The following is a 72,089-nucleotide window of genomic DNA, read 5'->3' on the forward strand; positions in this document are numbered from 1 at the left end:
AAAAATCTTGTTCGATATTCCTCTTAGCTTTTCGCTATCCTAGAAACTGAGGGTTTTCCTTTTCGCTATGTTCATATCCATGTCCTTCTCTTTATCTTTTCCTTTCTGTTTGCATTTTAAGGCTTTGTGTATCCTCCATGCAAATTATAATCGGCTTATCATATACATTGTGGTATTTTAGTTTAAGGTGGATCAGGGAGGCCACCGCGTCTAGTATAGTCACAAAGGGTCTGCCTAGGATACAATTGTAGATGCTCTTGTAGGGAAACTTTAGGAATTACAGGTCGACCATTATGGTGTCCCCCTCCTTCGTCTAAGGTGACCATAAGCTCATTGAACCCTTAGGGGTGAGTTACAGTATCGTTGAAGGCCTATAGGTTGGATCATTTTTATGACCATAATTTTTTTTCTTTTCAGTCCAAGCTTCTTAAAGATTTTTGTATACATGATGTTACATGAGCTCCCACCCATTGATGAAGATGCGAGATACATCTGAATTAGCCATTGTTGTCATGATCATAGGGGTAAATCTTGTTCGAGATTCCTCTTAGCTTTTTGCTATCCTAGAACCTGAGGATTGGCCTTTTGGGCTTCCAGTTAGAGGTTTTTATTTTTTCTTTGATAATTTCCATTAATTCGATAATCCTCCTCTTCATAGTCCACGTGGAATGGTATTTTTCTCTAGGAATACCCTAATGATGGAAGTAGTGTATTGTCATTTCCCCTTCCGGTCTTTCTGTTTTTCACTATTGTTCTCCTCATTCCCCTTGGATCTGCTTACAACCTTGATAGACTTCTTAGGGGAATCCTTATTTAATCGAGAGGACTTCTTCTTTAGAGACTCATCCAATCCTTTCTAGCCTTTCTTTGGGTCTTGATTTCCTGTCTGGATCTGTCTCATGTGTACCTGATGAGCTGCCCCTGATTAACCAGCTCCTCAATTTCTTACTTTAGGTGGATGCACTCATTATTAGCATGGTCATAATTTTTGTGGAAACAATGGTACTTTAATTTATTTGTCACGACTGATACTCTAACCAGTTAGGATTTATAATCATTGCTTCCTTGAAGCTGTTTGCACATTCACTCCATATTTTCTCCCTTGATGTGTTTAATGGAGTCTATATGGAAAATCTTGATCGGGCCTCTCTCCCCCATTATATCTACCACGATTATTATCATTTTACGAATTTCAATCATTCATATGGTGTCTCACTTCTTGGATATTCTCTTTAGTTGTTCTCAATGTTATTGTGTTGCTAGTTGTGTTAAGTCTATGGTTTTCTATGGTTTTCTTCTTCTTCTTTCTTCTGACCTCTGAGAATATGGTTTTCTACTGTGCAATCTGAGTCATGGAGTTCTCTTTTCTGAGTTTGGATGAAGAACGTGTTGATTCCAAAGTAAATCAACTCCATTTATTTTTTACTCTATTTTTTTTAATAACTAAAATATAGCTTTACTAATAAATGTCTGGGTTTGAATAACAAATAATATCAAATATCAATTTAGAATGAAATTTGGATTTTAATATCAAATTAATATCTAAAATATCAATTTGAAATCTGGGTTTGAAGCAAGGTATTGCTTTACTAATTAATATTTGAGTTTATCTAATTAATATCAAATATCAATTTAGAATGAAATTTAGATTGTAATATCAAATTAATATCTAAAATATCAATTTGTAATATGGATTTGAAGCAAAGTAGTTTAATTTATAATTGTCTGTTATATCTAAAATAATAAATTTGTAAAATAATAATTGTCTGTTTAGAGACATATACTTGTTGGAACACATCACATTACATGTCTGTTAATTTATAATAAAATAATAAATTTGTAAAATAATAATTGTCTGTTTAGAGACATATACTTGTTGGAACACATCACATTACATGTCTGTTAATTTATAATTGTCTGTTTAATATCTAACTCTCTTTCTCTTTGTATAGCCATTAAATAATAAGAGAATTTTTTTACCCACCTCTTAACCTTCTTAGTCACTTCTGGCGAATTTACTAAAATGCTACTTGTTTCGGAAATACATTTCCGAAAACGTACTTTTATTGGAAAAAAAAGGTGTTTTCAGAAATGCACTTCCGAAAACACGAAAAAAAGGTGTTTTCGGAGATGCATTTCCGAAAACACCCCTTTTTTGAGTTTTTGGAGATGCATTTTCGAAAACACCCGTTTTTGGGAGAGGGGTGTTTTCGGAGATGCATATCCGAAATATTCCAAGACCAAATTGGTCTTGGAATGTTTCCGATATACACTTCCGAAAGAATTTAATAATTATTAAAAAATTAAAATCAAGGTGAATCAATATAATTAATAGGTATAAAATGAAAGTGAATCAATAAAATGAAGGTGAATCAATAAAATCAAGGTGAATCAAAATTTCCTTAACAATTTTAAAGTTAAAAATTATTTTACTAACTTATATAAATAAAAAACATCTTAATTTCATAAGTAAATTTTGAATTATATAAAATTAAATATAAAATTTATTCATTAAATAAAATTAAGACAAAATCTTTTTTTAAACTAAATAAAAAATTATAACTCATTTTTAATTATGAATGAGAATATAAATATATAAATATATAATCATAATTATTAATTTTGTAAGTGAAATATATAAATATATAAATATATAATAATTATTATAAATTAAAACACTCATTTTTTTAATTTTTATAATTATTATATAAATATATAAATATATAATAATTTTTATAAATATATAATAATTACTATAATTATTATATAAATATATAAATTAAAACACTCATTTTTTTAATTTTTTTTATAAATATATAACAATTATTATAAATATATAAATAAAAAATTATAACTTATTTTGTAAGTGAAATTATTTTAATTTTTTAATTAAAATTATTTTAAATTTTAAAATATGAATCAGGATAGAAATATATAATAACTATTATTCATAACTCATAAATTATATCAAATTTTCGGAGATGCATCTCCGAATTAGTCAAAATCCCAATTTTTGGAATTTTTTCCGAATGTCTGAAAAAATTTAAAAAAAAATATATTTCGGAAATGCATTTCCGAAGCGGGATAAAATGAAGTTTTCGCTGGGGTGATCCCCATAAGTAGGTGGGTAAAGAAATTCTCAATAATAATTGGAAACACATCACAAGAAGTATATGTCTCAAAACTGTAGTACATACATAAAACATCCCGTAAGTATACGGAAATAGAATAAGTTTTGTTTGGCAAAGTTAACATGATTTTAAAATTAACTGTGAGTATAACAATAATGTTTATAAGGGCATAATCGTATTTTTCCGAGTGTTGACATTAAATGTGGTTAGGTGAAAACGTGTTTGCAATCAGCATTGGCATAAATAAATTCAAGGTACTGTTAGTTAGTAGTGGTAGGGGTCGCAAACGGGCATGACCGCCTCATTTAGGCCCGCTCCGCAAAAGTCCACGAAAAAACGGGACGGGATGGGGGCGGGTATATTAGAGAGTGTGGGTCTAAAACTTTGTCCCGCCCTATAAAAAAGTGAGGGCGGGGTGGAGAAAGTCCGCGGGCATTGAATCTTATAGGCCTAAAAGTAGTAAAATTGTATGAAAAAGCTCATGCCCGCAAAAGCCCGCAAAAAAAATGGACGGAGCAGACACACTAAAGGGAGCGCGCCTAAAACCTCCCCGCCCTGCAAAAAAGTGCAAGTAAAACGGGCTTTCTCCACAGGCCAGGCCCATTTTACCACTCCGAGATAGTGATACTCATGCCAACTCGAAATAAGAAATTGAATCCAACCATGCCTAAAAAATTACTTGCAATCATTTTTATTTCTTAAGAAAATCTATTTAAAGAGAGATAAATAAGTAATAGTCGGATCTATAGATGGATAGACGTTGTGTCTATGATTCTCACAATTGAACATCTAATTTATTTTGAAAATTAAAAAAATCTTAACTCCTCTAAAATACTCCTAGTTTTAGAGGAGTACATAATAATTGTATTTTAGAGGAGTTATTTTGAGGAGTACATAATAATTGTGCATTCGATAGTTAAAGTTTATTTATTTATTTATTTTTTTGATAAAAGTTAAAGTTTAATTTGCTTTGTGTAAAAAGTTGTACCGTAGGAAAATCATAATCAATCAAATAAATAATTTTAAAACAGTTAAATATATAGTCGACCATATAATTATTAATAATAAGCCGTCAAATTCAGGTAACAAGTTTGAAACACAGTTTTAATTCATTTTTCTTTTTCATTGACTTGAACATTGAAGTGCTAAATTTGTATGTCAGTCTCTTTTCTACCAGATCGGAAGCTTAGATCCACTATTACTTTCAATTCTCACTTTCGTGGGATTCCTCGGCGTCTCTTGCAGGAGGGCCTACAATTGCATTCTAGAAAGATCATTTGTCACTATGTTGGAGGTTGCAGAAAATCGCTGGTCCGCCTCAAACTCAAGTATCACGCCTTCAGGAAGAGCTGGTCACCATTAATGCCGACCTCGATGGAGAAAAAAAATTCATCAAGCGCTCCAAAAGACCAAGGAAAAAGCGTGGCCATGGCGATTAATGTAACTTCTTTCACCAGCTAACTCAGCATGATTGGCACTCGTCCCCCAAAAAGTGGCTAGGTCGATAAAGGGCAAACATGACGAATAACCGGTAGTTAGCCTGCTTATTAATGTTTACTTTCCATTAATGTTAGATGTTGCGACTATATAATCATTCCCCTTATGTATAACGGGACCAACAATTATAAGTGAATTGTGACTTTCTGAACATTCGTTTCTTTGTGATTGTGCATAGTAACAACGAGCCCAGGGTGCCTTTGACGGGATCTATGTTGTTAATAACGGAAAGCGGCGCGGCGCGGTCAACTCCAAAATAGGAGCGGCGCGGGCGCTTTTTTTGTGGCGCGGAAACTAAAAAATAGACACTTACTAGCCAAAAACATACTACTAAACATACTAAAAAAATAAACTCAAACTTCATAAGTCTTTAAGTAATAAAATACTTCCAAATAAATTATACCATACTTCCAATTCCAAATAAATAATACCATACTTCCAATTCCAAATACCATTAAAAGGTATGTCTTAATCAAAAGTGCAAAACATTGCAACAAACTTTCAAATAGCAATAAAATTCATGAAAATAAACACTTAAGCATCTAAATCGTAAATTAACTAAACATGAAAACTTTAATAAAAGTTCACGAATCATTAAAATCTAAGTCTTCATCATCACTTCCTTCCTCACTAGCATCCTCTTCATCCTCTTCATCCTCTTCATCCTCTTCACACTCTTCATCCTCTCCAATATATTCTCCATCACCAAATTCATCATCTACTACTACCACTTCCTTTGCTTTTGGCTTAGATCTAGATGAAGAAGGTGGTTGAGGTGGTGGAGGAGTTGCCGCATTCTTTTGCAATGTTGCTTGGCTTCTAGTGTTGATTGCAGGCTCAGCAGCACCACTTGCAATTTCAACATCTAGCCAAGACAAATCCTTACCATCAAACACCATATCATTATCAGGTTCGGGTTGAGCCTCATCTTCACCTCCCAACAACCATAGGTTATGAGTATCAAAATCATCTTCCAAAACCACAGGATCAATCAAATCATCGCTATCAAAGCGCTCTTTCAAATTTTGATTGTACTTGATAAAAACCAAGTCTTGCAACATTTGATGTTCAAGTCTATTTCTCTTCTTGGAGTGAATCTATATTATAATTTTAATGTTAGTTAAAAGAAATAAATATACATACTTAAGTATTAATTTGAATCTATAACTTAATAACAACTACTTACATGCTCAAAAGCACTCCAATTCTGCTCACAACCCGATGAACTACAAGTAAGACTCAATATTTTAATAGCAAGGAGTTGCAAATTTGGTGTTTTTGCTCCATACCTCCTCCACCACTCAGCTGCAATGCAACAATTACTTGCATTAGCATATTTACACAAAAATGCTTATGTAATTAAATTATTGTGAAATAGACATAGTTACTTACCAGGAGCTACATTGGCTCTTTGCCTCACCGCTTCATTCAATCCAAAGTGGCCTGCACACATCTTATATTTCGCCAATTCTCCATGGATGGCATCAATAACTTTATCACTTGCAGAAATCTTATTAATGCATGCATAAAGGCCATCCAACAACTTATCATCATTCTCAATCATTGGATTGCTATAAAAGTACTTCAGATTAAGATAATACCCAGCTGCATGTAACGGATGATGAAGTTGAATACTCCATCTTCTATCAACAATATCAATGACTTCTTTGGACTTGGCCTCATTGTTGAAGTTTTTTTTAATTAACTCCTTGGCTTCCAACATTGCATGATAGATGCTTCCCATTGTCGGCTTCTTCTCATTGTCAACAAGCCTAAGTACTTTTACAAGAGGCCCCATAGCTTTAAGAGCAAACACAATATCCTCCCAAAATGAGACTTGAAGAACAATAGCAGTCGCCTTCTTTCCTTTCACCTCCTTACTTGCATTCAAGTTCAACCATTCTTCAGAAGTGAACATGGGTCTAATTTTTGACTTTAAAGAGTGCAATCTGTGCAAAGTAAGAAAGTTTGTGGCAAACCTTGTGATTCCAGTTCTAACCAATTCACTTTCTAGTTTCTCCCTCATTAAGTTTAAAACCAAAGAATGGTTGTAAATAAAGCCCACGAGAGTCATTCCTTTTTGTATAACCTTCTTGACTCTTGCAATTTTTCCGATATCTTCTAGCATCAAGTCTAGACAATGAGCAGCACATGGAGTCCAAAATATCTTTGGCCTCAATATTTGAAGATGCTTACCAGCCAAGACATAGTTGCTTCCATTATCGGTAACAAGTTGCACAACATTACTTTCACCAATCTCTTCTACAAAGCTATCCAAAAGTTCAAACAACTTTTTTCCAGTTTTCATGTTAGCAGATGCATCAACACTTTTAACAAACATTGTACCTGTCGGAGAATTCACCAAAAAGTTGATCAATGTTCTTCCCTTTGTATCAGTCCAACCATCAGACATTATAGAGCAACCATACTTTTCTTGTTCTTTCTTATTACTACTCAACATCTCATGTGTCAATTTCAACTCTTCTTGAAGCATAGGAACTCTCAACTCATAGTAGCTTGGAGGCTTCAAATGTGCACCATACATACCAATTGCTTCAACCATCAATTTGAAACTTTTAGAATTTGCAACATTGAAAGCAATTCCATTCCGATAAAAGAAACGCGCTATGTATTTGCAACAACTCGATCTTGCTTTCTTATCACATGCATCATTCAAGCTTGTTTGCTTTCCTTTTTTCAAAGTTTCCTCGGGTTTTCGATAGTAAATCACATCCAAGGGGCCTTTTACATTCTTCTTGGCAGCCGACATACTTCCCTCTTCAGTTGGCCTTTTTCCCGCTCGAACCCTAGATATCTCTAGCAAGTGCGATGCCTCATCATCATCTTCGTGGACGTCACCTGACATTGATTTCTTTGCAGCCAATTTTTTATCTTCATGCTCTTGCAAAATCAACTTAATGTCTTCCGGAGTTTGAGTGCAAGCTTTCACATTTCCCTTTATTCCTAACTGATGCTGTTTTGCCCTAGAAATACCTCCGGTCGACGTTTCTTTACAAAAGTTACATGTAACCTTCCTCTCATTATTCAAGTCTTTCAAATGGTTGAATTTCCAGCCAATATCACCGCTTGGTATGTGGATATTAGCAGCAGAAGAACCGATAGATGGAACACCAGATGATGATGGCTGAGTAGTTGGAGGAGTAGTTTCCATGGCTGTTGGGAGAACATAAAACAGAGCCATGACATATAAAAAGATTTATCAAAACAGAGCCATATAAAAGATAAACAGAGTTACAGACAGAACAGAGCCATTAATCAACAATCAAAACAGAGCCATAGCAGAGAAGGATATCAGAACAGAGCCATGGAAGAAAGAAATAGAATCTTATCATCACCACCATGGCAGAAACAGTAGCGGAAGGAAAGAAATAGAGGAAAGAAAGAAATAGAATCATACCTGGAGAGATGAGAAAGTTGTCGATGAAGGAAGAGGAACAGAAGAGGAGAGTTGAGAGGCGAGAGTTGAGAGGCGATGTTGAGAGTGAGAGAAGACGGTGAGAGAAGAGGAGAGTTGTCGTTGGTGAATGTGAGAGAGGAAGAGAGCCGTTAGAAGCTTGTCGTACTAGAATATTTTTAATATTAGGGCTTTTAGTATTTCAAAAAAAGTGAAAAAAAATCACGTCTTAACCTACTAGGCTTACCCGACCCGCTCCATGTGAGAAGCGCCCGCTACAGCCGTGGTGGCACCTCTTCGAGAACCGCGATAGCGGCCGATACACCCGCATCACCCTAACGCGCTGGACCGGTAAGGGCTGAAGCAGCCGACTCCATTTTTCCGCTCCGCGCCGCGATAGCGGCCGCGCCAGCCGCGATTCATAACATAGGACGTGATTAAGGTCCGATACTAAGAAAGTTATGGCTACTCTAGGAGACGCTTTGCACGTCCAATTACAACAATTATTTCCCCGCAACACAAAGCATACTAAAAAAAGTCAGGGGTGTTGTTGAATATGCTTTGCATGTTCGACTACAAAAATCAATATGTCACATAAAGTCATGGGTGCTGTTAGAGACGGTTTACATGTCCGATTACAACAACCAATTCATCCTAAAGTTAGGGGTGTTGTCAGAGACACTTTACACGTCCGACTATATCAATCAATCCCCCACCTAAAATCAAGGGTGTTGTTAAAGACATTTTGCACTTCTGACTACAACAATCAATCCCTAACAGAAAATAAGGTCCACCCCATCTAGAAGCTACCCATTCTAGAGACCATGGTTGGTTGGCCACACGTCTATCTCAAACTGAGTTTTCATGTGGTGGGACGAAGGGAAACCGACCCTTGACCGGAAACATCCCTAGTGACATCCAATAAACTTCGAGGGAATAACTCGTAAGTTCACATAAAGATTCAGAACTATGCACTCAGGATCCTACAAATACATCGTAAAGAAGTAAAAAGAGTATCTCATTCCAAAAATGACAATATATACATACTCTTCCATTACATGGTACTATACATACAACACACAAACTAACAAAAAAAAATGTAGTCGGCATAGCTACTCTAGCAAAAAGGTGATCTCTCCATCTTTTAGCTTCTGTGACTACCCCAAGGCCGACATTCGTACAGTCATCCGGTTGTCGAGCTAGAAAAGAATTCTCAAGACAAAAGGAATCTAGTTCCATTTGATTCCTCGCCATAGTCCTTACCATAATAGCCACTTTACCGACTAGGAGGCTAACGGAGACCAAAGCATCCCTTACCATAATAGCCACTTGAACATAAATGTGAGAGTAGTCTGCAGCTGAAGCTAGGGTAACAAACCCACGCCTTCTTGAGCATAAACACGAGCTTAGGAGACAAATGTTTTGGATCAACTATATCAACCTCGGTCAACGATATCAACCTCGGTCAACAACTCTGAGTGAATAATAATCCTTCTAAAAACTTCTTAACAGACGAGGTCTCTTCTCCTAATGATCACAATGAATCTCAATTGCATTCACATTTAACATCTTTCCGCAATTCACTCCTAACAAAGAACAAGTTTGTTATTTCTTGTTTGTGTGTGTTTGTTATTTCAAGTCCGTTGATCAACATGTCTATGATGAATTACCGATTTGGGCAGGTAAACTTTCACAATCTTGTCTTATAAAACACGTCCCAAGTTGAGAAGTGTGGTATATATATTTCATAATATTTTTAGACATGATGGAAAACAAAATCTCGTGTCATTTTCAGAGCTTCCTACTAATAATCCAAGTATCTTAAAACCATAGCCTTTTAATTTGACCAATTCAACACGCTTAAATAGCTACTTTAGCTGAACACTCTTTTAAGAAATTAAGAAAAATAACATAATGGGCCAAATTTGCATTACAAAGTTAAAACAAGATTAAGTTTTTCAATTTAAATAAATATATCCCATAGAACAAAATTAATATCTACTAGTTTTAGTATGACATAATAAATACTGCATTAACTCTATCATGATACTCCAAAACCTTTTGTACACTTCTTAATGGAATTTTCACACATTCCATAAACATCACTGTCTTTAATTTGTACACAACATTAATCATTCCTAATCTTTTATCACCATTATAAATTATATTTTCAATTACTCCTTTTCTATTATAGTAGAATAAAACAGTAGAATACACAACAGTAAGTAACTAATCATTTTCCAATTGAAATTACTTTTCTTTTCTACCAAAAACAAAACTTGACCTATTTCAATGTAATAATATAAAAGTAGAACAAATAAGAAATTATCAAACAATATATGGTAAGCTAAATACCTCACTCTTCACCACTCTAGCACCGACACTTCTTAACAAATGTTAGTCTAGTGTCTAATACATGTCAATGTACGACACCAATATGTCATTGACCGATATGATTATCATCAGTATCAACGTTTCAGTGTCGGTGTTGTGTATGTGTTTCATCCCTCTTCATTCTCTTTCACTCTTGAATTCTCGGATTCTCCTCCCATTTCTTCATAATCTCAAGAAAAATCTCATTCCATGTATCAATAGCCCCCGGCAAACACCAATGAACACAATCATTCTGGACACGCTCCGGAACACCATTCGCAAACGGAAAAGGATACATATAAGGACCCGGATGACCATCCGGTCTCAACAATGCCAATTTCGTTACATCAAGTGCCTCAAACCTAACCCCTCCAAACATACCACCTCTCACCTTAGAATCTTCAACTTCTTCAACCTCAATCTTTCTCATCTCACCATCCATTCCTTCAAGCTCCTTCTCTTTACTCCTATAAGGCCTAGTCTTTGAACAAGCACCAATCTTATCCCATTCTCCTTCAAAATGAGCAGGCGAAAACGTCGTCACCATAACATCAATTCTACCACCTTTACTCCCTCTCCTATCAATTACACTATTAAGGCTAGTCCTCAAAGCCTTTCTCAAAACTTCATAAAACCCGATTTCGGTATGATTAAGACCAACACAATAATGACAACCTAAAACCGAATCACCCTCATAGTAAACCGCAGGATGCAAAAACCAATGACCAACCGAAAACACAATCAAATCCATATGATCCATATCCTTAGCCCATCTCTCATCAACAAGATCCAAATACAACTTATTATGATTCAACCCTCCATTTGATTTCTCAACACCATGCACAAGAAAAGGAGACCAATACACCGAAACACTAGCATTATGAGAATCAAAACGCCACTTTCTAAATTTGTTATCTTCACCATTTGTGTAAACAAGATCAGGAGATGAAACAGTTGATAACATACATAAAAGTGACTCTAATTGGTTCCTAGCCATAGAATCTCCAACAAAAGCTACATGCTTGTTTTCAATGTATTGAAGAAAAGTGTTAGGTTCAAACCTTGGAAGCTTGCATTCATTTGGCTTCCATCTCCAGTAAAGATAATCAGAATCCGGTCTTCCATGTTTGATGCAGTTTTGTCCTTGTTTGATTGTTCCACATGTTGTTCCATTGTATAAAGGTCCTCTTCTGTCACGGATCCACTTTCCATTGAAGTAATCACAAGGGGGGGTGTCAAAAGTATTTTCCTTTTCTGCAAAAAAGAAAACATTCAAACAAATCTCATAAAGAAAACCCAACAAATCTTACTATCTAACCAAGATTTAAGATAAAACAAAACCCATTTGTAAAAACATGTTTTTTAACTAGATGGGACTATGAAAAGATGTACCTGAAGGAGGAGGTGTGGAAGTAAAAGAAGGGGGTGTGGAGTGTGAAACAATGGTGTTGGAGATGGAATTTGGAAGTTCAGATTCAGTGGAAGGAAGAAAAGGAAGAGGGTAGAGGTATAAACTAAGAAGAGCAATGGGAAGAAGAGCATAGAGAGTCCAAGGGAAGAGTCTTTTGGTGAGGGAGTGAAGTTGATCTTTGAATGGGAATGAAGAAAAACCCATTTTCAAAGCCATGTTTGTTGGTTCTTTTTGGTGTTTTTAGATGAGATATGTAAGAAGAAGGAAGAAAGTGGACATAAAAGTAGATTTTGTTTTTTTTTTACAGAAATTGTCAAAAGGGAAAGTTGGGAGTTTGGGAGCATTGAGTGAGAAAGAAAGCATGTTACTTGACTTAGTTAATTCAATTGTTAATTATTGAAAACTGTTTTGAATTATCTGTCTCTTTTTTTTTCTTTATAAAGTCTCTGAAAATTATCTTTATTATTATTCTCTCTATCTGATTACAAAATGTTTTATTTTTATTTTTATTTATCTCAAAGATGATTATCAGTTTAACATATTCATATAATATTTATTTATTTATTATTATCATTGTTATATTTTTATTTTTTAACTTTTGATTTACTTAACTATATTTCATTTAATTATATTTTTAAAGAGCTAAAAAATAAAAATATGTAATATAATTAAGCACAAGAGATGTTTAAGCTAAAGAAATCTAATAGAGTCTATAATCTTTAAAAAAAACATGACTCACATACTATTAATGAGGACACTTGTAGATCTCTTTTAACTTAAAAAAAAGGTACTACTGTAATTAAAAGAGATCCACCTAACCTTTTAAACACTTAAAATGATGAGTCCATGATTAATGACATAACCAAAAAGTTTATTATAGTAATCGAGCCAAAGTCACGTCATTAGCTTAATATTTTCAACCAAAAGATCAAAATTACGAATTTCATATTGAAAAATAATAGAATTTCATGTATTTTAAATAACTTAAACACATGCAAGTCAAATTAAATTAACTTGTACACTTAACTTAAGTCATTGGTGCAAGGCCGCAAGTGCACTAAAATGCTAAGTAATATAATAAGATTGAATTTATAGAGAGATGTGTATGATGTTTGGTCATATGAGGAACATCTACATTGAGTTAAGAGCAACACACAAGTAAAAAAGACACAACATATTCACCTAAAATTTTAAGGTGGTATGTGTAAGGGTCTTATCGTTTATAACGTGTTCGAACTCTATTTTTCTAATCAACTAGTGAGAAAGTCGTGCGACTACACGGGTTCTGGTGTGCTACGCACACTTTTGTTTTTAAAATATAATAAAAATGTAAATAAGAAAAAAAAATAGTTATATCAATTTAATTTTTATTTTTAAATGAAGACATATTTTAAAAATGAAAAAATAATTGTATTAAATTTTCAATTTTTCAATTATTTCAATTATTTATATATTAATTATTGTATTTTAAATTAAAAATAATTGCAAAATAAAAATATTAAATATATAAATAATTAAAAATAACACATTTTCTCACTTTTTAATTGTAAAAAATGTAATAATATGCACGTTCGCAAGAATTTTAGTATGATTACCTGTGCGTTCACATAATATTGATGTGTTACCCGTGTGTTCACACTGATTGTGCCCTAGTTAGGAACTGTGCATTCACACGATACTTGTGTGTGCAAAGATTTTGCTCTGGTTACTCGTGTGTTCACATGGTACTGGCGTGTTATCAGTCAGTGCGTTCATAATAAGTTTAGATTATCAAAATTATAAAAAATTAATTTCAATTTAAATTATTATTTTATAAAATATATTTTTGAAAAATGTGTCTTAAAAAAAATGAAGTCCGTATAAAATTATGAAATATCTTTTTCTGTTAATTAACAAATAATAAAACATTTTCTTACAAATTATTTATAAAAATAAATTTTTGATAAGTTTGATTTTATGTAAATTTAATAAAAATTATTACAAAATTCAAATAAATCATCTCAATTTTTATTGAATGTTTTTTTCTTAAAAAAAAAAAACTTAATCTATCTGTTTTACTCAACTATCAATCATAATTTGTCGAGAAAAATATATATATAATTTAATGAAAGACATTTATAAATAAATATTACAAAATAGTTTTTTTCTCACATACTTTATCGAATGTGTATATAAGTCCACATTCTTTTCCATTATCACAAAAAGCCTGTCAAAAAGAACCCCACAAATTTGAAATCTCATTTTGTGCAAACCCTTCATATAAATGAGGTAAGTAATATTGTTAATCAATTTATATAAATATACTATAGCATAATATGCAAGCAAACTACACTTTTATTCTGACAAAAACTCCCTCTCTACTTTTAGTAAATGTCTCCCCAGAGACACATTACATCATGCTTATAATTAATGTTTACACCAGGTGTAATGTAGTGTTCTTATCATGGTTTCTAAACTAACACATTACTCATTAACATCCTAAATCATATACAAAAATCACTATTCCCAAACACTAACTGATTAATGCATTAAACAACATAATATTTTTCAACTTGTATACACTTGCATAAACTTCAAAGAATAGTACTATCCAGAATTTATTATCAATCAAAAATTCAAAATCTACATCATTTGACTTGCTGCATTAGATTTAGTCACGGTTAGTTCTTGTTTTTGATAAACAATTCTTTTGCACCTTGGTCTTAACTGTATTTGTATCAATTTGCTTGCGGCTGCTTCAACCAATTTCTTTTTCCTAGCAACATATTCATCACATGGTGCAACTGTTCCACCACGAATCTTGATGAAACTGCCCACCATAAAATCTGCAGCCTACCGACGAATGTAAAAATGTGATACTGAACATCCTTGAAATAAAGCAATACGTATTGTAGATCATTATAACATACCACCATGGGAGGTTTAATGATCTCCACAAGTCCTCCATAGCATTTGTCCATCATGACAGTAATATAATCCTTTTGCATTTAAACAATCAAGGACAAATCACAGACCAATAATATCATCTTCAAACCCTAATGTTATTGTTTAAGATAAAAGAGCACAATTATGAATCTTACTTTGATAATTTGAATCGCTCTCCCTATGTCATTAACATTTAAACTCTGACGCTAAGAATAACCACATGACCACTGTATGAGTGCACATTTTGTTTCGGGTTTAACGACACTCGTCAGTTTCTTCTTACCACATTGAGTTGGATGAGCACGGAACAACTACAAATTGATTTCAAACCAGACTACTATAGTGAACCCGATCGAAATCGACTAACCAAGCATCACATCGATAGATTACAAATTAAGCTAATCTAATTAAAAACCATATCTGGAAGCTACTGCAGTGTCGAGACTCAAATCAACATTAAAAATAAATATTAGAGGGAAAATTATGAAATTCCATAATATCCTTTACTTTTTCACTTTACAATACATACTAAAAGATGTAGTTATATGACCTCAGAATGTCCATCTCCACTTTTCCCGTTGTGATTTTGGAATTGCTTTTCCCTTCACTAATCATTGCCGCCCTGATTTTAATATATTCATCAATTAAAATTTGCTTCAATGGTAGAAATGACATTTAAGTCATAAGCAAAAAATTCTAAGATTACTTATATGTAAAACCAGCTACTTGAAATACATGAGGGCTTAATTCTCCAATAGACTCAATTACCAAAACTGAGGCAGGGGGTGAGCAGCAATGCAATTTCAATATTATGCTAAGATCATATTTTTGTCCTAATACTAATATATTAACCTGAAAACAAACATTGTTATACCACAAGCACTGCGTATCGAAGAAAATTAGAACTTATAATAAATATCGATAAACCATTTCAATAATAACACAACAAATGAAACGAAAACCATTGCTCAAAACTAAGATGAGGTTGGTTTTAAAACTATTATACAACTTCACTTTTGAACATGAAAAGTTATGCAAGAAATAACTATATGCCCAAACCTTCCATCTACTCCACATCAACATCGCATCAGTAATTTTTACCGTATATTCCTGCAATATAAAGACTCCAACAGACTGCAACATAACCATGACTGCATTTTAAAACCATGAACCATATTCTCAAATTAGACAATTTACTTCATTGGCTTTTACTTTAGTAACAAAACCTGAAAAATTGAAAAGTTGAAGAAGCTGATGATACAAAACTCAGGCTTCCGACTATCCCACCTCTACTGTGAACTATACCAAAAAAAACAGGATATCAGAAAAAGCCAACATCTTTGTTGGATTATCTGAAACTCCACAAAATTTCTTGAAACCTGTTATATAAACTGTTGTTACAGCAGCTGAATGTAAATGTTCTTTTGAATTTAGAAAATTAAATTCCAATTTCCATTTGAGGAATATCAAAATCAAATACATGTGAAAAAAAATGAAAAGTATAATCTACCATAGATACAACATCTTACCATCACCAGCAACATCTTCTAGCTCGTACATTCTAAAACAGGCACTTTTCCGAAATATATCACCTTATCGAAGGTGAAAAACCTATCAAAGTGTTTTCCAATAATATCATGGGACAATGTAACAATAAAACATCAACAACCACACATCTGAAAAAAAATTAAGAAAGTCATTCATTTAGAACTTTAATCAAACACTTTACAGGAAACCTATTTAAAGTCAATATTTGAAGGAACAAAACACTAACAGGGTTTATAACATCTATAAAAGTGAATGATTTTGACCCAACAAAGTTGCCCCCAAAGATATTTGAAACTCTCTAATTTAATACATTTCATCAAACATGAGAGATACAATATAAACAAAACTCACTGTACAACAAATAAACCAAAAACCTTGAAGTTCACAATCATATTAATAGAGCAAATCAGAAAAAATAAGGTTGAAACCTAACTTGATTTAGAATAATCACCGGCAGCCACCACGACCGAACACTAACGATAAATCTATCACCGAAAATCATAACTATCTTCGTTTGCGTTTCAGCTCCGACCACCATCACCCAACGCAAACGCAGATCATAAAAAAAAAACTTTTAGGAGCCACATCTTCATGATATGTTAATTTCACCCAATAAAATGTTAAAATGAAGAAGATGCAAAACTTCAGATCTTAGAAATTAGGAAACGAAGAAAGATAAAAAGGACTAGAGAGAGAAAGAGAGAGAGAGAGAGATCAAGTAAGAAGAATTGTTGTTGGTGTATTTTGACACCTGTCTTCCACATCTCTTTTCGGTTATTGATGTCGTTAATCGTCTCGAAAGATCTTGCCATTTCTAAAGTCTTTGAAAATGGTGGTTGAGGTTGTAGAAAATCAAAGGCGAAGATTGATGGGTGTGAGAAGAGAAAAGCTTGAGTAAGTAGAAGAAGTTGTGAACGATATAACCAATCTGTTTTGAAAAGAGTTGCCTCGTAGAACCAACTCAAATGCTTGGATAGGACACATCGGGCAGTGAAATATAGCAGAACCAAGAAGATATAAAGTATACAGTGTTGTTACAATTTTCAAGTGTGGTTACAAAGAAGTTGTAAGGGATATTTGATATCAAGGCAATTGCAGGGTTTTACTTACAACGATGTCGTTCTTACAGAATTAGCTGGTTCAATAATTAGGATAGTGGTATGAAAAGACCATTTTTACCCAAATGTCCCTACGTTGAAACAGTTGGCAAAGGGGTATTTATGTTTTTTCCAGAGATAAATTTTCTTATATGATAGATGTGAGATTTACAAATCAGACTTGTACACAACAATCTTCAACTTAAGTGTTAGTCTTTCATCCATATACACTTGGGTGGTAACTTAGGGGCCGGTCGGTCGACCTTGGCAATGGAGGCGGCGATGGCCCCCTTCCATGAGGGTGGTGGCTTTTCTTATATTCCAACTTCTTCTTCTCAACTCCATTGATAGGTTTTTCAACGTATGAAAATGCATTTTTTGGCTCAAAAATTTATGAAAAATGGATACTTATGCTTGGATTTCAATGGGTTTCATGATTCTAACATGAATTCTATGCTAAAACTAACAATGGGGTTTGACTTGGGATTTTAAAAATCAAACAAAAGAGCTTTTTTAGTGTTATGTCAAAATGGGTTTTGGATAGAAAAAAGAGCTTATTTTAATAAGTTGTTTTGCTTTATTCATCAAAATCAAATATTATGATATGTCATTGAAAATTTATGTTAATTTTAGATAAAGTTCAATGTTATGCTAAATTTTCAATGCTACTTGAATATGAGTTTTTGATTGATAAAAATAAGTGATTTTCTAAATAAATTGTTTTTGACAGTGGCTTAAATTAAACAATCAAGAAGAAACCCAACAATTCATGGCAATGGTATGGAAGCAAAAAAAAGACGAAGAATTACCAAGGGAGCAGAGATCTGCTTTGATTAAATGTTGCTCGCGAAGTGTCGAAGAGAAACCCATAAAACTTCAAGTAAGCTCCTTTAATCAGCTCAAATTATTCTTCTTTGCTTGATGATTATGGTTGAATATAAATGATGAATGTAGAAATTTGATGATTTATGATGAATCTTGAATGTAGAAACTTGATAATGTTTGATGAAACTTGATGATAATGCTTGAATTGTGATGAACTTTAAATGACGAAACTTGATGATAATGCTTGAACTGTTGAAGCTTGATTTTTGTTGAATGATTGTGGCTAAGTTCCACCAACTTAGAACTTCAATGTGAAGTTCTAAAATGGTGATGAATATGAACTTTTGTGAAGGTTAGGGAATGAAGAGAATGATGAGAAATTATGAGAGATGGTGAGAAAATGTTAAAGTGGTTAAAATGGTTGATTTTGGATCATTGGATTGTGATCCAAGTGAAGTTTTTAGGAACGGTTGGAAATTCATCTAAGCTTTAGTTGCGGATCACCAATTATAGCCCTTGGATTAATTGTTATGAACGGTTAGGATTGAATGGAAATTGGAATGAAAATGGAAGTTGGAATTTGTGTTCGTTTGGTAGTTATTATGCTAATTTCGTAGTTATGGAAGTTAGAGGTAATTAGGAAAATAGACGAGTTTGTGTAGAAATAGGTAGTAAATGGTAGTTAGAGACCATTCATGCTTGGTTTTTGCAAAAGTATCAAGTTGGTATGTAAGGTAAAGAGACATTTGATTGAAACTTGAAACTTGTTGATTTTTGCATTGATTTTTCCCACTTTTGCCTTGAATTTATGGTGAATAAAACCATGATTTTAAGTGCTTTTGAGAAGTTCTTTTGAGTTGGAAATGAGCTCTTTTGAATGGTGTAAACTTATGAATCAAATTCTGATTTTTTTTATGCATGAAATGGCTTGAATTGTGTTGAGAAACATGCTTTGAATTAACACATAAATGTAGGGTTTTTGAAACAACATGCAAAAAAAATTTCATGACTTTCCCATGACTTTTGGATGATTTTAATCCATGATATTGATAATTAATTTGATGTATCTTCTTTCTTGCAGCAAAGTGAGCATTGTGGTGGAAGAATGGACTTGAAACAACATTGGAGAAGGAAGAAAAAGCCATAGAAATGAAGCTTGATGGAACTTGATTTTTGTTGGAAATTCTTCATGTAGCATAATCTTGGAGTAATTGCTTTTTCAATGAAGAATGATGAATCCTTGATCAAATGCTTGTAGAATAGGTCTAGGAAAATTCAGGAGTCAAAATTGAGTCAATGGTCAAAAGTTGACCAAAAGTCAACAGTTGACAAAAAATCAACTGTTTGACCTAAAATTCAACTGTACCAAAAGTTGTATTTTTTTATCCTCTTTCCTCGTAATTCATTCTTTCAACTTGTATCTCAAGTAATAAGTATTGTAACATGAATTTCCATGATTGAATGAAGTGTTCTTTTCATTCCAACTTTACCATTTTCCTTGAATTCAAACAGTTTTCTAAATCAATTAATAATCATTCCAATCCTTCTGACAACCATGAATCTCAAATAAAGAGATGATCCACACTACAAGTAATATGAGAAATAAACCCGAATGACCACTCAAATAATTCCCGCCTCAAAGATCCACTTAAATTGATTAAATCCACTACTACCGAATCTTTTGACCCATTGATTATGCTATACAAAATAAGATGAATGGTATATTAAATTGATGACCGTGTATTCAAATGATTTAAGCATGAGCCAGATGAGAGTGAAATGAATTTTATGGGAGGGAAAATTTTAGGGTATGACAACTGCCCCTATCTAATCATCTTGAACCTAAAAGTCTTTAGATTAAATTTGGATTGAACTTCATTGGATATATGCACATAAGTTGGACACCTAAAAATTCTTTTGTTTTCAAGATCAATAATATTACCTATCTATACCTCCTCTACAACCTTCTTATCCAATGAAGCTCGTGGTGACATGTTGATAAGATAGCACGCCATATTAACATCTTCTATCCAAAAAGCTTTTGATAGTTCAACATTTAACAAGAGACATCTTGCCCTTTCAATTAGAGACCTATTCATTCTCTCTGCTATATCATTTTATTGTGGTTAATTACAAAGTGAGAAATGTATTTGAATATCGCATTCCTCCTATAATCAAATAGGCAGAAATATCAATGATCTAAGAAAGTCACAACATACCTAAACCCACCCTTAAAAACCTATTTGGCAGGCCCCCACACATTTGACTTCATATAATATGAAATTTCGTCTATTTTGTGCTTTCCAGTCTTGAACGGAACATGGAACTGTTTCCCAAGTACACAATACTTTCATAAATCTATGTTGAAACTACGAACACTCTTGAATATATTTCTCTCATAATTTCCAATCCTATGCTCACTAACATGACCCACGCGCATATGCCAGAATTTGGTTGCATCATTATCAGACTCAACTGATTCAACATCGCCTACAACAATGTTCCCTAATAGTTTGTAGAATTTACTTGTAGTCTTCCTTGCTTAAATCCCGATAGAAACCATTTTCTTATAGAGTATCTAGGGAAATCAAAATCTTTTGTAATTTTAGAATATATCTAACATCATTCAATGTTTGCTCGCCATCATTGCTCATAGTAATTTTAATTTGTCCCATTTCAATAATAGTATATATTTTATCATCACCTAGATAAACAAATTCAAAATTACATGACTTGAATATAGTGAACCATTCCTAGTGCGACGTCATGTGGTAAGAAGAGTCAGAGTCAAGAATTCATATATCTGTGCACTTGCTCGATGAAACACACAATATATTTTCTTCATTACCATAATCATCAGTCTGAACCACATTCGTAGAACTGGATGAGTCGTGATTTTTACTTGGGCAGTCTCTCTTCTAATGCCCAATCTATTAGCAATTATAACACTTAGTTGTTTTGGTATTCTTGGATTTAGACATCTTCATTCCCAAACCTCTATTCCCATTGTTCCTCCCATGATCTTGACCTCATTTCACATATAGACTGACGCCTTGAGTTCCTTCCTATATATTTTGTCTCCTTTTAGATTGAGACAGAAGTATAGCAATAATCACATCAAGACTGATATTATCTTTCTCTTATGTAAAAATAGTCACAAAATGGTCAAAAGAACCTGTTGATGAGCACAACAAAATAATTAATTTATCCTCGTCATCAATCTGCACCATAAGCCTCACCACATTAATTATTATATTGTTAAAGACATTGACATGTTGTTACAAACTAGATCCTTCCTGTATCTTCATATTGATAGTCGCCGCTTCGTGAACAATTTGTTCATTAACGTCTTTGACATATACCGACTCTTCAATTTTCCAAAACCTCTTTTGGCATTGTAAATTCCAGGATATGATACATCACCTCATTTAAAACACATAAAAAATCAATCTCGCAATTTTCTCCTTCATCTTTCCCAATCAACATCCTCTATGTCATTCAATTTTGTCTTACGCATCGGCTATTGTAAACTTTGTTGAGCCAACATATTCTTAACCCTCCTTTGCCACAATTAGAAACTACAAGTGTAGTTGAACAAGTTACTTAGAATTTCACACCAGAGTTAATCTCCATTTGATACTAGTTGTTAAAACAGAAACTAGTATATAAGATTAACGTGAAAAAAAAGTAAAAGTCAATGAACACCACTGACCTTTGTTAACACAATTCGTCTAATGGTGCCTATCTATGCGACCATGGAGCGACTATAGTTTCCTTTATTTTTGTCTAATAATTAGAGTTCTTTATGGTAAGAGTGTTACAAGCAATATATATATATATATATATATATATATATATATATATATATATATATATAATACTAGGGATTATCTTACAATAATTCCCTTGAAGCCCCCACATCCCCTAACTATCTACCCATCATAATCTCCACAATATGAACCATATTCAACAACTTCTAATAAACTGGAATACAATTTTTTTAAAATTAATCATATTTTATTTAAATTGTAAATAACATTTAAAATTAGAAAAAATTATCTATAAATATCTTAATAGAAAGTTGACTTATACAAAAATGATTTTTGTATCTTTTCTTCTAATAGAGTTTCTCTACTTATAGAGAAATTCATATCATTTTATAAAGAAAAGTTGTTCTTTAAATATATCTACAATCCTAAGAACAAAGTGTTTTAATTAAGATTTAAATATGTTTTTGGTTCCTCTAAATATAGCCAACTTCGTTTTTAGTCCCTAAAAATTTTTCCTTCAAATAATGATCCTCCTAAAATTTTCTGTCCACAGTTTTGGTCCCTCGTGTCTAATGTTGTTAATAGAAGCTGACGTGGCACGCCACGTGGCAATGTCAATGTGGCAAGATACAGACGCGTCATGCCATGTGGTCAAGGTAAACATCACACTTGAATTCATAAAATTTCGTAGCTAATCAGTAGCTAATCTATAGGAAATTTAATGTAGACATCCTGGTTCTAAAAAGATACAGTCAATTCATGTTGATCCAACGTTTCTCCTCTTTATCTCTCTACACACTCTTCCACCACCATTGAACTGTTCTGCAAATTTCACACCTTCTTCTTCATTTTCATCAACCCAAACAACACAACACAACTATTCTACATCTATTAAATATTTTAGGGGTACCACTCACTTGTAAAAAGATGAGTATACATCATTATATGCCTCTAATTGAGAAAATTGCACGGAGGATGCATCATTGGACTACCAAGCTTCTCAGTTATGCTGGAAGAATTCAATTGATAAAGAGCATAACTAGAGCCATATCCCAATATTAGATGCAATGTTTTCTAATCCCTAAAGGTGTGATTAAGAAAATAGAAGCTATCTGTAGAAGTTTCATATGGACAGGTACCCATGAGAAGAGAAGGAAGAGTCTTGTAGCTTTGAATATGGTCTGCAGTATCTATAGGCAAGGAGGCCTTGAAATCACCAATCTACAACACTAGAACTTTCTTTGATGATGAAATTCCTTTTGGAATTTGAGTGGAAAAGCTGATAATCTATGGGTAAGATAGATTAATTGTTACTAACTTAAGGGAAAGGATGTTATGGATTATGAGATAAAAATCCATAATAGTTGGATATTCAAAGGGATCTTGAAGCAAAGATAGAAGCTTGTGGATATGCAAAAGGTTTGGCAATTGGCTCTGCAGCATGATAATTTCGAAGTGATAACTTTCTATAATTGTATGAATGAAGAGGGGACTAGAGTGCCCTAGAGAAAAATGGTGCAGTACAACAAGGCAAGACCTCGAGCTATTATATGCCTTTGGATGACCTTCCATGATAAATTGCCCACAAGGGATAAATTGAAGAGATTTGGTCTTATCCAAGAAAGTGTTTGTGTGCTATGTAACAGTGAATAGGAATCAATTAGTCACTTATCTTTCAACTGTAGAAAAACTGAACCAGTCTAGAAGAGTATTTTGCAATGACTGGAAATTGATCATAGACCAAAACCATGGAAGGATGAGTTACAGTGGCTTATAGGAGCAACTAAAAGCAAAGGATGGAAATCCACATTGTTAAAGATGGGCATAGTTGAAACCATATATATATATATATATATATATATATATATATAGGGGACGACTCAAGTGATAACAATTGGTTATTGTGAGAAATGAGAACAACGAATCACAACCATTAAATTTTAATTTGTTGATTTTAATGAACTGGATTGGTTTCTCTTTCTATGTTGATTTAAAATAAATATTAAAGATCATAGAAAGAGAAACCAATCCAGTCCATTAAAATCAACAAATCAAAATTTAGTGATCGTGATTCATTGTTCTCATTTCTCATAATAACCAAGTGTTCTCACTTGAGTCATCCCTATATATATATATATATATATATATATATATATATATATATATATATATATATATATATATATATATATATATATATATATATATATATATATATATATATATATATATATATATATATCATACGGAGGATGAGAAACAATATTTGTTTTACTGATAATGTTGCTGATAAGTGACCACCTTGAATGATGATGTAAGTAAATAGTCTATAATGTCACTTTGGAATGTTGGATCCTAGTGATCACCTTGGTTTGTAATTGTGTTTTTTGAATTAATATAAATATATATATATATTCTTTAATTAAAAAAAATCATTGAATTATTGGCACCATACATATATGCATAACATGAATGATAACTTACCAAAATAGAATAAGAACAAAGACGACATTTTTGTAAAAAGTGGATGGAGAGCTTTTGCAAATTAAAGCTCAAATTAAAGTGGATGAAGAGCATTTCTAAAAGATAATTCCAATGTTGATAGGACAAAAAAGTTGTAATTGGCATTAGATTCAAAGTTTAGTGATAATTGACTATTTAGTGAAAGGGGAAGATAATCTAAATTTTGAAGTTTGGAAAAGTGTTGAAAATTGACAACACCACTCAAGTTGTTTGATGATAGACATAGTGTAGTTGTTTGATGATAGATTATGGAATATTGCCTTGTAGCTTGTTGCTGCATAGTTTTAGATACCGCAAAGAATATGACAAGACTGCACTTATATTTGTTGTAACTAATTATTTAATAGATCCAACATTATCAAAGATGACAAATACAAACACCATGATGGAATTTTTCCACTTAGCAAGTTTTTATTTGAGTCTAAATAAAGCAAGATTTGGAACCCTTTTATATTGTTCTGTAAAAGACCCTTTAATTTATTTTAAGAACAACCTAAGTAATCAAGTTGAGAAATGTTAAACAATGAATATGAGTAGCGTTAGGATAGATTTTACTTTGAAGGCTTTCACAACCAAGATTGAGACCAATCACATGACCAGATACAATATCACGGGAGACACTAAGCCGTGAACAACAATTTGTCCTGTTTTTCCATGTTGTTGTTATCTGAGGTTGGTCATGACAAGCATAGTTTGTATATATTGTGAAGGATGACTTGAATTGAAGCAAAACATAACTATCTTCAGGATTACATAGAATATTAGAAGATGAAGATGAAGATGAAGAGAATGTTAGAAAAAGGAAAAGCAAAAGCAAAAGAAACAAACAAAGAAGAAATAACTGAATAGTGGAGTTATAAAGGTTTGCATGAAATAATATAAAAGGCAACATTATATAATTATAGTCAATTTCAAATGCACTCAGTATGTTCATGAAATTATTAATGACGTTCCTTATATTATTTTATATTAATTTTCATTAACTTGGAAGTCTTCTCCAAAGATGGAACTTACTTTCCTCAAAATTTTATTCATTTCATATTTCTAGCCTTTTCTCTCTTCTTTTTTTACAGGTACTATAGTATATCTTTTATAAAATAGTATAATAATTCTTTTTCAAACATGTTTGGTAACAATAGTAGTCCACATTACTCTTTATTTGCATATCAATTCATGTTTCTTAAGTATTGAGATATAAGTGTAACTTGAAAGAAGTCCTATATTATTTGCATATCAAACTGCATTTTTTAGAATCGGGATTCTTGTATTAAATTTTCTACAGATTAACTACGATTTTAACTATCGATTAGTTACAAATTTTATGGATTGAAGTGTGATGTTGACATTGGCCACATGACACGTCAGCATCTTGCCACATTGGCATTACCACATGGCGTGCCACGTTAGCTTCTGTTAACGACGTTAGACATGAGGGGCTAAAATTGTGGATGAAAAACTTTAAGAGGACAATTCTTTAAAGAAAATTTTTCGAGGGACTAAATACAAAAATGACTATATTTAGAGGGATAAAAAACATACTTAACCCTTTAATTAATAAAAATAAAAAACTAAAACTATAAAATATAAGAATACCTTGTGATCATTTGTTTTTGTCAGATCTCATAACCACTAGATTAATTGCAACCATGTGTCAAATCCTACAGATGAAAAATCTAAACATTTAAAAGTTATATTTTGATAATATTCTTAAAATTATGACACCCTTAGATTTTCCAGGCATTGTGTCAAAGGTCCCAAGATTTAGTTGTAGTTGATATAATAGTGTATTCGCAAAAAGTATATGTATGCAACCTCACTAGTGTTGAACAAGTTAAGCCTCAGTAGTATGTGATTTGTCCATGAATTGGTTCATATTCTTGCTTCTTTAATTTATTTATATTATAATCCCTTCAATCTTGCTTTAATGATCTTAGTCGTTACGACCATTAATTGCAAAGTCTCTTTGTTCGGGCACAATCTTTATGGTCACTAACAACCTTTAGTTCTTGTTTGAGTGTGATCTTTATGGTTATTAATGATCTTATCTTCTTTTTTGAGTGTGATCTTTATGCATATTAATAACCTTGTCTTTTTCTCTATGAATGACGAATTTGATTGATATGGCTTAAGATCGTTCATAGCTTGCCTATGCCGTTTTAAATCCTTTCCATGGGCTTAACGTGCTCTAGCCCTAAAGGTTTGAGATCTATTTATGCCAAGTGGAGTTGAGCCATTACTAATATACCACTACATATCTCAAGCACATGGCCTAAAAGAGGGATTAAGTCATAAATCTTGGCAGCATAAATCTTAAATGAATTTATGTTATAAGAGATATATATTGGTACATAATACCCATACATGAGGCATGTATGAGCGAATTGCTTTAATTAATAAATCTTGACATCGCACGGTTCCCCAAGTACAAGACGTGCAGGTGTTAAGTGCTTTGAGTGATAAATCTGACGCGTAACTCACGCTTCCTTCCTTATAGTCGAGCTAACCTCTATCCTAGGTGACTTTGCCCAAAGTATGGTGTGGTGAGCTGCTTAAATACGTCTCGGGCGAGGTTTTGCTTTGCCTAAACTAACTTGAATATCTTTTAAGGACTTTGTAGATAAAACGGTATATAGGCAAGAAAACCAGGTGATAAAATGACCCTTGTGCCAAATCAGAGCTTTTGATGGGCTTTTTTAGATGATTTGACTCATGGGTCAGAGTAATCCCCAAGTTCATTATTCTTATTGAGTCAAATTAACCCGCCATCAATTTTTGTTGTTTCATGGAATATCGAGTGTCTTTTATTTTTGCTGATCATATTGAAAACTAAAAAGTCATTTATTTTGTTACCCATTAACGTTTCTGACAAGGTTTCACCTATGATTTTTATTGGTTTGGGCGACTATGTTCGCTTTTTGTTTGACTTGTCATTTGGTGGGATGATTACATATTTAATTAGTTCAAATTTTTTCTTGTATGTTTTAATATGAATTTTCCTTGTCGGCATGTATGTTTAAGTGTTGTCTCAACTTTGATTCAAATTCTAACATGCACAAATCTTATAGTGTGTTTGGTTGAGCATTTTTCTATTATATGGGAATTTGGGAGTACAAAAGATATGAAAATTATAAAGCTTTAATTTGGAGCCTAACCATACAAAGTACATATGTTGGGTGGTATTCCCAAGGTTTAGGGGTGGTAGACAAGGATCTTGATCCATTGTAGTCACTCCATAAAAAATTAAACTGGACAGAACATACATAGTTAACAGTGATCCTAAAAATTTTATTTGCCTTGCAAAAAATAATGGCCGAGTGGGCATGCGGAAACTACTTATCTAACACATAGCATCATAAAAATGGGAGGGAGCGAAACATATACATTAGAGAGACCATGTCTAAAACATTAGTTTGTTTCACAAAAAAATATTTTATAAAACAAGCATGTCTAACATACCTAACTCGTATTAATGTTTTTTTTCAGATTTGAGTGGTATTCTCCGGTTGCCTTGATTAAAGTTCTAAAAATGTTATTCCGAAGGCTCGAACACGCAAGGATCGAACATCATAGCCCAATTCCTTTTAGAATTAGAAAATTAAGATAGAATTATTATTTTTTAATTGGTTTATTATCGATGTACTAATGTTAGTCTTCTTTCACTTTGTTTGATTGAAATTTACAAAATCATATCAACACAAAGCCAACCACTTTTATTCCATCTATATTTTTCCATTAAAGTAATCAAACCAATCATTTTCACTATGACTCAACACCTTTATAGGTGTATCCTTCATTGCCTCACAATAATGCTTTGGCTCTATCTCTTCTATCCTTCATTCATTCATGAATTTCTCTCTCTTTTCTTAATCATCTCTCCTTTCTTCCAATCTTATCTAATTTTATCTAATCATGTTCCCAAACCCTTACAACCATGAACATCTTCCAAATCCATCAACAAAATTTCCATGTTCATGACAATTAAACGGTGAGTTTCCTTGTGCAACACTTTCTTCAATCTCACTTCTCATAACAAATACAATAAACCAATAATAAGAAAAATAATATTTTTTTCTATTCAATATTTATTGATCTATTCTATGCATTATGAATGTTGTTGACCTTTGTACATATATTTTCCAACAAAAGTTATGACTTCAAAATATTTAAGTTATAGCACAATTTCCAACATATGTATTGATGAAAACATTAACATTAAAATAAAACACTTAAACTACGTTTACTTCACGTCAATTTTTTTTGAAGGAAAAGTCAATTGTTCAACATAGAATATCACAAAAGAGAGACTATGAGAAGAAAAGAAAGTAGGAAAGGAAGCACAAAGAATTGCTTTCAAAATGAAAAGTACAATAACATCAAAAGATGATTCTATTTCTTTCTCCAAGACTTTTCTTTCATATACACATCGTCTTCTACTTCCTATAGCTCTTTTACCAATTGTTCTTCTTTGTTTGTACTTTTACCCTCTCTACCTTTCAAAATCTCAAACAAATGAGCTTCACTATGCCAATGTTTCTCCTCCTCCTCATTCAGGTATGTTCATGCATTATTTTATCCTCTTTTAACTACTTCCTCGGTCTCTTACTATATGTTATGATGTGTTATTCATACATAAATTGCTCAATAAATATAATTCTTTTTATAATATCCAATGAATTATTTATTTTATAAGATAATGATTAGTTATGTTAAACTTTAACTGTAAAATTATGTATAGTCGAGAAAGTACTTAAATGTTTATAATAGTAGTAGTAGTTGCATGATTAGATATTTTCTTATATTAAATGAGAGCATTGTTGAAAAATGTTAATTGCATAGTAGGGATTGTTAATTTGTAATTCCTTGTGTCGAAGCTGTTACTCGAACACAAGGTGTGTCGAAGTGTGTAACAGTTTGTTACACATAAGTTTGTTTTTAAATCTAGATAGATTTGATTTAGATTTAAAATAGATTAGATTTGATTTAGCTCCAAAATAGGTATTTTGGGCTTTTATAGTTTTGGGCTTTGGCTTAGGGAGAAAGCTAACCTAAATCTATAAATAGGGAGTAACCCTCATTAGTTTGTAATCAAGTCATTATCTTGTATTCACAGAAGTTGCAGTTGCAAGTGAATAACAGAATTTCCACAGTTTGTGGGCAGAGAGAAACTCTGCAGTAAATACTTTCTCTTTCTCTTTTAATATTTCCGCAAACCCTAATCCTATTTTTCTTCATTGTCATCTTTAACGATAAGGAATTACTCAAAGGTTTGAGAGTCTAATTCCAACATCTGGTATCTAGAGCTCCGGTTAATCGATTCAAGGCAAGAAGAATGGCGATGGCAATGAGTCATCCGAATGGGCATTTTCCAGCAACACTACCAATTCTGAAAGGAGATAACTATGAGAATTGGTGCAAACAGATGAAGGTTGTATTCTGTTGTCAAGATCTTTGGGATCTTGTAAAAGAAGGGGTAGAACCGCTTGCAGAAGGTGCGAAGGAGGAAGAAAAGGCTGCTTATAAAGAATTGAAGAAGAAAGATTATAAAGCCCTCTTTATAATCCATCAATGTCTGAGTCCAGATAATTTTGAAAAGGTTAGTGATATAGAATCTTCAAAAGAAGCTTGGGAGATTCTTGAAAAATCTTTTGGAGGTGCAGAAAAAGTGAAAGAGGTGAGGTTACAAACTCACAAGAGAACATATGAATTGCTTCAGATGGAAGATAGCGAAAGCATAACTGATTTCTTCACTAGGGTTACGAAACTAGTGAATCAAATCAAGATATGTGGAGAAGTGTTAACAACAAAAGCTGTTGTTTCGAAGATATTGAGGTCTTTGGCCCCTAAGTTCGACCACATCGTGGTAGCCATAGAAGAGTCGAAGGACTTGTTGAAATTGACAAAAGAAGAGCTTCAAGGGACGCTTGAATCTCATGAACAAAGAATGGCTGAAAGAGCTACGGGCAAGTCGAAGAGCGATGTGGTTCTGCAGGCTCAGTCAGCAAACGAAAAGAAAGGCAAAGGAACCTGGACTGGAAATAAAGGTAGAGGTGGCTACAACAATTCGACTGGTCGAAATCAGCAAGAAGGAAATTGGTCGAATCAAAGAAAGCCCTCTTACCAAGGCAACCAAAGAGGTGGTGCTGCAGGTAGAGGAAGAGGTGGTGGTCGAAAGCCTGACAAGAGTCACATTCAATGTTTCAACTGTCAGAAGTATGGTCACTATTCGACAGTTTGTCCAGAAAAGAATAAAAGTCAAGAAAGTGATGCAAAGCTTGCAAAACAAGAAGAAGAAGAGATGTTGTTGATGGTCACAACAAAATATGAAGATAAATTCAAGGACCAATGGTACTTGGATTCAGGATGCTTATCACACATGTCTGGAAGAAAAGATTGGTTTGTCAACATAAGACCCTCGATGAAAAATATGGTGAAATTTGCAAATGACAATACTCTAGCAGCTGAAGGTATTGGTGATGTAATGATTACGAGGAAAGATGGAAAGAGGTCAGTAATTTCCAATGTGTTGTACATACCAGGCATGAAGAGCAACTTACTCAGCATTGGGCAGTTGGTCGAAAAGAACTACAAGGTTTCGATCGAAGATAAGATGATGAGAGTTGTCGATGCAAGTGGGAGGTTAATCTTGAAGGCTCCTATGTCACAAAATAGAACCTTCAAGATCGAACTCAATGTGATGGAGCACGAGTGCCTTGCAACTGCAGCTAGCAGAGATGAATGGATATGGCACTATCGACTAGGCCATCTTAACTTCAATGACATCAGAGAGTTGAAAAGAAAGAATATGGTTTCAGGACTGCCAGAAATCGACATTCCAAACGAGGTATGTGAGGAATGTGTGCAGGCGAAGCAGCACAAGAATAGCTTCAGCAAGGATGCAGGAAGCAAGTCAAAGGCAATCCTTGATGTCATATACTCTGATGTATGTGGTCCTATCCAGGTGGATTCGAATGGAGGTAACAAATACTTTGTTACATTCATAGATGATTTCAGTCGAAAACTATGGACTTACCTGATCAAGAAGAAAAGTGAAGTGATCGAGATATTTGTCAAGTTCAAATCTATGGTCGAAAGACAAAGTGGTCGAAAGCTCAAGGTTTTGAGAACTGATGGTGGTGGAGAATATGTGTCGAAAGACTTCGACATGTTATGTGAGAAAGAAGGGATTGTGCATGAGGTGGTGCCACCCTACACTCCACAGCAGAATGGAATTGCAGAAAGGAAGAATCGAACCATCATGAATATGGTAAGAAGTATGTTAAAAGGCAAGCATTTACCTAAAGAATTTTGGGGAGAAGCAGTGTCGACTGCAACATACATTCTAAACAGATGTCCGACAAAGAAGCTAGAAGGAATTACTCCAGAAGAATGTTGGTCTGGTGTGAAGCCTAGCTTGAGTCATCTGAAGGTATTTGGATCTATAGCACATAGACATGTGCCAGATCAGTTAAGAAGAAAACTTGATGACAAGTCGAGTCAAATGATTCTTATAGGATATCATTCGACTGGAGGATACAAGTTGTTCAACCCAGTGAACAAGCAAGTAGTGATCAGCAGGGACGTGATCATAGATGAGCTTAAAGAATGGGATTGGACTGAAAATGTCAAGAAGGATTCAGTGAGAATTCTTTATGACGAACCAGCTACTGAAGTCGAAAGAGAAGAAGTTCGACAAGAAAAAGTCAGAGGTGATGCAGGCCCAGGCAGACCTCAGAGAACAAGACACATGCCTGCAAGGTTGCAAGAATGTGTGATTACATCAGATGATGTAGTCAATGATGAAGGTGAGCTGGTACATTATGCTTTCTATGCAGATGTCGAACCTGTTAATGCAACTGAGGCATTGAAGGATTCGAAGTGGGTGAAAGCTATGAATGAAGAATTGAAGTTCATCAAAGACAACAATACTTGGTCACTTGTCGAATTGCCTCATGGCAAGAAGGCAATTGATGTGAAGTGGGTATACAAGGTGAAGTGTAATCCCAAAGGTGAAGTGACTTGACACAAGGCAAGGCTTGTGGCGAAAGGATTTCTTCAGAAGGAAGGAATTGACTTCGATGAGGTCTTTGCACCTGTTGCCAAGATCGAAACGATCAGGTTGGTTGTTGGTCTGGCGAACATGAACAATTGGCACATGTGTCAGATGGACGTTAAATGTGCATTCCTGAATGGACCCTTGGACGAAGAAGTCTATGTTACACAACCAGTTGGGTTTGTGAAACACGACGAAGAGAGAAAAGTGTACAGACTGCATAAAGCCCTGTATGGACTGAAGCAAGCTCCAAGAGCTTGGAATAAGAAGATCGACAGTTTCCTAAGGGAGAAATCCTTTGTGAAGTGCACAACTGAACATGGGGTATATGTAAGAAGAAGCAAGAGTGAATTGCTTATACTATGTCTCTATGTCGATGACTTGTTAATAACAGGTAACTGCAAGAAAGAGATCGAAGGCTTCAAAGGTGATCTTAGCAAGGAATTTGAAATGACAGATTTGGGCGAAATTTCATACTTCCTTGGTATCGAATTCTACAAGGGTAGTAGAGGCTTGATGATGCATCAAAGAAGATATGCAAGTGAAATTCTCAAGAGATTTGAGATGGAAGAATGCAATTCGACTTTGACACCTGCTGAAACAAGATTGCAACTGTCGAAGAACCCAGATGAAGAGGATGTCGACCCAACCCAATACAGAAGACTTATTGGGTCATTGAGATACCTTTGTCACACAAGGCCTGACTTAGCATACAGTGTAGGTATGATAAGTAGATTCATGCAGAAGCCAAAGGTATCACACCTAGCAGCAGCGTAGAGGATACTGAGGTATCTGAAAGGAACTCTCGACTATGGCATTCTATTTCCTGTAGCTGATGAGGGAAAAGAATGCAAATTAGTGGGTTACACCGACTCGAGTTGGTGTAGTGATGCTGAGGATCGAAAATCCACAGCTGGTTATGTGTTTATGCTAGGTGGTGCACCAGTTGCTTGGAGTTCGAGAAAGGAACCAGTAGTGGCACTATCATCATGCGAAGCAGAGTACATAGTTGCTTCTCTTTGTGCATGTCAAGCAACGTGGATGGTGAACTTGGTCGAAGAAATAACAGGTAAAGATCATGGAGCAATTACCATGAAGATCGACAGCATGTCAGCTATCAATCTGGCGAAGAACCCGATAGCACATGGTCGAAGCAAGCACATTGAAATGAGGTTCCACTATCTTCGAGAGCATGTAGCTAAAGGGAAGATGAATTTGGAACACTGCAGAACTGAGAATCAGATTGCAGATATCATGACAAAGGGAGTGCTGGTTGAAATATTCAGAAGACTAAGAGCTATGATGAATGTAGATAGCTTAGACACAATGAATTAGGTGGTGTGTTAATTTGTAATTCCTTGTGTCGAAGCTGTTACTCGAACACAAGGTGTGTCGAAGTGTGTAACAGTTTGTTACACATAAGTTTGTTTTTAAATCTAGATAGATTTGATTTAGATTTAAAATAGATTAGACTTGATTTAGCTCCAAAATAGGTATTTTGGGCTTTTATAGTTTTGGGCTTTGACTTAGGGAGAAAGCTAACCTAAATCTATAAATAGGGAGTAACCCTAATTAGTTTGTAATCAAGTCATTATCTTGTATTCACAGAAGTTGCAGTTGCAAGTGAATAACAGAATTTCCACAGTTTGTGGGCAGAGAGAAACTCTGCAGAAAATACTTTCTCTTTCTCTTTTAATATTTCCGCAAACCCTAATCCTATTTTTCTTCATTGTCATCTTTAACGATAAGGAATTACTCAAAGGTTTGAGAGTCTAATTCCAACAGGGATGTGGTCTCTTAATATTTTAAAGTGAGTAATAATTTGAAATAAAAAAAGGATTACAAATTAGATAATTATAATAAGACAATGATGACAACTTTTGACAAATCAGTATATTGATTGATCTATTATCGCCTGAGTACCCATATTTTCAACGTTTCGACTTTTTTTTATCAATTATTGGGTGTTAGTATTTAGTCACATTCAAGGTTGTTTTAAGTTTTTTAAAGTTTTGTATAGGTCAGTAACGATTCAATTGTGACAAAATAATTAAGGGGTCATATTTTGTGATGGCTTAATTGTAGCAAATCTACTATAAAGCCCTACATAACTCAATTTAACCATGAAAAAATTGAAGTACATTGCTATAGTCAATCTTGCATATCCTCAAAAATGACTTTAGACGCACTAAAAAACTTTTTGCAGATTTTAAGAGTGTTTTTAAAGACTAAAGCTTAGATTTCTATTCTTTAATTTAAGCGTATATATGATGTCAACCCAACAATTTTCTTGGAGTTTCATAATGAATACTTAAAAGTTTTTAACAGGACATTGATTATAAGTCTTTCAAATTGAGCTTTCCTTAATAGCTTAAATCCTAACACCACTTTGATTATATTTATTCAAACTATATTGAGTATTAGAATATAGAATTCCTTGTAACTAATAGCTTTATTGTTTATTGGCAGTAAATACCATACACAAAGTTGATGATCCTTCATGTGACTACTCCAATGGAAAATGGATCCATGACAAAACAGGCCCTTCATACAATGGAACAACATGTGCTACAATCAAAGAAAGCCAAAACTGTATCACCAATGGAAGACCAGACTCAAACTACCTTTACTATAGATGGAAACCAACTCAATGCAATCTTCCAAGGTTTGATCCAAACACTTTTCTTCAACTTAGTAAAAACAAACACATATCTTTTGTTGGTGATTCTATAGCTAGGAACCAATTTGAGTCCCTTCTTTGCATGCTATCGTCTCTTTCCAAACCTAAACCGGTTCATCATAAAGGTTCTCATTGGTGGCATTTTGAATCTCATAATGCAACTCTTTCGTTATATTGGTCACCGTTTCTAGTACAAGGCGATGCAAGATCGAAATTAGGGCCGAGTTTGAACACGATTCATTTGGACCGCGTTAACGGGAAATGGGAGAAGGATATGGATGGAATGGACTTGATTTTGATATCATTTGGTAATTGGTTTAATGTTCCTTCGGTTTATTATGAGAATGGTTCGATTATAGGTTGCTTAAATTGTTCGGGTTATGGTCTTAATTACACCGATATTGGATTTTATGATCCATTAAGAAAGGCTTTAAGGAGAAGTTTGAAAAGGATAGTTGAGAGGAGAGTTGGTAAAAAGAATGAAATTGGTGTGATTGTTAGAACTTTTTCACCTTCTCATTTTGATGGTGATTGGGATAAATCCGGTACATGTTCAAAGAAAGAACCGTATGAGAATGGAGAGAAGGAAATTGGAGAAATGGAAAGTGAGATTAGAAGGATTGAGATTGAAGAAGTGGAAAAGGCTAAAGTGAAAGCAAGAGAATTTGGAGGGGTAAGGTTTGAGATTTTGGATGTAACGAAATTGGCATTGCTGAGACCAGATGGTCATCCTGGTGCTTATATGAATCCTTTTCCGTTTGCAAATGGTGTTCCGGAGCGCGTGCAGAATGATTGTGTTCATTGGTGTTTGCCAGGGGCTATAGATACATGGAATGAGATTTTGGTAGAGATGATGAAGAAGTGGGATTTGGAGGGACAAGAATGGAGTGAATTGTGAGATATTGTTCTTATCTTGTTAATATAATGTTTCCATAGAAAGATTGTGTTTCATATTTGGGAGAGGTTTTTGTTAATAGTTGCTAGACAAGGAAAATGTTTCGGATTTTAATGTACATTATTCTTGTTAGTTATAAATTGCAATTCATTAAAACGTTTTTTATACATTAATTTTTTTTTATGATCGGTGATTTCTGATGTATTGATGGTGGTTTTGATAGCCTGAGCTATAATTCAGTCCATATAATAATGTAATGGTTTATTGGAAGAATCTTTTAAAACATTTTGTTAGATTTGGGTATAAAGGGTGAATTGAAAAAGACCTTTAATAACATGAGTTAAGGAATAAAATAGTGACTTAGTCAGAGGAAGAAAAATCGAAGTTAGTTTTCATTAAAAACATCAAAGTTAGATATGATATGAAGGATCAAAGGCAATAAGTTAACTAGTTAAGCATAGATAAATTAAGGATCAAAGTGAAGAATCTTATATCTAAAAAGAGAGAAAAATTTCACCTTTTTTCTTTCTTCTTTCACTTTAACTTTTTCTCAAATTTAGATAATGAGAAAGTGTAATGGGGTAAAATATTGATTCTCTTTAATCATATTGACTATTATAGAAATCTAATGTAGTATTTTTGTTTCCATCTCTCTTGCATGTCAAATATGTTTGGTAGATCTGTCCATATGATTTGTTGCGGTCAACAAATTGACGCAATCATCCAATCATGAATTATGACTTATGAGACGTTCGATTTAAATTTAATGATCTATATTTAATTTCAATATTTATGAATTGTAGAGTAAACTAATAACAAATCTGTGCATTTACACGGATTCTGATACACGCATTTATTTTAGATGATCTTTTTTTATAGAAATAAATTAAAAAACGTATTCAAAGTAAAAATAAAATTTGTCATTAGTAAAATTTTAATTTTTTATGAACTAAAGTTGCATTGTGTCTAGTTAAAATTAAAAAACTAAAAATAAAATTGTAAAAGAAAGATTATAAGACCTTAAAATGAAATTATAAAATTTAATGTCACATAAAAAAAGGAATAAATTAGAATTTATAGTAATTGTAAAAAAGGATGAATTTAGAAATAAAATAAAATATTGATGAAGTTAAAATAAGGAGAATTTGATTAATAAAAAATACTATAAATAAGAAGATAGATAATAAAAATCACCTAATGAATTTATTGAATGTGAATTAAGTAATAACTCGGGCTTTCGCACAGATTTTGATCTGGATAACCGTTTGTTTGCACGGGTACTGTTGTATTACCTGTCCGTTCTCATAAATTTTGATTTGAAAATCTGCGAGTTCGTATGAATTTTGATTTGAATACCCGTGCATTTGCACGAATACTGACGTGTTACTCGTGCGTGCTGTGTTATAAGACAAATAAATAAATTTATTAGTAATGAAATATATTAAAAATTAGAAATGGGTGACGTAGTTGTAAAATAAAATAATAAAATAATTTAATAATAAATTAATATGCAATGATATGTGAAATGAAAAAGTTATAATGATATTAAGGGATGCCCGTTCGTCCGCACGGGTAGGTACGCACACTTTTGTTTTTAAAATGTAATAAAGGTGTAAATAAGTAAAACAAAATAATTTTATCAGAATAGTTTATTAATTTTAAGAGAAATATATGTTTCAAAAATAAAAACTACATCGTATCAATTTTTCAATTTTTAAAAGAAAGATATTAATAATATATAATTCAATTATTTAAATATTATTTTAAAAATTATTTTATTTTAAATAAAATAATTTCAATATAAAAATATTAGATACTTAAATAATTTAAAAACAACACATTTTTCTCGTATTTGGATTCATATGGATCTTTCTTTGCAATAACTCGTGCATTCACTCAAATTTTGCCCTGATTACTTGTGCGCTCACACGATATTGATGTGTTACCCGTGCATTCGCACGAATTTTGATATGATTACTCGTGCACTCACACGATACTGATGTGTTACTCGTATGTTCGCACGAATACATTTGTGGTACCTACGCTTTTGTTTTCCAAATGTAATAAAAATATAAATAAAAAAATTTGTTTTCCCTTAGTTTCCCAAAGTTCAAAACACATCAATAATTTCATAATAGAAAATATAATAATAGTCATACAACTTATATAATATATGTATGTGGAAAATATAAATTTGGTAAAATTCAACTATAGATTCAACTATAGACTAAGTAGAAATGAACTGCATTTTGCAAGAGAGAAATGAACCGCCAATTATATTTTAATTTTAATATTTGCATTAATGTTAATACTTCACTTCATAGATGTTGTGGCTATGGCTATAACATTGTTCCCACTGAATTATAAACATTTATTTTGATTGTTGCTAGTGACTAGTGACACTGCTTTACACTCACATTACGTTTTCTCTACCACACAACAAAGTGTTCCAACTAGGGCTGGACAAGCGGAAGCCACCCGCAACAACCCGACCGAACCCGACGGCGATTTGTTCCACGGATCGGTTATCTTCGGACTACGGGTAGCAGCAAGAAGGTGAAATGGACAACGATGGCTGGATTCGGTCGGTTTCGGTGATGGATTTGTCACCCGTCGGACTCCGGACCCGACCGATGGTATGTTATCTTATTTTATTATTTTTAGTTATAGTATGATACCTGATGGATTATGGGCTTAATGAAAATCACTTTGGCCCAAATTGAGTGTTTATGCTTCGTTTGGATTAGGGTTATCTCATATTTGCTTTCTTCGCTGTCCGCCTCCTCCCTCTAGGGTTTTCACTCTCAACTCTTCATCTCTCACCATTGTCATCTCTCACCATCATCATCTCTCACCATCGTCATCTCTCAGTTAGTGCTCTCATCTTTATCTCTTTCAATGCTTTGGTTTATTTATGGTTTCTGTATCTTTCTGTGTTAATTTCTGAAATGCTTATCTCTTGATTGCAGATTTTCATCATGTGGTTTCCGACTTAACTCAGGGAGTTATGATCAAGTGGGATAAATTTTGAAGTTTAAGAGGTTGTTTTACTTCTGTTTTAATTTTTATTAGTTCTCATTTTGCTAGTTCTAATGTAGTTAAGTTCTTCTGATGTTGGTAGTTATGCAAGGAGTTGAAGGTATGCAAGGAGTTCAAGGAGTTAGAAATTTGCAAAATAACGGTACGTTTAGCAAAAGTTTATTTAAGATTTAGCTATAAAAAGTTTGCAAATTTCTGTTACAACAAGTTTGCTTCTGTATAACAAGTTTAACTTATGTATTTTGCAATTGATCATATCATCCATGACTGTGAGGAACTTGTGTCAAATATGGATGACTCTCGAGTTATGTAGATTTAATTCTAATGCCCATAGTTTAGTTAATCTGTCAAAAGATGCTAGTTGAAGAACTTGGTTGGGTCATGTCCCTACTCAGCCGAACAAAAACGTTGTTCCACTGTTTTCTCTTATCTAATGAATATGTTTGCTGTCCAAAAAAAAAACTACCAACATTTTCCTATAAGAAAAAGTGAAAAAGCTAAGGGTTCATCATAATATGTAACAGAGAAAAATAGTGGAAGCTTATGCTTTATTTTCCTCTTTGTTGTTTGTTGGTGGAGACTAGTTTAACACATGTATTTCTGAACTTTGATTTACAAATAACTTATGTATTTTGTTTCAGTTATGGAACAAGATCCTCCAACAACAACACCAGCAGCAGCAACAACACCCATTGAGGTCTGCACAAATCCGCCTCCTATTGGTCGGAAGCGAAGAAGAGCTAATGCGAATGCTATTAGAAAGAGGTCAGATGTATGGGACCATTTTAATCTTATTCCCGATAGTGATCCCGCTGTTAGAACAAGATTTGTTCTTATCAATTATCTTAGTTTTGATGATAACAATAATATGAATTTTGCTTAAGATAATATGGTACTCTAATCCAATGCAATTTCCCTTTCAGGAAATATATAAAGAGTACGCATAATTCAGCGCTCAGAAGTTGTATCTCAAATGGTTCAGTATGCAACATCAGAACATGGTCTGGCAAGACATCAGAAGATGGTCGAAGCAGAATCAGAACATGGGTCTATGGAAGCATCAGAAGAACATGAGATCAGAAGCACTGAAGATCAGAAGATGGTATCACGCTCAGAAGCACTTCAAGGTCAGAAGATCAGAAGATGCTATGCACCAAGCTGTTTGACTCTGATGATATTCAAACGTCGCATTCACAAACATCAGATCAGAAGGAAGTACACGTGGCAGACTACGCTGACTGACAAAAGGAACGTTAAAGCTACTAAAGGCTACGTCAGTAGACACAGCGTGAACAAGGCTCGAGGTAGTTGACAAAAGCGTATAACATTAAATGCAAAGCTGTACGGAACACGCAAAGCATTAAATGCATTCAACGGTCATCTTCTCAACGCCTATAAATATGAAGTTCTGATGAGAAGCAAGGTTACCAATTTCTACATCTATTCTGTGAATATCAAACTTGCTGAAACGCTATTCAATCAAAGCTCAGAATCTTCATCAACTCACTACATTGCTGTTGTAATATCTTAGTGAGATTAAGCTTAAACTGTAAGAGAAATATCACAGTTGTGATTATCGCTTTTAAGAAGCATTTGTAATACTCTTAGAATTACATTAAGTTGTAAGGAACTAGAGTGATCGTGTGATCAGTATACTCTAGGAAGTCTTAGCAGTTGGCTGAGCAGGAAGTCTTAGCAGTTGGCTGAGCAGAAAGTCTTAGCAGTTGGCTGAGCAGAAAGTCTTAGGAGTGAACTAAGCCTAGAGTGATCGTGTTGATCAGTAGACTCTAGAAAAAGTCTTAGGAGTGAACTAAGCAGTTGTTCCTGGAGTGATCAAGTTGTGATCAGAAGACTCTGGAAGACTTAGTTGCGGACTAAGTGGAAAACCATTGTAATCCGTGCGATTAGTGGATTAAATCCTCAGTTGAGGTAAATCATCTCTGCGGGGGTGGACTGGAGTAGCTTCGTTAACAGCGAACCAGGATAAAAATATTTGTGCATTTATTTTTATCGTCCAAGATTTAAAGTCACACTTATTCAATCCCCCCCCCCTTTCTAAGTGTTTTTCTATTCTTCACCCGCTACTGCGGCATGTAAATACTGCCATCAAAAATATATGTGTGACTCTAAGAAACACGGAACGTCAAATTTAAAGAGTCACATGAAAACATGTTCTAAGTATCCGTTGAACCTTTCAACGGACCCTACCCAAACCATATTGACATATTCAACAATTCCGGGAGTTGGGTTAGTTCCAACATCTTCTAGGTTTGATCCTGTAGGTTGTAGAAAAGGGTTGGCTTACTTTATCATTTTAGATGAGAAGCCCTTTAGAACAGTTGAAGGAGAGGGATTCAAGTACTTTTGTTACCAAATGCAACCCCAATTTACAATACCATCTAGAAGAGCCATAGCTAGGGACTGTTTTCAAATATATCTTGATGAGAAAGTGAGGTTGAAAGCATTATTTAAATCTGATTGTAATAGAGTGGCAATTACAACAGATTGTTGGACTTCCGTTCAAAATCTAAACTACCTGACCCTCACTGCTCATTTTATAGATAAGGATTGGCAATACCAAAAAAGGATAATAAGCTTTGCGAGTATCCCAAATCACCGAGGTAAAACAGTTGGTAAGAAGGTTGAGGATGTGCTGAAGGAGTGGGGGCTGAAAAACGTTTCAACTATCACGGTAGATAACGCAGCATCAAATGATGTTGCTGTTAAGTATTTAGAGCAGAAGATAAGAAACATGAATGGACTTTTTTTGGATGGATTTGGATTTCACATGAGGTGTTGTGCACATATATGAATTTGGTCGTGAGAGATGGATTAAAAGTAGCTAGCAACTCAATTTCAAGTGTTAGAAATGCGATTAGGTACGTAAGATCTTCACCCCATAGAGCGTTAAAGTTCAATGAATGTGTGGGTTATGCCAATATTACATGCAAGAAGTTGGTATGTCTTGATGTTTCAACTCGTTGGAACTCGACGTATTTGATGTTAGATGCAGTTGAGAAGTATGAATCAGCTTTTGATAAGCTAGAAGATGAGGTTGAGGATTATAGGGATTTCTTTGAAGGTGATTCCCCCCTAGTAGTGAAGATTGGGAGAATGTTAGGGTATTTATTAAGTTTTTGAAGAATTATTATGAAGCGACAACTGTTTTTTCTGTTTCAACAAAAGCAAGTTTGCATACAGCTTTCCCTTTCCTGGCTGGAATTTATGTTGAGCTTAAGTCATTAAACTTGGACCTAAATGGACTGTTTGCTAGTGTGGCTAAGGAAATGTTGGATAAATTTAAGAAATATTGGATTGATATCACTAAGATGAACCAACTCCTCTATTTGGGTGTTATTTTTGATCCCCGATATAAGTTACGATTTGTGGACTGGTGCTTTACTGATATGTATGGACCACTTTCAGAAACTAAGAAATCTTTGTTAGAAGAGATCAATAACAATCTCTCCAAAATCTTCATGGTTTACAAAGAAGCCTATGACAATGTTGAAGGACGTATCCCAGCAATGGCAGCCACTGTTTCTAATGGTGAAGCTGCTGCCAGTGTCGAAGTACCGGCACATGTAGCTAGACAAAATGCTTTTCAGCAACATTTGAAGTCTATGGATTCAGTTGAAGAAGTAACTGAGCTTCAGAGCTATTTAAAAAAAATGCATAAGGTTTAATGAAAAGGATAAAGATAAGTTTGACATTCTAAGTTGGTGGAAACATAATGTTAGAGAATACCCAGTTCTGTCCCAAATTGTTAGAGATATAATGTCTACACCAGTTTCAACTGTGGCTTCTGAGAGTGCTTTTAGCACTGGTGGGAGGGTTTTAGAGATATATAGAAGCTCTCTTAAACCTGAAATGGCCGAGGCTCTTATTTGTGCACAAAACTGGTTGAGGCCTTCATTAGATCAGTTCAAAGACTTGGAATTTACTGAAGATTATGAGATTTCTGAAGATGCTTTAAAAGGTATATTGTTTCTATCTATCTTAAGTGTTAATTTTAATTTTGTTTTGTAATATTTTGCTAATTGTTGTTCAAATACTGCTTCTTTATAGGATTTGCTGAACTTTCACTCGGAAGTGGAGCATCGTCTTCATCTCAGACACAGCCTTCTGGCTGTGCCTAAGCACTTTTTGAGGTTGAATTTTTTGATCATCTTAATTTTTTATAAGAATGTATGTATTATTTATAATGCTTTCTATGATATTCGCAGCTACTTTTTTTGGAGTCATGGTGGACTCGTTTTTTGAAGCCGACATTAACACAACCAACACTTTTTGAAGCCGACATTAACACAACCAACACTTTTTGGAGTCATGGATGACTCGTTGCTGCTCACTGCCACTTTGTATGAAACAAGGTTGTGCATGAATTACTATGTATTTTTCATTCAGTGGTTATGTACTTCTGATATGGTGCTTTATTTTAACATATTTACTCTGTCTTTTTCATTCATTTTAACAAGAATTGGGCTGCTGAACTCATACTGCCGATGGAACATTCAGTTTGCAACTAATATAGCAAAGGAAATGCATGTTGGTCACCTTAGAACTACCATAACTGGGGAACACAGGTAGAACAGGTTCCATTTTTTCTACTGCTGAACTCATACCCTCTTCTATTTTTTCTATTGCTTTTGATAAACTCCCTATGTAGATTCTCATTCATTGCTGGAACAGGTTCCATCTTAGATTCTTACCAATGGAACAAGTTCTCATTCTGCTGATGGGAGAACATATATGAACTTGTTGGAGTTTCTGTGGTCACAGTGCAACTATATGCAACTAAGATACAATTGTTGGAGTTCCTGCAGAATTACAGAGTTCTTGTCAAGGTAATTCTCTTAAAATGTATTAAGCTCCTAATTTTAGGACTTTATGAAATTCAATACATGTTGATTAAATCCATAGAGAAGTTAAAATGTATTAAGCTAGTAAATTTAGGACGTTATGAAATTCACTACATGTTGATAAACTTTCCTGAACAAAGTAAGATATGTGAATATTCTAAAGCAGCACAAGAAAATATTTACCATGTTTTACCACACATTCTCAGTATCTCGTGATTACTTGAATTTGTACGTGTCTGAGTGAAGAAGTCTGGAAGTTGTTCATTTTTACAAATCTTAGCATGCAAAAATATTTAAGCTACATAGAATAGTAGTGAAACAATTTAAGTTATCCTATCAGTCATCTTTGTTTTGGATTCAAATTACTGAAAAAGTCATGTTGGTTGCAGCCTATTTGTTTCTTGATAGGTGGTTTTAGAGTTAATTGTTATAATAACTTGTGAGACTTTTTTGGTGGTGTGTGCATTTATAATACTTGGACACATAATAGTATGCAACTTAGTTTCCAGTCTCATATGTTAATGATTTATATATGTCTTTAGGTTCTTTACGACAGGGACACTGGAAAAAGTAGAGGCTTTGCATTTGTGACCATGAGTTGTGTTGAAGATTGTAATGCAGTAATCAAAAATCTTGATGGAAAAGTAAGAACCACTATCTCTCTTCCTTGTAATGCTTAAATATTTTTGCATGCTAAGATTTGTAAAAATGAACAACTTCTCAGTATCTTGATGGAAAAGTAAGAACCACTATCTCTCTTCCTTTTTATTACTTTTAAAAGTGCCCAAGTTATCGATTGCAGAGCACACTATTTTATTCCTGTCTGTGTTTTTAGATAGCTTCCACTGTGTCTTGCATTTCTTGCAGTGTGCTCTGTTCTGGTTTGTTGATAAATATTGTTTAAGAGGGCCTGGTATCTTTTGTCTCTGAACTGCATGAAACCTATACTTGTAAACAAATAATCCACTACCTTCTATGTCATCAAATCTTTATCATTATTTTATTCTCTTATTTGTAGCCAAGCTGAATCCCACAGAATCACAACAATTGTGGATACTATGGCTGTGATTTTAGAATTAGCTTCTCTTAAAATTTTTCAATTGCTATATATGTTTTGTGTTGATTAAATCCATAGAGAAACCTTAAGCATGTCAATTTGGTTTTAGATCCTTTTTCAGATTGATACTTGCAGCACTGCAACCATATTTATGATTCAATGCTTATTTGTTCAAATGAATACAGCAGCAAAAATGGAGGTTTTGGAACTAGAAGATGGAGCTTGTCTTAAAGGGAAAGAGGAAAGAATTTGATGTTGGACCTAGAAGTTATGATGATGGACATGAATAGAAAGTTATGTTGATTGTGTTATTAGGTGGCTTGTTAAGCTTATTTATAAAATTGTAATGAACTTGATGTTACAGAATTTTAACCTATCTAACCACCTATTGATGAGTGTGATGCTTGAACTGCAGTCTTAAAGTATGGTGAATTTGAATTTAATCAATATGTTAAATCTGAATTCAAATGTTTATGGCAATTCTTTAAAGTAAATTATTGTAAAGATAAGGCCCATGTTCATCTTAAAATTTAACAATAGATAAGAGAAAAAAATAAGGCCCAATTTAACAGATAGATTTTTAATCTGAATAAAAAAAATTAGAAAAAAAAACATTGGATTTTGTTATTTGGGCTAGATTTTGAATTGGGCCAACAATAATTGATATCCGAAGTAACCCGGCCCTGTCACCCGAACCCAAACATACCCGAACCCGAACATACCCATTACAAGGTTGGATCGAAATGGGCCACACTTTGTCACCCGAGGGTTGGGCCGGATTGATGATTTGGGCCCGAATCCGACCCTACCCGACCGCATGTCCAGCCCTAGTTCCAACCATATATCTAACCTCCACAAATCCAAAGTTGAGAAGATTGAATTTTAAACGTACAATCTACCGAAAGAGCATGGGACATGTTTTACACTATATCAAATGAATCGATCGTGCATCGATCGTGCAGGTTTAAACACTCACCCTCTTGTTAAACTACATTTGAAGAGTGGAATAAAAAACAGGAGAGAGCTTCTATTTGACATTGAAATAAAGATTGTGAATTCTTATCTATCCAACTCAAAAAGTTGGGTAATGTTACCTTCAATGTAAAATGTCTTAGAAACAACAAACAATTGTACTATTTTATAATTAATTAAACATATAAAAATTAAATAGAATTTTGTGATTGGCTGAAGGTACACTACCCAACTTTTTGTGATAGGTAGAGAAGTTGTCCCAATAAAGATATCTTATCCTTACATCGCATGTGTACATCCCCACAACTATGTCAGTAAAATCGACTTCATGCCTTTCTCATTGTATTTGATACTATATATAATAGTGTCGGTAATTACAATTCATAATGACTAATTACAACTCGTAATGACTAATTTCCTATTCTATGAAAGTAAATTATTCACAATAAATACAAGGATTATTTCCTGATTAACATCCCCCCTCAAATTGATGCGGCTGGTCAAGGAGCATCAATTTGCTAACCAGAAACTGATGTCGTGGACGTGGAACAGCCTTGGTAAGAATATCTGCAACCTGCAACTGAGTACTGACGTGAGGAAGTGATATCATTCGATCATCATAGGCGTCGCGTATGGAATGACAATCAACTTCTATATGTTTGGTGCGTTCATGAAAAACAGGATTTGCAACAATTTGAATGGCACTTGTATTGTCAGCATAAAGTGAAGTTGACTCTGTTTGGGGAAATCCAAGTTCAGCCAAAAGACCACGAAGCCAAAGTATTTCTAAACAAGCAACAGACATGGCACGATACTCAGATTCTATAGAAGATTTAGAAACTCTTGCTTGCTTCTTACTTTTCCAAGAGATTAATGAAGAACCAAGAAACATGCACCAACCAGTGACAGATCGACGAGTATCAGGACACCCTGCCCAATCAGCATCACTATAAGCACTCAACTGAAGAGAAATGCCAAGAGAAAAGAATAATCCGCGGTGAGAGGTTCCCTTTAAGTAGCGAATTATACGACGAACCGCAGCCAAGTGAAGATGGCAAGGAGAATGCATGAATTGACTTACTTGTTGAACAGCAAAAGATATGTCAGGGCGAGTAATAGTCAAGTAGTTAAGGCTACCCACAAGTTGTCGATACAATAAGGGATCGGGCAAAAGATCGCCATCATCACGATGATATTTAACATTAACCTCAAGAGGAGTATCTACCGGATTAGCCAATTGGAGACCGGCCATAGAAATCAAATCTGTAGCATACTTGTGTTGATGGAGAAAGATGCCCTTGGATGTAGAATGAACCTCAAGACCAAGAAAGTAATGTAGATTACCCAGATCTTTCATGTGAAATGAGGCCTGTAACTGTTGCTTAAGTTGCTGAATAAAAGCATGATTAGAACTAGTAATAACCATAACATCAACATACAAAAGAAGCAGAACAATTCCCGCAGATGTGCTATGAATAAATAAAGAGGAATCATACTGACTCTTAGTAAAGGAGAATCCAAGTAGAGTGGAGCGGAATTTCTCGTACCATGCTCTAGGTGCCTGTTTCAAACCATATAAGGAGCGTTTGAGCTTGCACACTCCTTTAGATGAAGAGAATAATCCTTGAGGTGGAGTCATATAAATATCTTCTGTCAGGTCACCATGAAGAAAAGCATTCTTCACATCCATTTGATGAAGAGACCACCCACTAGAAGCAGCTATAGAGATGATCGTGCGAACAATTGTCATTTTGGAAACCGGTGCAAATGTCTCATCATAATCAATTCCATATTCCTGCTTGTTTCTCAAAGCAACCAAACGAGCCTTGTAACGGTTGAGGGACCCGTCATAACTCAATTTCACAGAATATACCCATTTCCAACCTATAGGTTTGACATCAGGAGGACAAGAGACAATATCCCATGTGAAATTCTCTTGAAGAGCCTGAAGCTCTTCATTCATTGCTTTTCTCCATCGAATATCTTTAACAGCCTGTGAGTAACAAGTAGGAATAGATATGCTAGAGAGTGTGGCATTCAGAGAAGTATGTGAAGAATCATACATGTCTGGTGAATATCTATCTGGTGCGTGAGATATTCGCCCAGATCGCCGTGGTTCAACCGGTACTGGATCAGGTGGCGGTTCAGCATCGGGAAGGGGCGTGAGAACCTGCTGTCTGTGTTTTCTGACATATACATGACCTGGTTTATAACATTCTATAGATTGAGGCATAATAGAAAACTTAGGAAGAGTAACATTATCATTAATGGTAGGAGAAACACAAGGAAACATAAAATGATTATCAAAAAATGTCACATTCCTAGAAATGCGAAAACGATGGTTAGTGACATCATAACACACAAATCCCTTATGAGAGTGACTATATCCCAAAAATGCACATTGAACAGACTGTGCTCCAAGCTTATGCCTTTCAAATGGAGCTAAGTGAACAAAACACACATCCAAAAGTATGTAAAGCACTATAATCAGGATGAATTTTAAAAAGACGAAAGAAAGGAGAATCAAGATCAATAACCGTAGAAGGAAGACGATTGATCAAGAAGACAGCTGTAGAAAGAGCCTCTACCCAAAATCGGGGTGGTACAGAGGCTTGGAGAAGTAAGGTGCGTGTTACATCAAGCAAATGACGATTCTTCCGTTTTGCCATACCATTTTGTTGAGGGGTATTGGGACAAGATCGTTGAGACAAGATGCCTTTTTGTTAAAGGTATTCCTGAAACTTATTAGACATGTACTCACCACCAGAGTCAGAGCGAAAAATCTTAACACTTGCTTGAAATTGAGTTTCAACATATGTCAAAAATTTCTTAAACATAGCAAACACTTCAGATTTAGAACGGAGAAAATATATCCAAGTAAAACGACTATAATCATTAATAAATGTGACAAAATACTTATAGTGAGCATGAGAAATTACAGTATACATTCCCCATACATCACTATGAATCATCTCAAAACAAGTGGAGGCACGATGAGAATCAGATGGAAAAGGAAGTGTTTTACTTTTAGCCAATTCACAAACAGAACATGAAATAGAGGCATTAGAAATAACATTTTTATTTCCCAACAAACCAGTTTTACATAAATGAGACAAAACAGAAGAGTTTGGATGACCCAATTTTCTATGCCAATCCTCATATGAATTCAAAATGTTATTGCAAGCAAGAGATAAATGAGTAGAAATAAACTGAAGGGGAAACAATCTTCCCACTTTAGGCCCCTTCGCGATCACCTTCCCTGACACCTGATCCTGCACAAGACAACCAGCACGAGAAAAATTAACATTATAATTTTCATCCACCAATTGGCCAACAGACAATAAATTGGAAGCAAGATCGGGTGATACAAGTACATTCCGAAAATCTGAGTTTATATCACCAACTTTAGTGATAGATATGGTATTACCGTCAGCTATTTGAATTTTCTGATTACCATGATAAGATTGCAAATTGTGCAAATATTCAGAGGAACCCGTCATATGATTGGATGCACCAGAATCAAAAAACCATGGACGAGAAATATCAGAAGACTTACCCTGAATTCTCAAGGCCAAAAGAGCAGAAAGTACCATTTGTTGAATTAGTTCAGGCTGTAGAGTACCATTAGATGCATTACTAACGGAAGGGCCAGCTGTAGAATTTGTATTTGCATGAAGTGCCTGCACTGAACGTTGTGTTGGTCGTGGAGGACGTGTGGGACAATCAGATATAATATGACCTTGCTGCTTGCAATAATTGCAGAACTTTTTATTACAACTTCGAGAAATATGGCCAAATTGTTTGCAAGAGAAGCATTGAACCTGTCTCATATCACGACTTTTACCTCTACTTTGAGCAGCAAATGCATTCACTGTAGGCTCAAAAACAATAACTTCATGAGACATGGTTCCTTGAGTAGCAAGACGTTGTTCCTCTCGGAGAATTTCACCAACACATGTATCTAAAGAAGGAACGGGATTCCTGTTTAGCAAAGCTCCTCTAACAACTTCAAATTCTGGACGAAGTTTCATAAGAAATTGATCTCGTCTACTAGTGTTGTAGACCTCCTAGACATCTGTAAGAGAACTCTTGGGAACATCCACATGTATAATCGCAGAGTGTTCTGTCCATAAATTCAAAAAACCAGAGTAATATTCTTGAACTGACATATTACCTTGTTTGTAATTGGCTATCTCGAGCTCTAACTGGAAATGCTTGGCCGCATTGTCCTGATAATAAATACGCTTTAAGTAGTTCCACATTTCTTGAGCAGTGGAAAAAGATCGCAAATTATTAATCATCTAAGGATAAATAGTACTGAGAATCCAAGTGATAATTTGAGCATCTTTGATTTCCCAGGCATCTAAATCAGTTGTCTCTAACGGTGCCATAGAGATATCACCCAAGTGATTCCATAATCCTTTCCCTTTGACATACATTCGAAACTGAAATTCCCAAGCCGGATAATTTTTACCAGTAAAACAAATACAAAAATTATCTTTTTCTGTTTGTGAAGCCATGGTATAAGCCTAAACAAAACTTGCAATATAATATATATTGCTAAGACTGAATACAGTAGAAAAATAATTTACTGCAACACACTATTTATTTTGTGCAACAAAGTGAAGACAAGAAAAAATAGGTGAAGCCAACTAAAACTTGCCGAATAGTAAACCCTTGCCAATAGCATTGAACGAAACACTCTAGCAATAGCCGCTAGCACCGAACCTAAAACTTAGCAATAACAATAGTTATCACCGCTGAATCTTCAATCTGATAGTACCAACAACAGACAATCGACAATCACATTAACCAATTGCGATAAACATAAGACCAATATTGCAAGGCATTAAGGGAAATCGCAAAGACAAAATCTTGAGACGCGAAAACGCATAATCAAAAGCAGTTACAGGTTTCAATGAACTGTTTCGAACAAAACCACCGAGGAACAAGATTTCGAGAGCACCAACGAGGAAAAAAATTTCGAGAGCACTAACGAGGAACAATATTCAAGGATCAAGATTACAAGATTTCAAGGGCGACCCAGTGGGGTGTCGCTGTTTAGCCAAGGTAACAAGATTTAGGTTTGATCGAACCTTCTGATACCATGTCAGTAAAATCGGCTTCATGCCTTTCTCATTGTATTTGATACTATATATAATAGTGTCGGTAATTACAATTCATAATGACTAATTACAACTCGTAATGACTAATTTCCTATTCTATGAAAGTAAATTATTCACAATAAATACAAGGATTATTTCCTGATTAACAAACTACGCATCAAAGAAATTCGCCAAGTCATAAATCATTGTATTATATCATAATAAATTTAATAAATTTAAGAACCATAGATGGTAGAAATAAGCATAGGTGAAATCAATGCATGGCTCTGTAAGTGCTATTTGGAAAGTCTCAATGACAGGTTCATAAGCTTTAGAGCATTTGGCCATTTTGTCCATGGTAGGAGCATTTGGCCGTTTTGTCCATGGCAGTCCCCTTCCTTCTTAAATACATAACAATGTCATCTGTTAATTAAAACAAAACACATTGAATGTCAAAGATTACAAATATCTGACACCAAAACACACACCAATCATCATTTCAAAACATGATATTTGACAGACACACATACCCATATCTTCTAAAAATATGACATGTTCAGGTGAATGCAAGAATATGAGCGCTAGCTTCATGCTCCAAATTTTGTACCATTCCCAAACACTTTTCAGCCATTCTAACATGGGATAAAAGTGAGAGAATTAGAAAAATGCTTAAACACTACTAACCTATATTTTCAATAATATCTAGGGTGGTGTTTGGTGCACTAAGCTGTGATATAACCTGAAAACCAACAACATTTGCAAACTATTGCCAAAGCATTATCATGTTAAATTGATCTTGCAACCTATTTGCTCGGTCATCTGAACCACATAGAGGAAATTATAAGCACATTCTTTCCTGCATTTCAATTTCTACCTTTTGTTCTGGTTCTGAGATCAAACTGTTAAGATAACTCGCTGGTGAGAGTGGACTAAAATCAAACAACAATTGAGAAAAGAAAACAAACATTTTTGTTCACTTATGATAAAGCTATTACAGAACATGATGATTTAGTTCAATAGTTTTAAAAATAAATTTCTAAAGTATAAAAAATGAAATGCAGCATTGATCTAACTTTCAGTGTTTCTAAATTTTCCATTTCACCGATAGAGTCTAAGGTACGGAAACAAAAAACCAGTTACTAAAATATCAATTGAGTAATGTAAATACTTATTCCTGTTTTGTATCATAATTCTTCTGAAAACATTAAAACCTTAAAACAACATATATTATTCTCTAGACAGCAAATATTGTACTAATATTTTCCATACACATGATTGCTATCATTTTCCATATCCATAATTAGAGGCAGACCCAATGTAACAATCTTACTTAAAAAGAGATCAATTCCTTAACTTAAACCATGACCATATTGCTAGACGATAGGAATGGTCTAGAGGGGGGTGAATAGACCATCTTTTTCGACTTAAGAAAATTTTAGCTTTTTGAAACGTGACTTCCCTGAATCACTTAATCGTCTAAGAGCGATTATGTTATCGGGGACCGGACATGTGCACTAAACCGAACGGATGAAAATGTCAAGTAATGAATTACGTTTTAACGAATATCTCAATTGTATCAATTACACACTATATGGTATATTACTCACAATGAACGTTTTCACTAAAATTTGAACAAAAAATTTGATTGAGTAATTTTATCGAACACTTGGTGATCGATATTTTACCTAACCTTAGTTTTTGTTCAACAATGGAAATAAACGAAATCAAATGGAAATACGATAAAGTAAAAGCGATAAGGAACACGATATTTGTTTAGGCATTTCCTCTATCGTCCTCGCAGGAGTACGTCTGCCCCTAATTTCAAATGAAATTAGGAAAGTTTTATTAGATTGCAAAATGTTTAACAAGGATAGAAAGTACCAATCACCAATTACACACATGCAGTAAAATTGAATACAATTCGATCCTCCCCTTGATTCAAGTCGAATCAAGTCAATGTCTAAGATCTTCACGATCAAGACCCCGATCGTTCCTTTCTCAATCCTCCGGTTGTAGCAAGTTTTTTGAGCAGATCTTCAATCCCTCAAACCCTTATGCACGGCTGAATTGATTACCAAAGCGAATCGATCGTCAAAAACCTTCGAAAAAAATCTTGGATGAAGAAGGAAAAACCCTAAGGTTTTATACAAGAAACACCCTCAACAATCTTCACTCGAACAAGATGAATGTCTACCGTCGAATCTCGAACAAGACAAATATTTACCGTTGAACCTTATCAACACACGTTCCTTACTTCGATCGGGAAAGATGATTATGTGTGATTCTCGATCAATAAGCGAAAGGTTGAAGATGAGAAGAAGTCGAGTCTATCTTTCACGTTTCTTGTTAAATTGCTTGAGAATGATCACTTGAGTATTTATAACACCTACAATGTATAAGCCAACTTGAAAACAGCAGAAAACAAGGTTTATTAGCGACAGGACGACCTGCTCTCTGCATAGGTCGACCTATTGAGTGTATAGCACTTGAAAAAGAGCAATGTGTGACACTTGCGTCGACCTGAAGGGTCGGCGTGCGCATTCCCGTGACTTCCTCTGAATGCCATGCGTCGACCTAAACCATCAATGCGTCGACGCATAATGTTTTTATACTTGAGTCACCAAACCTTGACGCGTCGACCTGAAGGGTCGGCGTGCGCATTCCCGTGAATTTCTCAAAATAGAAATGCGTCGACCTAAGAAGGTAATGCGTAGACGCATTCAGCCTTCACCTGAATTTCTTCACAAAGGGCTTGCAATAGGTCGACCTATGATATGTGTGAGTCGACCTATTGGTGTTTTGTGGCCAAAAGTGCTTGTCTTGGTTGCATGTGCTCGATTTCTATGATTCCACTTAAGTTGTGGTTGATTCACAATATTCTGACAGCATGAAAACAACACCTTGCCCTCACACATATAATGACTTAACTGTAACTCCGAATGTTGTAGCATAGCTTCCTCTTGCCCAACCATAACTTTGAAACACTAAAACAAAATCTCAAGTTGGTCGTCTTTAAGTTCGTATCCAATCTGAAACAACATAGAGTAAGTCATAAAACTGAAGAAACCATTCAAAAGACCGTTATCCACAATAAAAATGCATGTATATCTCTTCAAGTCGCTTTCTCGGAGCATGGCGTATGATGCTGTAAAGGATACGTGTTTACAAAATAATAGGGAGAATATTTCTTATTGAATTGAATAAAATAAATGGCTCTTAAATAGCCTCACAGAAACCTAATCAGAGAAAAAATAGCCCACTCTAACAAACACTAAAAATGTGGGATAGTGGCAAGAGAATAGGTAAAAGCAACAACTCACTAACAACACTAACATTACTTACTCTAACTGACAGTATATTAACTTAAAATAAAAACAATTTTAACATCCTCCCTTAAACTGAATGTTACTTAACAATCAGTTTACTATTGGCAGTTGACACACTCCTAATAGGTTGTGCAATTTCACAAAAGCATCAAGTTTCAAAGGCTTTGTCATCACATCGGCCACTTGTTCTTGAGTATTGCAGTGAACTAGTTCTATAGTTTCATCCTTTACTAGTTCACGAAGAAAATGGAATCGAACATCGATATGTTTGCTACGACCGTGCATTACAGGATTCTTAGAAAGTTTGATTGCTGAGTTGTTGTTGCAGTAAACAGTTGTTGAGATGTTTTGAGTATGTCTAAGCTTCTCCAAAATCTTTCTCAACCAAACAGCCTGACAAGCACAAGTAGATGCAGCTATAAATTCTGCTTTTGTAGTAGACAAAGATACCACATGCTGTTTTTTAGATAACCCGGATATTGCAGCAGAGCTCAATATAAACACATATCCCGACGTGCTTTTTCTATCATCCAAGTCACCCGCATAGTCACTATCCGTGTACGCGACCAACTCTTCATTTCCGCCCTTCTTGTAAAACACACCATAATCAGCTGTCCCTCTTAAATATCTTAAGATTTTCGTTGTTTCTTTCCACCAACCGGTAAATTTGTCAACTCCCAAGTGTCATTCTTCTCTATTGATTCTAATTCAAAATTCATGGCATTTCTCCATTTTTCACTCTTCATAGCTTCTTCAAATGAAATTGGATCAACACCTGCAAACATGGTCATGTTAGTCATGTTTTCTTCTTCTTCTGACATTCCTTCTCCACTTTCATAATCCCTCATCCATGCAGGTCATCGTATTATTCTTCTATTTGAATCTTGCCGACTCTCTTCAATTGACTCGTTTGAATCAGAGTGATCAAGTTCTCCTTGTATTTCTTCATTGATGCTTGTATCATTTTCTGCACTTGCAGCAGTGGCAGACTCATCTTGTTCATCTTCCCATTCTAAATTTTCTTTGATGTTTTCCTCATGCATGTCTTTTATTCCAGTCCCAACTTTTATCTTCTTCAAAAACAACATCTATACTAACAATAATCTTATGAGAAATTGGATCGTACAACCTGTATGCCTTTAATTCTTCACTTACTCCAAGTAGAACACAACTAGTACTTTTTCTGTCTAGCTTTGTTCTTTTTCTGTCGGGTACGTGGACATGCGAAACACATCCAAAGACTCTAAAGTACTCAACTGATGGCTTTACATCACTCCAAGCTTCTTCAGGAGTCTTGTTTTTCACATCAATTGTTGGACATCGGTTCAACACATGAACAATCTAATTTACAGCCTCGGGCTATAAATTCCTTCGAACTTGTTTCTCATACAGCATGCAATGAACCATGTTCATAATGGTTTTGTTTTTCCTCTCGGCTACACCATTTTGCTGTGGTGTATATGCAGCCGTCAGTTGTCTATTTATATCATTCTCCTTGCAAAAGTCATTAAATGCTTGTGATGTAAATTCACCACCCCTGTAAGTACGCAAGCATTTAATGAATATATTTTTTCTTTCTCCACATGATTTTTAAAGCTTCTAAAAGTGTCAAAAGCTTCAGATTTTTCTACTAAAACATATACCCATGTTTTACAACTATAGTCATCAATGAAAGTAATTAGGTATCTCTTTTTGCTATTTAAGGCTGGTGTAATAGGCCCGCATATGTCAGCATGTATCAACTATAGGATTTGAGATGCTCTCCACGTGCTCACTTTAGGAAATGGATCTCTCTGTTGCTTTCCCGCAAGGCAGTCTTTACAAATTTTAGAGGGAGTTTTGAGTTGTGGCAGACCATTCACTATCCTTTTTTGCTCAAGAATCCTTAAGCCTTTAAAGCCTAAATGTTCAAATCTACAGTGCCATAACTGAGTTGAGTCTTCAGTAATTGTGTTGAAACAAGCCGATACACTTGATTGAGGCTTAACCGGCAAAATGAACATTTTGTTTGAGGACATTGTTGTTTCTATGATCAAGCCCTTCTCCTTATGATAGATCTTGCATTTTCCATGTTGAAAAATGATAGTTAACCCCTTTCTTGTAGCTGACCAGTGCTCAACAAGTTGTTCTTTAGCTCAGATACATAGAACACACTAGTAATGATATGTGAGATTCCATTCAATTGAAATCTCACATTTCCTTTTCCTTTCACAGCCATGATGGAATTATTTCCCAACTTCACAGTTTCACTAAAATTTTCATCCAAATCAGAGAATACTTCCTTCTTACCACACATATGATTACTACCTGAGTCAATGAACCATGCTTCTTCCTTATCTGATTCTTTATTTTCCATGGATGCCATCAAAAGCATTTCATCTTGAAATTCTACATAATTGACTTCACTCTCCTTGCTTGGACATTCATATTGAAAATGTCCAAGTTTATGGCAGTAATAACACTCACAGTGGACTTGTCAAAATTTGGCATGCCCCTTCCTCCTCCTCGTCCGCGAAATCCTCCACGACCGTGACCTCTTGTTCTGTTTTCATAGGTTACTTTCAAGGCTTGCTCTTCAATAACATGAACATTCATGCGTTGCTCATGCACCAGCAAGCTACTTTGTAGTTGGTCGACTGATAAGGCGTCAATGTCATTTGACTCCTCAATAGAGCAAACAACATAGTTGAATTTTGGAGTCATGGACCGCAAAATTTTTTCAATAATAACAACATCTCCTATAGTCTCTCCATGAGTTCTCATCTTGTTGGCTATGGTGAGGGTTCGAGAAAAGTACTCGTTCACCAATTCTCCAGCTTTCATCTGCAAGATTTCAAATTCCCTTCGAAGTGCTTGTAGTTGTACTCGTTTAACCCTTGCCATTCCTTGATACTTCTGCTTCATTGAGTCCCAAATGTTCTTTGATGTTTCTTTCTTCACGATTGTCTCCAAGATAGATCTATTAATTGCTTGAAAAAGATAATTTTTTACCTTTAAATCCTTGAGTTTCTGATCTTCAACAATTTTTCTTTGTGCCTCAGTTGATTCTGTACCCCCAACTGCCGTAAGGATCCCATTTTCAACCAAGCTCCAGTATTCTTTGGATCGAAGGAAGTTCTCCATGAGCATTGCCCAATGATCATAGTGACCATCAAACTTTGGAATTGATGGTTGAACAAAACTGCTATTTTCTGCCATCTGCTTGAAAAGACTGATGCGTTTCAAGTATTGACCAGGCCCCTTCTAGAGGAGCTGTGATACCAATTGTAAAGGATACATGTTTACAAAATAATAGGGAGAATATTTCTTAGTGAATTGAATAAAAGAAATGGCTCTTAAATAGACTTACAGAAACTGAATTAGAGAAAAAATAGCCCAGTCTAACAAACACTAAAAATGTGGGATAGTAGCAAGAGAATAGGTAAAAGCAACAACTCACTAACAACACTAACATTGCTCATTCTAACTGATAGTAAATTAACTCAAAATAAAAACAATTTTAACAGATGTACATTAAGAGCACATTTTTTTGTTTGGAGTATAAAGTGTAAGTGTGGTCGACCGTTAACTTTGAATCGAATGTCGGCATATATGTTGTCGGCACAACAATGCTTATATCAGTTCCCTGTCACATAAATAAAACTATATACTCTATCATAAATCAAGCTATTAACACCAAAATCATACCTCAATTGCATGTCGCATTTGTCGGTCGTTTGGGTTTTAGATCCGACCACCATTACCCCACGAAAACGTAGATCCACCACCTCGTTGTCTGCTCTAAAAGCAACACCTGGTACATAAAATTAACATTAAATAGCACTTCTTAAACTAAATCGACATAATATCTAATATACCGACAATGATAACAAATGATATCACAAATACTATTTTTTATCGATTTCAAATTTACATAAGACTGTGACAGTAGCTACAAACACATCCCAACAATCCCAACAATCTCACCAAATTATTGTGTTAAATTTTAGCTATTATAATTTGGCATTCTCCCATCCTGTTAGTTTTAGAATCATTAGCGACAATATCGATAATCCATAACAAAGCTACTCTAATTAAGTTAGGACTAACATACAATATCTGTATCGACCTCAGAAATTATATCCTTTATTGTTGCTTCATCAAGTATTCCATGTTTTGTCATGGCAGCTATTCCATAGCTTGAGTTATAACTTCTCACAACCGCTGCATACCATGTTTCGGGCGCTCTAAAATCGCATATGTGCAAATTTTTTGCAGCAGCTGACAAAACAAAAACTAATAGATTAAAAATAAACAACATTTTCAACATTATGGATATGTATGTATTCATAGAAGCAATCACTTATTGAAATTTCAACTTCCCCCATTATTCCAGCCATCAGACTTTATAAATTACAACAATAACAACATACCCGCTTCCTGTTAACATCAATAACAACATACCTATTTCCTCACTGTTTTTATCAACAATAAAGTCATAATATTGGCCAAACAACCTGCAAGCTTCAAACAAAACAATTAACATACAAAATTTCATAGTTTAAGCTTGAAATTAAAAGCAATCAATACCGCTTTAACTTACCCTATCCCATAGTTGTGTACCTTTAAACTGGAAGAGGAAGGAACCCTAAAATATGCACAAATAAAATAACAATTAATATAAATAGAAAATGAAAAAACGCAAACCCATAAATCCAGGCGTGTAGAAAAATATCGTAAACCCATAAATCCAACCGTGTTTTTCCTTCAACCAAATTTATAAATCTCATTCATAACCCTGACCAACCTTCCATATTCATCATAGTTCCAAACCGTAACTCCAAACCAATAAAGATGAAGATCAAAAGAAAAAGGAGGAATTTGTTTTTTGATTGGGAAAAGATGAAGAATGAAAAAAAACATTTGTTTGAAAAATAAACGAAGAAGAAGAGGTAAGAGAAAGATGTGATGTAGTAGCAATACAAAAGAAAAGATATTAAGCCAACCACGTGGCTGCTTTATGATGCAGCAGGGTAAAATGGTATTTTCAAGAGCATTGAATTTTCTTATAATGTAGATATTGAACACGCCCTATTTTGAACTATTAGATCGAGATCACACTATAAAAATGCTCCAAATGCATGATAGTACTAGTATTGAGGAAGAGAATCTTATTAAATATTATTTTAGGGAGTTACAAATTGAATGTGCATTCTTTTTTAAAGGTTTGCATAAACTACACGGGCAAAGAGTAGAGGTTAGTGTTTTGGGCCGATCAGAGGCTCAAAAAGTTAAGATTCAAATTAATGTCAATCCATTCTAAATGATTCAAGGTATACTCCCTTTATCCCATATTATAAGCAATTTTTATTTTTTTTAAATTCATTCAATAATTAATGTATCTAGTCTTTATAAAGGCTAGATAAATTAATTATTGAATGAATCTAAAAAGGTAAAATTTGCTTATAATATGGGACGGAGCCAGTAAGTCATGTCACACAAAATGTAATGTACAATTTCTAATATCCACTTTTTATTACATTCATCTTGAATCTTGAACTAACTTGAGCGCTGGAGTGTTAACCTTGTTGGTCCAGTTGACAAAAGGAATGACTCTTTTCTGGCTTAAGTATGATGTAGAAACGATCATTCTAGTGGAAATTAAAGAGTTGAGTTGGAGGATGGCTAACCCTTTGTTGGTGGGAGATTAAAACAACGCCATCAGAGATGAAGTCGTGCTTTATAAAAAGGATGCTAGTCGCCTTCACCATCATCAAGTAAACCATGGCTTGCAGGTAGGGCTGGAAATGAGCCGAGTCGAGTCGAACTCGCCTCAGTTCGGCTCAACTCGTTAAGAATTAGTTCAGCTTAAATATCGGTTCAAGTTCGTCGCAAACTTTTTTTTCACTCGGTTCAACTCGTTAGGTTCATTTTGTTAGGTTCAACTCACTTGCTTCACGAACTTAAAATTTATTTTTTAAAGTCTATTTTTTTATATATTTGACATTTTAAATAAATATATTTTTTAAGTAAAAAATATATAAAAATAAAATAAAAGTTATAAGATTGGTGTTAGTACTATGGTTTTAGAATTGACACAATTTTACTGAAATATGGTTTACTACAAAGATGTCATGGAAGATATTCTAAAATGTTTCTTAGGAAAGATATCCTAACAGATGTTGTGACATATTATACTAAAACATTAGCACAGACTATTTTTAAATCTTGATAGATTTTATTTGATTTTGTGTTATTTCTTTTGGATATATCTAAGTATATTTCACAGGTCAAAAAGATTTAATCTGGAACAAGTTTTTGTATCTCCAACTATATACAAGTTGCCAAAATAGGATGTTAAGACAATTTAGGGAACTTGATATTTATGTTCCAAGATATAAGGAGACTTATCTACACATTTGATACATCAACCAGCTTGCGGATCAAGAAATTTTTAGATACAGAATTTGAAACCCATGGACTGTAGAGGTGTATCTAAAGAGAAGATCTAACCTAATGTAATTTTGAACTTCACATAGTTTGTAAATTAGGGGAAGCTTGGAGTTACAGGTTTGAGAGTCTCTTGTGTAGGTGTTTGTCACCCTTGTATCTTCTGATACTCGTGGTAGACGCAATGGTCTCACTCAGAAGCCTTTAGGTAATGAGTTGAGTGTTGTTCTCACTTTTGAATCTTTTAAGAAAGAGAGATGAATTTTGTTTGGAAGAGTAATCTTCTTGTTGAGTTGTTTCTTGATGCAGTCGCTGGAATTGGGGCTGTTAGATATCACTGAGGTGATTGAGGTTATGGGATGGTTATTTCCCATGTCTAGATATCGACTTCTAGGAAAAAGTTGCAATGGGTAGTGTTTAGGTGAGAAATTGTAAACTGAGACTGTTTAGCTTTGAACTAATACTGCTGATAGTGGATTTCCTTTCTTACTTGGTAGCCCTCAGATTAGGTGTTGTTGCATTGAATCGGGTTAACATTTTTATGTATTATTTATCATTCTGTAATTTTTATTTCAGTACCAAACACAGCTTGATGAATCTTTTTAGTTTGGAGATAGATGTCATAACATCTGTCTTGACATTGTTCTGATGTAAAGACATCAATATTAACATGTTTTGCTTGTACCAGAAATTTCAATTGGAATTTATACGATGTTGATTTTATTTGTATAATTGTCTTTAGAAATATTTTGCTCACTTGAGAGTATTAATTATCAATTAAAACCATTAGATTAATAGACAATATAGGGGTAAGATTTATAGCAAATAAACAAATATTTAAACATACTCTTAAAGCAAATATTTTGACAATAGTCTGACCCTACTTTCGAAAATTGTATCATATCATAAATACTCATTTCTTTCCAAAATGGAGCTTTCTTATTCTCGACCTTGGCAAACAAAGCGAGATAAGGTTTAGGGTCTTTAACGAAAGGGCAAGCGCGAAATGCTCTAAGAACAATGCTCATATAGTCTAGAGTAAGAGGTTTTTCTGTGTTCGAAACTTCAGTCAAAGATTTTTCCTGATCATCTACGGTTTTTGAATCGAGTTTTCCAGTACCCTTATTAACATTTCTTATTCTATTAGCTATGAGTTTTGTATGGTGATAAACGGGAAAAAACTCCTTGAGTTTTTCGTCAACAACGTTAAAGGCAGGCAAAGGACCCTTATACACATGAGTTTCACCCACAATAGTTAAAGTGATTACTACTTGAGATTGGTAAATTTTGAGTTTCTCTTCAAGAAGAGGCGGTGCAGGAACATATTTCTAGTTCCCTATCAACAATGGATTAGCAATCTGGGTTACAAGTGATGTAGGATCCTCTTGTTGTTTTCCAGTTTTGGTGTTCTTGATCTTTGAATGCTCCATTGTTGGAAATGTTAAGTTTGAAAGGAAAAAGCATGTTGGATTTTGTTTTTCTCGGAAACAATCGCAAGAAGAAATGGAAAATATGCGCTCAGAGTTGAAAAGATTTTAAATGATGAAGATGAAGGCTATTTAAAGAGAAGAAAGAGTAATTCCCGTTGCCTTTTGAAAAACAAAGGGAGATGTTAGTGGGGCACGTGTATGCTTTTGAGACGTTAAGTATGTGGTTTCCTATTCAGTTACCACCTCACTCCTAGAATATGAGTAATGATGATGGTTGCAGTGTTGCACGTCTCGATGACGGTTGTAGTGTAGCACGTCTCAATGAGACGTTTGAGAAAAGTGGTCATACTGACATTGAGGTCACAACAGTGGACATACTGTTGCGTTGAAGGCTATCAAAAAATGTCCATCTCTAGTTGATCGAAAAATACATTTTTGGGAGGCAATTTGTTGCTTGTAATTTTAACACTGAAAAAGTTGTAAGATGTCCTAGTGAAACTTAGGGAAATACTTGAAGTGGATAAGCTAATTTCTACGAGAAGGTCAAGTTGTGTTTTTCGACTGGGATATGTTGAGAAGACTTGTCATACTGGTGAAATGACATTTCGCTAGGACCTAGAAGAGTTTTTGAAGCAATTCGAACTTAGAGTTCGACAAGGATAAATTTGAAACTGGCTAATAACTGTAATTTGGTCTTATTCATTCCTTAAAAAGACGCGTGGGATCTTGTGTGGGACGAAACACATGAAAAAAAGAACATGTCATTCTCTGGAGAAAAGACCATTGATTACCATTATTGTCGAAGTAGTACAAATAATGGTCTTAACAAGTAGATTTTTGTGTGTTCAATATTGTATCATACTCAAATCACTTAAAGTATCTAAGTGTGTTGAGAAAAGAGTTTTTGAGAAAATGTGTGTATTCAACACCATTTTTTCTAAGTCAATTTACTTGCATTAAAGTCTTTTTTATTCCATTACATTCCATTCAAAATTATATTATTTTCCTTTTACTTTCACAAACAGTCTTTAGATTATATTTAAGTTATCCATTACCATCAAACAACTTAGTGTCGAGAAACCCCAAAACAAAAACTATAGACATATGTCCTAAAATTAATCTAGTCGATCCTGTAAGTAACCAAAATATAAATTTTGGAAAAGTAACAGTTGTTTACCAAAATCCAAGGTAATCAGTTTCAAACCTTTTTCATAACTTCTCTCAAATCATGTCCTTGTTTTCTTGTTCAGCTTCAATTTCAACTTTATACCTAAGATGTGAAAATAATGATGTGTTACATATAATTAACATTAAGATGATAACCAAATCAAACATATTGAGTAATTAAGACATGGTTACTTGATGATTGGGTTGGAATTGTTATAGGAGAAGTTGCATTTAAAGGGGTATCCATGTGATTGGTTTGTCCTGTTACATGTTATACACAACTCATAATACCACCCAAAATAGTTTTCCTTTAACCTCTTAGTTGTGCCAACAATATTAACATAAGTTTCCTACGAAAGCAAAGAAGAGAGATTATTATACAGTCCAACATATAAGTAAGCAAAGCAAGCATATATTAATAACATATTCCTTTACTGTATGTATAATAAAATTGCAATATTTAATTGGGAAGGAATATGTAAGTCACCATAGACAAACAAATCATATCTCCAATTTTTTTCACATCCTTAAAAAAGGAGAACGACATGTCATCAATGTGGCCCTGTCAACATGAATTAAGCGACCGTGTTTGAGAAGCCATTGGAGATGGTTTTCCATCTACAAATATGTGTATTAAGACAATAACAAACAACCATCGGGATGCCATTCATTCTCAAAAAAAAAAAAATCAAGAATTGTGCATTTTATTTAATAAGTGTTAACAATAAAATGTTGTTTATCAAATGTACTTGGACTTGAAATCAATAACTTGAAGACGTTCCACATTGATTAGCAATTTTGATCCATTCCAAGCATTTGAGATGTTAAGTTTTCTATTGGTTGGAGTAATGGTGAAAAAACATGTTATAGCAATCATTAATATGAAAAACATATTTGCAAATTACTTGAACTTTGCCAACACCAAGCATGTGTGAGTATGATAACAGGTGCTCCAGTGTCCACAACGTATGCCATGAAATGACTTAAGTAAGTCTCCCACAAAGTAAAATCAAGTTCATTTCCACTAAAAGAAAAAAATTATGAAGCAATAATATGTTAAAGCAAAATATTTGCAGCATGAAGCATAATTATGTAGGGTAATTGTTAAAGGTGATTAAAATGCAGATGTGAAGGTGTAGTTTAATAATACCATTCATTAGACAAAGTGAGACTTATGCAAGCTTTTTTTTTCTAGCTCCTACAACTTAAGTCCTTGCGTAATTCTGTACAACACCAATGATATCTTAAACAAATTTTTCATCCAAGTTAAATTGTTGTTTAAACCAAATGATGCTACATATTGGAGTATATGTATAACGAAACTTACTATATAAACAATCAACTACAAAATCTCCATTTAAGAAATCTTAATAGGACTTGAACTCGTAAGTGTGATGTGGTATTTCAGGAATGTCATTGGATATGATGGTTGTTGCACCACTGGAAAAAAAAGCTAGAACTTGTTATCACATACTTTTAAAGGAAGGTCATTAATCAAAGGTTTTCTATTATAAACCATGTAGGTTTCATTTTACTTTAAGAGCTTGTTTCATATATCAAGTTCCTGGGATCGGGTAACAACATTTATATGGTTAACCTATGCATAAAAAAATCAATCAATAAATATTAGAATGTACAAAGAAAATACAAAATATCAAAGACAAAGTGAAAATCTTTGAATCCTGAATAATAGCTTCAAGATGTTGCTGACCATTGCGTTCATTTACATCCATAGATCGACAATGTGAATAGCTAGTTTCCATTCAAGTCGCATATCGCAATATGTGGTCTTGACATGGTATTTGGAATAACTTAACATACGTAAGAACAACAATATCAAATGAACACTCAACAATACAAAAGAATCTACTTTGCACAACCATGAAACACACTAACACACACACAACAGGGTTTAAAGATTTAAAGCAACAACAACTTCACTACAACACGGAACAACAACTTCACTACTACAACATACAAAACAATGACAAAGAAAATGAAAAAAAATGAAAAATCATTAAAGATTTACCTAAACAACATTATCGAAAACACACAACACAATTACACCATTGCACATTAACACAAACATCACTATGATAAACAATATGAAACACACAACAACAACGTCATCATTATCGATCATGCTTGAAGGTTTCGTTTTCTTACTTGAGTGGAGATGAGTTGAATGGGTTGAAGGTAGAAAAGTAGTTTACCAGACGAGCGAGAGTGAAAAATATGATGAATGAGAGAGAAATAAAAGTGTAAGAATGAGCGTGGTAGAAGTGAGTTAGAAGGAAATGGAAAAGTAGAAGAAAAACAAAATCTTTACTCGGGTAATGAATATGATCCAAGAAATTTTGAAAATATTATTAGGTGCTACTTGGATGAAAGGTTGATTGGATAGTACCATTTTATTTAGTCAATTACAAAAAAAAAAAACAATTTTGAATTGTAAAATTGAAATTACTTTAAAGGTATATTAGAAAGTGCTTAAGCATCTTCCAATCTTAGTTAGGTTGTAAATTTTTATCGATCTTATTTTTTTACATATTTAATTTTCATGTTTCTCCAAAAAAAATCTACATTGTGATTCTCTTTTAAACAAATTTTTACATCCTTTGTGGCATGCTTTAATGATATATTAATTTTAATTTCCGTTTTATTACTCATTTTATACAACATTTGTTTGATAAACTAATTTAAGACATTTTAATCAACAATTTCTTTTATATAAATTAATTTTTAATATTTTCAATAATGCATTAAAATGATCGCAATTACACTTACAACACTCCACTTGTACGTGTGCGAATGCACAAACATTCCGCTAGTTTGCATCTTAAAAATAGAGTTAATATGTCAACAATAAATACTGGAATTGAAAATAAAATAATGATCATAGGATTACCGTACCTATTTCAATTTCTTTAGAATAAATCTAATGTAATTTCATCTAATATTTACTTAGATGTTTATGCTTCAGTTTCCAATGATAATAACTTCATTGAAACACAATTTCACTACAACAATATTAAGTTAAAACATATATACCATATAATAAAGCAAGATGAGTAAGTGGGCTCATATCAATTCTCATCTTTTTACAACTTTCTAAATATGGAAATATTTCATTTAAATAATTATTTACTTATTATATTTATTATTTAATTACATTAAATATTTATTGTATTTATTATTAGAAGGATATAGAATGATTCATGATACACGTGAAAAAAATTGTGTGCTTGGGTCATTGGGAATGTAAGTCGTCATTTTCCTTTCCTCTACACAGAAATAACAAGCTTTCCTTTACTCTCTAATCATACCTTGGTTTTGTAGTAATTTAATTCCTACGATTTCCAATCTCTGATTCGTGGAATCATCCATGTATTTTGAACAGTCTATCAGTCAATTTGCAGCTCTTCCTCATTAATGTTTTCTCTTTCCCGGGTAATACAATCATTAAGATTTGTAGTTGTTTTTGATTTGTGCCATTTGCAAACGAAAATCAGTGTATAAATAGGTCAAATTGGTAACAAATGTGGATTTCGTTCTACTAATTATTATATTTGTTAATCACGATTTGTCTCCTTCTTCTTTTTGTTCGTTATTATTCATGGTTGCCGTAATAGTCAACTATGTTAACGAGACCACTCCTGCAAAAGAGTCGTGGAAGATTATTGTTCAAGTGATCCGGTTGTGGTTTGTACCTGATATGAATGTTAAATCGAAATGTTTTGCCATCGAAATGGTTCTCATGGATGATAAGGTTGTTTGTTGAATATAGATTTCTTATATGATAAAATTTTATAATAACGTATTATCATTAACATCTTGTTTGTGATCTGATAGGGTGACAAGATTCAGGCTTCGATTAGAAAAGCCCTGCTGCCTCGATTTGAAACTAAGATTAAGGAGAGATCTATGTATAATTTCAATTCATTTGGTGTCATAGCTAATAATGGAGCCTTTATACTACAAAACCTCAATTTAAATTGAATTTGCAGAATGGAACGGTTGTGACAGATGTTAGAATTCCTCTATCAACATTATCGCCTTGTTCATTTGTATCTTTTCCAAATATTATTAGCAACATAAACATGACTACTTGATTGGTATTACAGATTATGTTTCAATTTATTGTGTCATGTATCTTTATATATATTATTATGATTTTTAGATTTTTATAGATGTTATATACATGTGGATATAAAATTCTAATGAAGATGATTCTTTTTCAGATGTCATGGGCATTTTGTCGTCTGTTGGTCGTGAAAAGGTGTATGAAAGGAATCGTGTATTACTAATAGAGAGCTCTTCTATGAGAAATTGACAATTAGTTGTAGTTAGGGGAAAAAGCTCTTCTACTAATAGAGAGCTTCTAAAACCCTAATGCTCTTATTTTGGCTTCTCCAAAATAAGCCAAATCTTATTTAATTAAACTATTTAATTAAATAAATATGATTTATATTTAACTAAACTCTTTTAATTAAATAAAATAAATATTAATTGAATTAAATCATATTTAATTTAATCACATGTCAATTCTCATTTATTTAATTAAATCATATTTAATTAAATTATATGTGCTAATGTATTAAATAATTTAAATACTATTAACACATAATTAAATTAAATCATATTTAATTTATTCATTTATTCCGCTTATAAGTACTCTATGTGTGTGACCCTGTAAGTTCTTGTAACATTGACAATAATATTAAATAACCTATTTAATATTATAAGCAGTGAGAGGTATCTAGCAACACATCACTGCTAACCAAGTGACGAGAATGTCGTGTGATCTGACATAACCTATATGTGATATTGATTATGTGTATAATTACCATTTTGTCCTTATAATATTGAACACAAGGCATAGAATGTGTCACTCTTGTATAGTCCAATATTTTATTCCTTGATCCCCGAGTATACTTGATAACAACAAATAACCTCAATATCTGATATCGACTTATCTGAGCACGACCATGCATTTTACAATCATACTCTATCAAGGGGCCCACAGATATTAATCCCGTATAAGTAGGATGAGCAAATCCCATTTAGGTCACTCATGTTCCTCAACACCTTCATTATAGTCAATGTACCTGTCGCACGCTTGCGAAAAATGAACAGAGTCGCCACCAATATATTTATCCCATAAGGGAAAGGAATATCAGGAAACCTAGCAAAGGAAGGAACAGGGTCTTACGACCAGAGAATCAAGGTACGAGAGTCGGTTACGCAAGGGGAAGGTATTAGCACCCCTCGCGCCCATCGTACTCGATGGTATCCACCTATGTTTGTTTCTATCTAAAGGGTGTGTATCTATGTCTATGTCTATATGCGAATGAATGCAAAGAAATACGGGGAAAAGAAGGAATTATTTACAAATGTGCTCGTTCAAGCCCCGCGACTTGATGCCTACGTATCCTTTTCAGGAATCAGAGCGCCGTAGTTCGGCTCCATAGTTTTGTTTGTTTTTGTGTTTTTTAATTGGGCGGAGTTAACGCTCGCGCTCTTGCATAAGGGGACAGCCTAGGATGCAATAGAGCGGAGATAACAATGCCTTAAGAAAGGAGAGAAGAGAGAGAGAGTTTGAGTGTTTCGAGGAAATCCCTAAGGCAAGGGAAACTCGAGTTACTCTTTGGTTTGTGTCTTTTAGAATTTGGGAACTTACGCCCGAATGGTTTACCTAAAGCAAGGGAGACCCAAGCACTCGAATGATTCCCTAAAGCAAGGGAGATTCAAGCTTCCATTCCCTTTTTAATGATTTTCACTTTTTTATTAATGTTTTTTAAGTATCTTCTTTGTATTTTTTAAGGGGATTTTATTTGAATATTTTTAGATGTTTTAGTGTTGTAAAGAAAAAGAAACTAGCCTAAATGAAAACTAGCCTAATATTGAAATGGGAACTTCTAAGTCCTAATGTTATCATGGTTTCTACCTAAGGTTAGGAATAAAAGAATATGAAAATAAAGACCACAATTAGAAGTCAATAGTGAGTAACAGAATGGTACAAAAATTGGCATACAAGCATATAGTAACAAGTCCAAAATATAGTACAAAAATGAATTAAAAATACTACTATTTTTTATTGATTTTTATGAAAGAAGTTGAATTTAAATCAAGCTAAAGAAGCTAAAATGTAAACCTAAAGCTAACATTTTTTATGAACATTTTTCATATGACAAAAATTGGTTTTGGAGTCTAAAAGTAAAAGGAAAAAAATTAGTAACAACCTAAATTCTACTAATTGAAAAAAAAAAAAGGAACAGGGGGTGCAAACAGGATTACTTGGTGTGATTAGCAAACGCTGGGCCCAGGGTGTTGGCCCAGCAGGGTTTTTGTTATGGCCTTTTGAAAGAACTCCATGGGCCAGGGGGTGTGAGAAGCAACTCGTGGCAGACCCAAAGAGTTTTGTTATTGTTCAGTTTCTCATATGTCAAAAAATGACTTAACGAGCCTAGTGGGGGTGTAAAGTTGAATTCCGGTACATGCCCAAAGATTTTGTATTATTCAGATTTTAATGTCAACTACTATTATTTTATAAAAAGAAAATAAAAATAGAAATGGAAAGGGGGATAGGGTTTACCTGAGAGTGACGATTGAAATCCGAAAATTCCTCTCTTCACAAAAGCAACGATGGCGCGAGACTCTCTCTATCTCTCCGGCGACCTCCTTTCGCCGATCGAACAAAACCTATTACCGCCCTTCTCTTCTTTTTCTCCCGACCGTCACTCTTCTTCTCCTTTTCGTCCTTGTGTTGGTGATGATGAATCTTGAAGTGGTTGGTTTTGTTGTTCGTAGTGAAGGTTGGTGAAGCTTCTTTGATGCGAGTAGAGTTCGAATTTGATGATGACGATACTAAATGCGAAGATGGAGATCGATGACGGAGTTGAATTGCTGATGTGAAGTGCGCGGAAGACTCGGCTATGATGCTCTTGAAGGATAGAAAAACACTTAGAAAGGGGGGGTTTGAATAAGTGTAGTTTAAAAACTTGGACGATAAAAATAAATTGCACAGTTATTTTTATCCTGGTTTGTTGTTAACTAAACTACTTTAGTCCACCCCCACGGAGTGATTTACCTCACCTGAGGATTTAATCCACTAATCGCACAGATTACAATGGTTTTCCACTTAGCCCACGATTAAGTCTTCTAGAGTATTCTGATCACAACTTGATCACTCCAAGAACAACTGCTTAGATACCCTCTAAGACTTTCTAGAGTTTCCTGATCAACACGATCACTCTAGTTACAACTGCTTAGATAACCTCTAAGACTTCCTAGAGTATTCTAATCAATACGATCACTCTAGTTCCTTACAACTTAATGTAATCAATTCTAAGAGTATTACAAATGCTTCTGAAAAGCTATAATCACAACAGTGATATTTCTCTTAACGTTTAAGCTTAATCTCACCAATATATTACAACAACAATGTAGTGAGCTTTGATGAAGATGAGGTTTCTGAGCTTTGATTTGAACAGCGTTTCAGCAAGTTAATATTCCCAGAATTGGTTCAGAGTTGGTAACCTTGCTTCTCATCAGAACTTCATACTTATAGGCACTTGAGAAGATGACCGTTGGATGCATTTAATGCTTTGCATGTTCCGTACAGCATTGCATTTAATGTTTCACGCTTTTGTCAACTACCTCGAGCCTTGTTCACGCTGTGTCTACTGACGTTGCCTTTAATAGCTTCCAACGTTCCTTTTGTCAGTCAGCGTAGCCTGCCACTTGTACTTTCTTCTGATCTGATGTTTGAATATAATATTTGAATATCATCAGAGTCAAACAGCTTGGTGCATAGCATCTTCTTGTCTTCTGACCTTGAAGTGCTTCTGAGCGTGATGCCATGAGAACTTCAGTGCTTCTGCTTCTGATCTCAAGTTCTTCTGATGCTTCCATAGACCCATGTTCTGATTCTGCCTTGACCATCTTCTGATGTCTTGCCAGACCATGTTCTGATGTTGCATGCTGAACCTTCTGAGACAAAGCTTCTGAGCGCTGATTTGTGCATACTCTTTATATATTTCCTGAAAGGGAAATTGCAATGTATTAGAGTACCACATTATCTCACACAAAATTCATATCCTTGTTATCATCAAAACTAAGAATATTGATCAGAACAAATCTTGTTCTAACAACACGAAGCAGACATGTTAATGCATGAAGTGCATGAAGGGTCCTTTGGAACTCATTCAAATGGGCATGCAATGTCCAAGAAGATCTTAAGAGCAGGATACTATTGGTTGACAATGGAATCTGACTGTTACAAACACGTGAAGAGATGTCACAAGTGCCAGATCTATGCAGATAAGATCCATGTGCCACCGACTCTACTCAACGTTCTCTCATCTCCATGGCCTTTCTCCATGTGGGGTATCGACATGATTGGAATGATCGAACCGAATGCTTCCAACGGTCATCGTTTCATCATAGTTGTTGCACCCCAAAATTTGCCCACATATTTATTTCTAACTGGCTTAGATTTTGCATTCATGTACATACCTCGTTAGGTCATTGACATAACATACATCATTAATGAATAAATTT

General features: G+C 34.2%; 5 protein-coding genes across 6 annotated transcripts; 2 read left to right on the forward strand and 3 right to left on the reverse strand.

Moving 5' to 3' along the window:
- Positions 1-5,212: 5,212 nt before the first annotated feature.
- LOC131649200 (uncharacterized) lies at positions 5,213-7,830 on the reverse strand. The gene is made up of 3 exons (XM_058918956.1): positions 6,021-7,830; positions 5,815-5,933; positions 5,213-5,725 (listed from the first exon to the last, which is right to left on the reverse strand). The coding sequence occupies exons 1-3, from the start codon at positions 7,828-7,830 to the stop codon at positions 5,213-5,215; spliced, it is 2,442 nt and encodes an 813-aa protein (XP_058774939.1).
- A 2,435-nt stretch (positions 7,831-10,265) lies between these two features.
- LOC131650947 (xyloglucan O-acetyltransferase 1) lies at positions 10,266-12,184 on the reverse strand. Its single transcript, XM_058920642.1, has 2 exons — positions 11,809-12,184; positions 10,266-11,670 (listed from the first exon to the last, which is right to left on the reverse strand). The coding sequence occupies exons 1-2, from the start codon at positions 12,041-12,043 to the stop codon at positions 10,565-10,567; spliced, it is 1,341 nt and encodes a 446-aa protein (XP_058776625.1). The 5' UTR covers positions 12,044-12,184; the 3' UTR covers positions 10,266-10,564.
- Positions 12,185-28,303: 16,119 nt separating this feature from the next.
- LOC131650948 (xyloglucan O-acetyltransferase 1-like) lies at positions 28,304-36,307 on the forward strand. Of its 2 annotated transcripts, XM_058920644.1 has the most exons (3): positions 28,304-28,500; positions 28,779-29,066; positions 35,035-36,307. In XM_058920644.1, exons 2-3 carry the CDS (start codon positions 28,871-28,873, stop codon positions 36,141-36,143), a joined length of 1,305 nt encoding a protein of 434 aa, XP_058776627.1. In that variant the 5' UTR covers positions 28,304-28,500; positions 28,779-28,870; the 3' UTR covers positions 36,144-36,307. The 2 variants fall into 2 exon arrangements, with proteins under 2 accessions (XP_058776627.1, XP_058776626.1); XM_058920643.1 differs by having other exon boundaries at positions 28,304-29,066.
- A 2,394-nt stretch (positions 36,308-38,701) lies between these two features.
- LOC131649202 (zinc finger BED domain-containing protein RICESLEEPER 2-like) lies at positions 38,702-42,865 on the forward strand. The gene is made up of 5 exons (XM_058918959.1): positions 38,702-38,776; positions 39,821-39,944; positions 41,462-41,972; positions 42,059-42,261; positions 42,381-42,865. The coding sequence occupies exons 1-5, from the start codon at positions 38,702-38,704 to the stop codon at positions 42,863-42,865; spliced, it is 1,398 nt and encodes a 465-aa protein (XP_058774942.1).
- A 14,024-nt stretch (positions 42,866-56,889) lies between these two features.
- On the reverse strand, positions 56,890-57,405 carry LOC131649205 (uncharacterized). The gene has a single exon (XM_058918962.1). It carries the CDS (start codon positions 57,403-57,405, stop codon positions 56,890-56,892), a length of 516 nt encoding a protein of 171 aa, XP_058774945.1.
- Between the last annotated feature and the right edge of the window lie 14,684 nt (positions 57,406-72,089).

Source organism: Vicia villosa, linkage group LG2, assembly GCF_029867415.1.
Source record: "Vicia villosa cultivar HV-30 ecotype Madison, WI linkage group LG2, Vvil1.0, whole genome shotgun sequence".
NCBI lineage: Eukaryota > Viridiplantae > Streptophyta > Magnoliopsida > Fabales > Fabaceae > Vicia > Vicia villosa.

Bases quoted from the DNA above. Each gene is read 5' to 3' on its own strand.
- LOC131649202 (XM_058918959.1), top strand. From the start codon at position 38,702: ATGGACAACGATGGCTGGATTCGGTCGGTTTCGGTGATGGATTTGTCA. The intron at 39,945-41,461 runs GTCAGATGTATG...TTGATCCTGTAG, and splicing joins GCGAATGCTATTAGAAAGAG to GTTGTAGAAAAGGGTTGGCT. The intron at 41,973-42,058 runs GTGTTGTGCACA...AAATGCGATTAG, and splicing joins GGATTTGGATTTCACATGAG to GTACGTAAGATCTTCACCCC.
- LOC131650947 (XM_058920642.1), bottom strand. From the start codon at position 12,043: ATGGCTTTGAAAATGGGTTTTTCTTCATTCCCATTCAAAGATCAACTT. The intron at 11,671-11,808 runs GTACATCTTTTC...TCTTTTTTGCAG, and splicing joins TTCCACACCTCCTCCTTCAG to AAAAGGAAAATACTTTTGAC.
- LOC131650948 (XM_058920643.1), top strand. From the start codon at position 28,871: ATGAAAAGTACAATAACATCAAAAGATGATTCTATTTCTTTCTCCAAG. The intron at 29,067-35,034 runs GTATGTTCATGC...GTTTATTGGCAG, and splicing joins TTCTCCTCCTCCTCATTCAG to TAAATACCATACACAAAGTT.
- LOC131649200 (XM_058918956.1), bottom strand. From the start codon at position 7,830: ATGGCTCTGTTTTATGTTCTCCCAACAGCCATGGAAACTACTCCTCCA. The intron at 5,934-6,020 runs GTAAGTAACTAT...GTTGCATTGCAG, and splicing joins AAGAGCCAATGTAGCTCCTG to CTGAGTGGTGGAGGAGGTAT. The intron at 5,726-5,814 runs GTAAGTAGTTGT...ATTATAATATAG, and splicing joins ATTGGAGTGCTTTTGAGCAT to ATTCACTCCAAGAAGAGAAA.
- LOC131649205 (XM_058918962.1), bottom strand. From the start codon at position 57,405: ATGAAGCAGAAGTATCAAGGAATGGCAAGGGTTAAACGAGTACAACTA.